The sequence below is a fragment of the Myxocyprinus asiaticus genome, chromosome 30, assembly GCF_019703515.2.
Source record: "Myxocyprinus asiaticus isolate MX2 ecotype Aquarium Trade chromosome 30, UBuf_Myxa_2, whole genome shotgun sequence".
Taxonomy (NCBI): domain Eukaryota; kingdom Metazoa; phylum Chordata; class Actinopteri; order Cypriniformes; family Catostomidae; genus Myxocyprinus; species Myxocyprinus asiaticus.
In genome coordinates this window covers 4,422,307-4,489,721 of record NC_059373.1, presented here as the reverse complement: position 1 = coordinate 4,489,721, position 67,415 = coordinate 4,422,307, and the positions used below count along the sequence as shown (strand labels likewise).

Genomic DNA, 67,415 nt, shown 5'->3' with positions numbered 1-67,415 from the left:
TAACGCTGGAGAGAGACAGACTGAGAGGTCATTTAAACAGGACAGAGGTGTCAAGTACGTCTCCACGGTCCCAAGTCTCACCTCAACCTGGTACTGTAGGGAAACAGTGGTTACAGTTTTGACACAACATTCATTGTTCTTATATTTATCACTTCAGAATAATACATTATTGTGCCAAATATTTCTGGATATGCACTGTTGTATTCTGTGACAATACTTGTCTTTGACACTTGGCAATTAAATCTTTTAAGTTATATGAAATAATTAACAAACTTATTTAACAAACTTAAATAATAATAATAGTAATACAGTAATAATAATATATAATTTATTTAAAATAATGTGATTATATATTACAATTAAATACTGAATGTAAAATGTAATTAATAACAATTAAATTAATATTTATTTCAATAAAATTATACAAATGTATATTATATACATTTATTGAATATAATAATGATTTGAAATATTGAATAATGTATGTAATACTTATTTTTAAGTTATATTAAATATTGAAATAACTTTCCTAAATAATAATAATGATATTTATAATTATTATGATATAATGTATAACTGAAATCTGATTATGTATTATAACTATACTGTTATATTATATGTAATATAAACATTAAACAAAATTAAAATATGTAATTTATGTAAAATAAATGTAGTTATTCATTATAATAATGATTTTAAATATTTAATAATTCATACCTTAATCATTTTAAATACATAATTGTATATAATTTACCACAATATTACATTAAATTTAAAATAAGATGAACATTTAAATAAAATGACCTAATTATGTAATATATATATATAAAAAATACTTATTTATGTATATTAAATAATTAAATAACTCTTCTATATAATAAAAATTATTGTAATTATTATTATTATTATTATTATTATTATATAATTAATTAAAATATATATATTATAAGTTTATAGGTTAATAGGTTAAAAACAATCTGCATTCTGCATCTATGAATAAAAATAAAATGTATATATTTTTTAAAATAGAATTAGTTATTTAATATAATAATGATTTAAAATATTTAATAATACATTAAATTCCTTAATATGTTTAAATAAATTATTGTACATAATTAATTTGAAAATGAAAATAATCTCTCTCTCTCTCTCTCTCTCTCTCTCTCATATATATATATATATATATATATATATATAAAACATTATAAATTATGTTACATAATTTAACATGCACATAATTAAACCATTGTGGTTTGTGTAAAAATACGTATCTGAGTGAATGTTACCTCTTTTAATATAGACAAAATTAGGTCACACACACTATCCCCTATTCTATCCCCTAACCCTACCCCTAAACCTAACCCTCACAAAAAACTTTCTGCATTTTTACATTTTCAAAAAAACATCGTTTAATATATTTTTTTAAGCGATTTGAATTATGGGGACACTAGAAATGTCCTCATAAACCACATTTATAGCATAATACCCTTGTAATTACCAGTTTGTAACCTAGAAAAAATGTCCTCATAAACCAACCAAACCTGCACGCACACACACACACACACACGCTTACATCACCACCTGTTATCTTCATAACAAAGCAAGACTTCCTCTAGAAATGTGTCATGGGAGAAAGTGTCTGAATCACTACAAGTTCCCATGTAACACACACAACTAAGATTTTAAATGACAGAGCAGAACTCATTCAAATGTTATTCAGGATATGCTGATTATATGCAGACCAAACTGGCTGCAAAAGCCCAATAATCAGATTCTCTGATTCTTACCATCAATATCATTCAAATAAAAATAATTCAGTTAATCATGCATAAAAATGTGCCTCATATGGTAACATCTAAACTGGGTTTTATTTTCAGACAAAACTATTATTTTATGTATATGACTAAATAATCCTGACTATATAACTGTAGTAGTTTACACCAACGAAAGTTATTTTAAGGGCAGAAATAGATAACTACACTAAGGTAACAACAGCACATTTACGCTATTTACAGCGTAAACAACAAAATCACACTTGGGCCTTGTGTTGCAGCTCTATCAAGAATGCAACACATGCGTGTGTTGCGTTATGAATTGCATTCTGACACAATTTGGAAGGACACTTGGAATTGAACCTGTGTAGCTAGAAGTGTTTGCATTCATACTTGCTTTGATGTTTTGGGCCTTATTTGATGAAAACTGCTGTTTTCAGACTAGTGAGTGCACAAAGATTGTTGCTTACCTCTAAACACCATGTTGTTACGGTGTGTAAATGCACAGACAAGACCCTGAAATGAGGACACCACAAAGAAGATCCTTTACTTCCTGTAGAGAGAGATTGATTCAGGCTGTTTATTGTACATGTGTGTGTGTGTGTTTATATGTGTGTTTATAACCCCAAAGACTGCTGTCGATATATATTCCTCCAAGTCTGTCAAGGTTTCAACATGGACAAATCATATGTGCAAAGCTGTCCGGAGTCTGGATCTGTTCCGCTCATTGAATGAATAAAAAAAAAAACCTAGACAACCGACTGTCTGAGGAACGTTAAAACTGGGTCAGACTGCCCATGTTGGCTTCACCCCTCGCCGCGAGTTCGATCGGATCTGCGGTTTCCCTGGTGACTGACACTCTCTGGTCTTTCAGCCTATTTCATTTGGCAAAGAGCGCTGTGGACAAACTCCTTTGAATCAAATCCCCCTTCCTGCTAAGAAAGCAGGAGATATTTGCTAAAGACCACTCACCACCTATCAGATGTCACCAATGATTTCCTATGTTATGAACGTGGCCTTGCCGCAGTTACATTCAGTTTAGTTGGATACATCACTTGCCAAACCCCATGGCATGGAGTTGGGAATATATTACCTTACCCAAAGTATGTAAATAATCCATATATAGTTAATAGTTGTTGGTTGAAACATATTTTGCATTGCTGGAAAACGACAGAACTCCTCAGGAATTTAACAACAGTTTTCACTTCCATTGTTTTTTTAATGGGGCTGAGCAATAGAGAAAACATGCAACTTGTGCCTGGAATAAGGGGGTGGTTGAAGGACAAGGTATCATAAGTACTGTACAGACTAACAGTAGGCTTTATTTGGAAGAGCTAGGCACATACTGGATATATGAAAAGAAATAATAGATTAGTTTAGTTTAGCCTATCATAGAGGCCTTATGATTCCTATGACTTACGTGAAACATTGTTGCAACCCATTTTATTTCCATAATATGATGTATTTCAGCATGGGGCAGTAAGCAAAACTCCAGCTGTATCACCAACGCACAACTGTTCAGACAACAAACCATGCTTGCTTGACACTGGCGACAGCACAAGATGAGAATGTGTTCTTGAGTTCAAACACAGCTGGATGGAGCACAATTTTAAATGAAGGGATCTCAAAATGTGCTTTTAGATTTCAAACTTTGTTTAAATTGACACAGCGACCTAAAAACGCTGTTTATTACACAATGCAACCAAAGTGAGATGCTCCAAAAGCGTCCATGATATGTGTGCACATTGACGCATCCTTAGAAATGTCTTTATGATAAATCAATCGCGGATGGATTGTCGAATTCAATTGCAAAAGGGGTTACTTTGGACTGTAGGCCAATGATAGGCTTATGTTCAAGAATATGGAAATAAACCATATATTGACTTCTAAAGCCACTTTTTGTTTTGTCTTATAAATGCTTTACTCGTCTGCCACAATGATGTAATGCATTTTAATTTTCTGAATTATTATATTTATAATATAGATTATATTTTTTACTATTTATTATTATTTAATCATTATATATTGAATTATTGTTATTTGAGGGACTTTCACAGCAAATATTGATATGCGATTAATCGCAATTAATTCGATTAATTCAGCACATCATGTAATTAATTTAAATGCGAACCTCGCTCCGCATTCAGATGTGCATAACTATAAGAAATATTGTGGTTGCGCAACATTTAGTTCATGACATCCAACAGTTTGTTGAGCCTTTTTCTTCTTCAACTATTTACCACGGACACAGTAACTATAATAACACCAACTAGCCAGTTGGAAGGAACACAAGATTTTTTTAACCAAAAAAACAACAACAAAAAACTGTAGATTTGTAGAGCGTCGATATTTTTATCTTTATACAGTATATTTATATATTTATATACACTCACTGAGCACTTTATTAGGAAAACTATACTAATATTGTGTAAGGCCATCCTTTGCTCTCAAAACAGCCTCAATTCTTTGTGGCATGGATTCCACAAGATGTTGGAAACATTCCATTGGGATTCTGGTCCATGCTGACATGATAGCATCATGCAATTTCTGCAGATTTGTCAGTTGCACATTCATGATGCAAATCTCCCGTTCTATCACATCCCAAAGGTTTTCTTTTGGATTCAGATCAGGTGACTGGGAAGGCCACTGAAGAACAGTGAACTCATTGTCATGTTCATGAATCCAGTTTGAGATGACGTTTGCTTTGTGACATGGTGCATTATCATACTAGGACTAGCCATTAGAAGATGGGTAAATTGTGGCCATGAAGGGATGCACATGTTCTGCAACAATACTCAAACAAGCAATGATTGATTGGTATTAACGGGCCCAAAGTGTGCCAAGAAAACATTCTCACACCATTACACCACCGCCACCAGCCTGGACTGTTGACACAAGGCAGGCTGGGTCCATGGATTCATACTGTTGGTGCCAAATTCTGACCCTACCATCTGTGTGCCTCAGCAGAAATCGAGATTCATCAGACCAGGCTACGCTTTTCCAGTCTTCAACTGTCCAGATTCAGTGAGCCTGTGCCCACTGCACCCTTAGCTTTCTGTTCTTGGCTGACAGAACTGGAACCCGATGTGGTCTTCTGCTTTTGTAGCCCATCCGCCTCAAGGTTCGACTATAATTGTACAGAGGGCTTATCTGAGTTACTGTAGCCTTTCTGTTAGCTCGAACCAGTCTGGCCATTCTCTAGTTGACCTCTCTCATCAACAAGGCATTTCCGTCCACAGAACTAACACTCACTAGATGTTTTTTGTTTTTTGTTTTGTTTTTGGCAGCATTCTGAGTAAACTCTAGAGACTGTTGCATTTGAAAATACCAGGAGATCAGCAGTTACAGAAATACTCAAACCAGCCCATCTGGCACCAACAATCATGCCACATTTGAAATCACAGAGATCACATTTTTTTTCCCCCATTCTGATGGTTGATGTGAAAATTAACTGAAGCTCCTGACCAGTATCTGCATGATTTTATGCACTGCACTGCTGCCGCACGATTGGCTGATAAAATAATTGCATGAATGAGCAGGTGTACAGGTGTTTACATATTTATAAATGTGGTATTTTTGCCACATAAATACAACATTGCACATTTTTAACCGTAAATACGAAATTGTTCTGGTTAACTAACCGTGACATTTTTAATCATGGTTAATAGTCAAACTGGTTAATCTCAACATCCCTAGTGGCTGTAATTTTCCACTGTCCTGATATCAGTAGTGCTAAAAAGGCAGAGGTTATTAGACAACATCTGATTTGCCTGTATCTATGGATCTGCCCTGACATGAGTTATGTAGGCAACACCTTTAAGTTGTTTGGTATAAACAGCTGTATCCCATTTTTGTCAGCTTATCGGTGAGATGACGCAAGATAATCTGGCTTCTAAAAACAACATAAAAACTTGAGTGTAATCCAACACTGAAAATCAACAGTCCTGAGCTGTGAAAGCATCACAGCTTTTTTGTTCACCATGTGAATATCATCCGATCGCTTAGATAATTATTAGCACACCTCTCCTCAACAAGTCTTAGCAAGCATCACTAACTAGGATCTGCGTGGAGAAAAATAATATTAGCACAAAACCAACCTTCCCCCCCCACCAAATCATACAACATTAAAACACCCACACAAACTAGGTCAATTGATCATTCAGTGAAAGATGTGAATGGAGAACACCACTGAATTTAATTCCTTAAAAGCACTTCAATTGCAATATGAGACCACATGTTGATTCTCTATGTGAACTGAGATGTGTTTCCATACTGACCTTGCCTTTTGTACTTTGTCTTGAATAAGGGATAAAGTGCCCTTGACTGCAGGCGTTTATTGCATACCAATATCTTAAAATAGATCTGCAGGCTTTGTTTTCAACTCCTAGTGTTATTGACTTTTTTATTATACCGTGTGCTTCAAGCCAAGCAAACAGGAAGTGGTCCCATGAACACCTTCTTCCCTATTTTCTTTTTTGCCAAAATGGAAAATACACAAATACTTTGTTCAGAGTTCGGACAAATGTAAAATCTGTTTTTGTTTTTTTTTTTGTTTTTGGAATATCTAACTCAAATACACTTCAGTGAGTCTGTGGTATGTGGGTCTGAACAGTAATTTCTAAAGTTTGGATATGAAAAACAAATCATAATTACTTGCAGTGTGAACAAAACCTTACAACATTGGTCCTTTTTTTTTTTTTTTAAGTTATATATAAAAAAGCAGACAACCACAACTAGAGCAAGCACTAAGAGCATTTCAAACAATATTTTATTTTTCAGAGAACATAGAAGCCAAAACACTGATAGACGGCTAAAATTTCACATCCATGTGTCAGAGTGACACTTTGTACATCTCTTTGTTTTACGCCAAACTAAAAATACGTGTCGGGATTTAGACTCTTCTGGAAACTGACAGGCACTGACATCTTAGTTGCAATAAATAAATAATAATAATAAAATAAAAACACACTTTGAGGTGTTTTAAGACCTTTTTAATATCCGACCTGCATCTACATGCACACACAGGTGATGAATTACTGAATATACCGTACTCAACAACCATGATCTGACTTTGTTTGAAAAATAGAAGAGGAAAAGCAGGGATGAAAGTTGAAAGAATCAAAACACCTTATTGTGCTTTACTACAAGACTTCCTGCCGATAATCAAGCTTACAATGCGGTCCACGCTAGGTGCTGTTTGTCAGTCTTACATTCGTCAGAAGAGCTCATGCCATCTGACACAATTAAGTTTTGTCTACATGCAGATAACACTAATTAGGAGTTTGAGAATTCCTTCACTTTAATGCAGAAAAACTCCTAATGTTTTTTGTGTGTGAATCAAAACAGGACATATTATTATATGAATTTTGTAAAAATTTTAGCCTATGTGAAAGTGCAAGTACTTGTATAAAACACAATAAAAAAAATAAATAAATAAAAAAACACTTGGATTTTTTTATTTTTTTTAATTAATTTTTTTTTTTAAATTTATTATTAAATTAGGTTTTAAACCTTATAAAAATGTAACTTTGATACATTTTTCTGGTGTCTCTCAAAAACGTACAGTGGAGCTACCATCCATGGAACAATGATGATATGTTATTATTATTATTTTTATGACGATGATGATGATTATTATTAGTTGGTTATATCAAGCTACTTTCATAACTACCAAAGTCGTATCATGGTATTATCATAGTACATGTCCAAAACTACATAATATTACCCTGCTGGTAATTTTTTCCAAAAACCATTGTAGTGCCACAATACTTTTTTAAACTTTGTTTGTGTCAAAACCTTGTTTGATTTCTTCATATGCGTATTATAATTAAGTTTTTTATTTTCATTTTTCATTCAAATTTTTTTTATTTCTATAATTTTGTAATTTAATAAAATAATTAAAATTTCATTTTTATTAAATAATAAAATAATTGTATTATTTAATAAAATATTTATTTTACTATTTATTTTATTTTGTATTTCTTATAATTAAAAAACATATTTATTACACTATGTAACAACAATTTATTTATTTGTATTTTTGTATTTTATTTTTTTGTTCCTGGGTAGTAAGTGTTATTTCCTAATTGCTTATGCCTCAAAAGTATAGACAATGGCTATTATTCCCCACAAACTTTGCTTTTGTGACCAGGACAGTGATATTTTGAAATGTACCTATTTCCAATGAGAAAACGGGCAAATTTGTGTTTTTTCATTCACATAAAGTCAGAAAAAAACAACATATGAATCCAAATGAACATGTATTTATACTAAATTAATATTCAAAGCCGTGCTGGTCCATAATGGTAACAAGTACCCATCTCTTCCCCTGGCTCACTCGGTGCACCTCAAAGAGGATTACAACAGCATCAAGACTTTGCTGGACGCCTTGAAGTATGATGAGTACGGCTCAGAGGTCATAGGAGACTTCAAAATGGTGGCATTCCTGTTGGGTCTCCAAGGCGGTTTTACCAAGTTTCCCTGCTATCTTTGCCTTTGGGACAGCAGGGACACCAAGGCGCACTACCACAGGTGGGACTGGCCACAGTGGACCGAATTCTCTGTGGGGAGGAACAACGTCAAGTGGGAGCCACTGGTGGACCCCCGGAAGCTGCTGATGCCACCACTGCACATCAAATTGGCCTTATGAAACAGTTTGTCAGAGCTCTAGATAAGGAGTTGGCAGCCTTCAAGTACCTTCAAGACTTCTTTCCTAAGCTGTGTGAGGAAAAGGTCAAAGCCGGTGTCTTCGTCAGACCACAGATAAAGAAGGATTTTGGATTCATATGTTGTTTTTTTCTGACTTCATGTGAACGAAAAGACACAAATTCGCCTGTTTTCTCATTGGAAATAGGTACATTTCAAAATATCACTGTCCTGGTCACAAAAGCAAAGTTTGTGGGGAATAATAGCCATTTTCTATACTATTGAGGCATAAGCAATTAGGAAATAACACTTACTACCCAGGAACAAAAATTGTGTTACATAGTGATTATCTATTATAAGGATTTATTTATCTGGATTATTATTCCTAGCATGTGGAATGTGTGGCAAAGGACCACTTTTGATCTACAATTTATCCACATTAAATTAAAAACTTCCTCAATCCTCATAATTAACACTGATCTATGGGAGGTGTGTTGTATGTGACGTAGTCACAATGTGCAAAGATATCATATAGTATACAGGTTTAAGATTTCGTCTCGTCCCATTAGACACAAACAAATGTGTACAACGAACCTTAAACCTCACACTTGGATGCACTTATGCTCATAAAAACAAAACCACACACTCACACACGCAAAGGCATATATAACATTGTCAGTTTAGCTGAAATGAGAGAAACACCTGGTGTTGTTGGCCATGTGTCGAGAAAAATGTTTAAGTGGGAGTTTTTGGGCAGAGAGGCCAGAAAATATAGTTTACCTTCATGTTCCAGGTCAGAGATGTTTTTAAAAGATCTTTAACTAATACCACAAAAATGTGATAAAATAAAACCAATTATATCCAACAACTTAATCTAAAAAAACACTACTCTGTGATTACTGAGCGCATGTAATATTTCCCCTAAAATCTAACCACAATCCGCTGGCATTACACAAATCACGCCTGTAACATTAGATCTCATTCTTTTCAAATTGCCGTTCCACATGATATTTGAGTGATTTAACTGACTGTGTGTAATCACAGACTATTTTAGCTGCTGTTTCGCTTTCTGTCACTGTAGTAATGAAATACTTTCTTGTAAGCTGTGTGGTGATACTCATGAACTCTGCGTCATCTGGTGGGGCTTCCTGTGACATCATGACTTACAGAAAATGTGACTATTGTACAATTACAGTATAAATCATTTAAAAAATGAGCCACTCTTTCCCAATTTGAGCCTGATGAATCTTGGCATTGTCATCCTGGAATATGCCTGTGCTGTTAAGGAAGAAAAATCCATTGATGGGATAACCTGGTCATTCAGTACATTCATGTGCTCAGCTGACTTCATTTTAATGCCGGATAACGGTGCTGAGCCTATACCTGACCAACTGAAGCAACCCCAGATTTTGGGGAAATGAAGCCATATTACTTGAAAGATATACTGTAACTTTATTGAAATAAAAATACCAGTTTGGCTCTGATAAAGCGCAGTATCATAAATCAGGTCAACAGAAGTTTACCCTGCAGTAGTTTACTTTCACGTTCCAAACCTACAATTGTGAAAATGGTCCATTGGGTGGTTCTTGACCAGAATAAACTGCATTATACACCAGACTTTATGACAATAACCCACTAAAAAAAAAAATGGTTTATGGTTAGGACTGTGGAAACAGATGATACAGGACACTTGTTCTAAATTTTCTCTTTGTTGCTGTCGAACGCGCAAGGAGAATCTATGTGGGGTGTCTGAGCTCAAGGGCAGGTTTTGCTTTTGTAAACTCGGTCTAGACACGCACATATGCCATTCTGTGAAATGTACACTCCAGTGCAGAAAGCTGGCCTCCACCTTGCCCTGTAGGACTTTACACACAAAACGTCTTATTTCCGCCTGGATAGACCAACTAAAAGAAACCTTCCCCTTAAAGATGTGCTGGGGAAGTCCTGATGATGTGATTTATTCTGCTGTAAAATTTTGTAAGGTGATGTCGTTGCAGGTGCTACTGTACGAAATGTGATATATTGAAGTGTCAGATCCTCAGGAGAAGAGGAAGAGAGAGAAGTCTAGTCATGAGAAATGGAAAAAATTAAATAACAGCTGCAGATGTCCCAGTCCTACTATTTTCCATTTTCTTTTAGTTGAAATCTATGTGGTTTATCTAATACCACAGCAGCCAAAAGTTGCTAATGTAATGTGAAATATGACCATCGTTTCTCCTTTGCTTAGTTTGTAAAAATATAATAAAGATGCTCTGATGACTAGCAGGATATTGTACATACTGTACAAGGATCTGGGCTGTGTTTCATGTGTGTTTGTGGGTGTTACAGTAAGTCATTTATGAGTGCTTTCGAATACTAGACGGATAAACCAAACAAAGGACAGTACTTCCTGGTTTGGAAAGTTATACATTTTCTTTTGGATGGGAAAGTAAAGTAAATATCTAAAATATATATTTAAAATAAATATCTCCTATGTTTCTTATAATATTTACTATTATTAAAAAAATAAATACATATTAGTAAATAGTATTTAAATAAATAGAAAATACAATACAATGAAAGAAAAGCTAAATATTAAATATTTAAGTATTAAATTAAATATTAAAATATAAAACACAATTATTAAAAAGAACACATGTATTATAAGTATATAACATTATTATTATTATTATTATTATTATTATTATTATTATTATTATTATTATTATTAAATTATTAAATCTAAAGTGTGTATCTTTTTCTGTGTTAAAATACTTTCTCCTATCCCAGTTTAATATGCAGAGACAACTATAAATAAGCTCGTAGGTTAACTTTCTGGAAAAATGTATTCAGAAAGCGGTTTGAAAAGCTTCAGCTATAAAAGTTTGTACTTTTGGCATAGTAGGTGTAATGGATGGGAATATTTACTATACTTTCAGGCGTCTAGTTTTTCAAGAGCTCAGAATATGGTTCAGACTTTAGTACATTGGGACAGATGTTTCACATCCTAACAAAAATAAGCGTAAGTGATGTTAGCCTGTTCAGAAGAAGTTTACTTTAATGCAAACTTATACTGGGCATTGAAGTGAACATCTGGCGTGGAGGACTTTTGTGTGTGCGCGTATGTGGCTGTTTAAGGTTTCGTTAAAAAATGCTGGATGCGGTGTAGCTGCTTTGTGAGCATCTGTTTGTGTGTGTGTGTGTGTGTGTGTGTGTTGTATGTATGTCTCATTATTCTGTGGTGTAATCAGGGCTCCCAATGTGAATCTTTGATCAAATGTAAATGAAAGCCTTGTTAGTGCATCATCTACAGTTTATTTTTCTTTAATTATAGCTTTGTTCGGAGTAGTAGTACCACTCTTAGTATTTCTGCAGCAGTGCTGGGTAGTAATAGATTACATGTTTTGTAATTATAATTGTAATTTGTTTCAGTTACATAAAAATAAAAAAAAACTCTTGTAATGCCGAACCGATTGCATTTGTGCAGTAAAGTTAATTTTAGTTTTGCGAGTTGCTTTTGTGACAACTTTTGAGACCAGGGGTTAAATTGGGGTGAAGCGGCATTCCAGCAACTCCGAAAAGACGAAAAAAAGAGTGCAGTCTGTGTCGTGCCGGAACCTGTTCTGCTATATATATATATATTTTACTTGTCAAAGTACTGATGCAATATTGTAAAAACAGTTCAAGCTTATCCTACTCAAATGCATATGACATCAAATAAACAAGAATTAGATCAGATGTAATCTGAAAGTAATCCAAAATAAATCAGATTAGATTACTTTAAAATTGTAACCCAAGGCATTACATTACTTACTGACAAAAATTTTGATGTCAGTACCAGATTACAATTCAGATGTAATCTACCCAGCACTTTTCTGCAGCATATAGTATGTATATACAGGACAGTGCACAATTAGTAAATTTTCTGTATGCATGTACTGTATCCCACAATGCAATATACTTGATTTGACCTTTTGTTTTAAGTCTCAATGCATCGGAAGCAATATCAGACATAATTTTAAATCACCTTTTTGACTCATTATTTGATTTGAATGCCAAAAGTTTATTTAAAATGCAAAATAACCATATTATTTCTGAGATGCTACTTTCTGGACTCTACTTTCTGAATTAAAGATGCAACCTGATGAAGTCACAAACGTAGTGAGATCATGTGAAAACAATGGCATACCATTTGTTGTTTGTTTGAAACATTTAATGTTGCTTATTGCATTATGTTTAACATACTTAAAAAAAATAGTAGGTAATATACAGTATACTGTATACTGTGCAGTATTCAGTTCAAGTTGTAGGCTAGAATTCCATTACGAATATTCAAAAAACGTTCATCTTATTTCTTTCTGTCAAGTGCGATTCTGTTTTCAACTTCATCAGATCATCAATCGAACTATGAAATGTAAAAGAAATAGCTCATCAAATTAGCAAATGGCTTGTAAACATCTGAAGCTAAAGAAATCAAATCTCCGCCTATTCCTTCAGCCACAGATGGGTTTAGATTTGGTTATGATGCATTTATTTTCCCCAGCCGTTTGAAAGGAGCACATTAAGACCTCTGGCAGTGGTGTGCACCAGCCTTCGTCATGCACAGAACTCCACTTGAAAGGTTTGGTTAGACCCAAAGAGCCCGAATCCAGATGATTTTGCTTCGAGCGTGGCTCGTCGGCCTGCCTCTTCCTCACCACACGGATTGTTCTGGAACAACTAAATCCAAAGATGGCTTGTAAAAGGCCAGAAAAAGTTCTGCATGTTCTTTTCTCATGAATTGGAGTATTTTTTGGTTGAAATGCTTATTAGGCCTACTGCAAACATGAATAATACCTCAAAGTATGCAGTTTGTTGAGGAGAGGTGTGATGATACATTTCTAAGCAATCATATGTACGATTTTTGCATGGCAGAGGGTAAACGGGTGAGAAAATCCCACAGACTTGCATTGAAGGAACGACCTGAGCCAAATCTAGGGACCTGAATATCATAAAGACTTTGGAGTGGGTTTTTTAGACTTGACACTTTGGCTAAAACCACTCAAAAGACCTTGGCAACCACATAGCAACACCCTGACAAACACCAAGAACACTCTAGAATCACTGTACTGAGTGTTACACAATGAAGCACCACTTACATTTTATTTTAAATATACAAAAACTTAGTTCTTCATGCAGTGGGTATTCCTGAATATAGATAATTCTTCATCCAAGTACATTTGGTCTGGAAGCTATATTGATGGTTATGGTAACCAGCCAAATTGACATGGTGAAAAATTCCCTCTTAATGACATGTCCCTGCTGTTCAACTCATTTGTTTTTTACAGGATGACTAAATATATACTGAAAATCCATTTTTAACAGGAAAAAGTTTTACAGTTCAGTGTAAGTGATTGCTCTGTGGTGTGAGCTGCAAAAAAGCCTTCATATTTCACTGTCTGAGTCATTGAGCTGGTGGTGGACTCTGGTGGAGTTTAAATGCCAGGGAAAAGAGGGCCACCCTATCCAACCCACACGCCCCAAAGTATTTAAAAAAACAGTTCACCCAAACCCATATGACTTACTTGGGAGGGGGACAATATTTAACAAGATTTTGCTATATAATGACAGTGAATACTTTCTCCAGGCTCTCAAAGATAAAAGCTCTATAAAGGATAAAAAACATCAAACCACGGTAAAAGTAGTTGACACAACTCATGTACTATTGTCCAAGTCCTCTGATGCCATACGATCATTTTGTGTGATAAACACACCAAAATGAACGTCATTATTTACTCTCAAACCTGATCAAATATCATGACGTATTTGTCCATTTTGTGACCAAACATTGTGACATGTCAAACCAATGAGGTTTGAAGTGATTGATGTTAAGACTTAAATTGTGGTGTGTTCATCAAACAAAATGATTGTATGGCTTCAGAAGACTTGGGAAACAGTGCGCGAGTTGCATGAACTGCTTTTACTGTGGTTTTGTGATGTATTTTCGTCCTTTATAGAGCTTGACAGCCTGGAAACACATTCACTTACATTAAATGTAAAAAAGATGTGTGAAGAAATCAACATGGTCTCTTAGAATGTAAGTTACTATAACAACATTTTTGCAAAATGACTCTTAAGTGTCACTTTCTACATTTTGCTGTAGATTCTTGGTGAAATGAACACTAGAGGCGCTACAACAATTGTGCGTTTTCTTCACTGTCACACAAATCACGACTACAATAGCTGATTATGACTTTATAAACACTTTATATTTCAATCAATTACTCACACACCGCTATGCTACAGTATGTAATGACTTTTACTCCAACACACTATTTGAAAAACGATTCCACGGTTCGAGCCCAGCCAAGGATGCTCAAAACGAAAGTGCAATTAATCCAAAGTTACATAGATGCATCACAAAGTGATGAGGTTGCTTATGAAAATGTGTGCTTTTCATATCGAATTTGCTTTTAAAACAATATCGGTTAGGTTAAGACGTTGGCTAAGGTTAAGGATTCCTGTTGTTCACCTCTCATTAATCTTAAAGGACACTATTGGTTAGGTTTAGGCTAAAGTTTTATTTTAGGGAAGTACGCTTTACTCATTAAAACATTCATCTATGGATGTTCACCTTCAAACCTCGTCTGATTACAACATCATTGGACTTGTTTTTGGTGCCCCCCGCTGGACATTTCACTGGAAAACTGCAGCCAAACGTGTAAAGCCCCATTCACATTGCCAGCGATTTTGTCGCTAGATGTCGCTAGTCTCTGTATTTCTTGTCGCTAGTGGGTGTTCCTACTGCTGTCACTCTTATGTTATTTGTTGGCTGCACAACTGGCCATAGCTGTAGAAAATCTGATCACAGATGAGCTAGATTGCCAGTAAAACAAATATATAATTCTCATTTGACAAGGAATCATTTGTTTTGCCTCTAATAATGAACATTCTGCAGGGGAGAGTGCTTTTATATAAACCACAGCTGTGCTCAATGCATCCTGTCATGAACAAGACAAACAATCTATTAATGTATAAATTTAACTCACTAACAATGTCGACAATTTCTGGTACATTATCCAATTTGATAAGAAATCAGTTTATTTGCTGATAAAAATGAGCATTCTGGATGGTAAAGTATTAAAAACTGCAGCAAAACTCAATGCATTATATCAACACAAAGATCGATCTTTCAATGTACCAATCGAACTCAATCAGAATGCTGATAATTTCTGACATGGTTTTCCATGCATCATTGTTTTATATTATCCATGTAAGTTGTTACAGAAACATGATATAGAACAGTGAAATCAATGACAACAACAACTCCTCCATGTCTCCTGCACTCTTCTCCATTATCTCACAGGAGACAGTTGATGTAAGTTTCACAGTCTTTTCTCATTGGAAGTTGCTGCGCGATATCGCTATGCATTTGTATAAAGTTTAACTTTTCTAAACTTTGTCGCGTCTTGACACATGCCCACATCCTGTCGCCAACGGTTGCTGTCGCTCGAGTCGCCGGAAGTCGCCAGCTGTCATTGAAAATGAATGGTCACCCGTCGCATCCAGTGACAAAATCGCTGACAGCGTGAATTGGGCTTAATACAGTATGTAATTTTGGTTTGCAAAAATGTTGCCATGGTCACATAAATTTCATGAGATCAGGCTAGAAGAAACACATTCATGCAGGTATTGAATGGCATGAAGGAGAGTACATAATTTGGAGCTTTTCTTTTAATGGACTGTGTTTGATTGCTAACAGCTTTGTTACTTATCTATACACCCATGGCAAAACATTTCAACCCAACTGACTTTGAATCTAGCCCTAGATTTTACTTCACAATATGTGCATACAACAAGACTACACAGCAGTTTTGAGCCCAGAGCTCAGGGCCTCTGTTAAATCAATCAAACCAACTGAATGAAGGAGGGAAACTTTCATATCGGGTAGAGCTACTGTTCCAAAACACACACCACTATTTTTTTTTTCAACACACAGACTGTGCTATTCTATTCCTGTGTTCTGAGTGTTTTTTTAAAATAAGCCATCATAGTGAATCTGTTGCATCTCGCTGTTCAAACCTTGATTTTTTTCCCCCAATGGTTTCTGCCTAAATGCTAGGGTATACTTAATTTTTCAAACGCGTTCAACGCATGCACACTATAAATACTTTGTGACACTCTTTTAGCACAGTCAATGGCAAGCACATGCACCAGCGACACGCAAAGTCGCGGACTGTCCGCCTGTCTAAAAACTAGGCTGCACGTGCACACGTACTAAATTTGCACCACACGCATTGTGATTGAGACGTAGCGGCACATGGAAAACCAAAGTATAGTTTGGCTTTAAAAGCTAGGGTATACTTTGTTCTCCTAGATCAAGAGTTTCAGTGAGGTGAACTAAAAGAAGCCTGCTTGGCCAGTAATATTTGCATGCTTGTTCTTAAATGCACTGTGCATCATATTCAGGACATTATTGAACACTACTAAGAAAACAAGGACAAAGAGAGACAGACAAAAGAGTGAGAGAGAGAGAGAACATTTGACAGGACCTGAAGTGTGCAAGTGGCTCCGGGCCCCTGGGAAGCCCCCCTGCTGAAGATGTGAGAGTCTGAGGTTATTTTTAATGGCAGGTCGGACCTCATTCTGAGAGCAGAGGGAGTGATATAACAAACAGCTCAGGAGTACAGAGGGGGGTTCAGTTTATTATATATGCATTATTCTTCACTGAATTACAGCCTGTACAGCTGAAAACAGTTTGCTTTTGGTGCCCCTCCATGGACATTACACCCAGAAAATTAAGCTCACACATGCCTATACTCCCAACGACACTTACTGCTTTGGCCACTGGGGGCAGTGTTTCGAATTTCTGTAAGCACAGACCAATTTTAGCTAAAGCAAATTCAACCTACTTTTTCTGATTTCACTGTGAGATCAGTCTGTATAGCTCTATAGATGTATTAATGGTATTTTAATATTAATATCTTAATTTAAAAAAAGAGATGCAATGAAAGTGAATAGTGACTGAGACTAACATTCTGCCCAGAAAGCCATATGGGTTTGGAACATTGTAGGGTCAGTTACTCTAAAAAAGTAATTAATTACTAACTACTAATTACATGAATGAATGAACATTACATTTATATAGCGCTTTTCTGACACTACACTCAATTAGTAAAGTAATCTAATTACACTGTCTGAAAAGTAATTGCATTACTTATTACTATTTACATTCTAAAAATGAAAAATACAAGGATAGACATGAAACTGTTCTTTTAATTCTTTCAAATAAATCATATAAAATCAAATAAATTATTCATGAACTGGCCAAAGAATTTAAAGGGGCAGCGTTAAATAAAAAAAACATAAATTTTAACATTAGATGTAAAATTTCGATTTTAAATTCACTATTGTTTTATACAGAATTGTTCAATTGTTTATACAGTATTTAACACAATTACATCAGAAGTAATTGTAATTAAATTACTGGAAAATTAAGAGTAATTCCTTTCTTTACTTTTTCAATGAAAAGTAATTTAATTACAGTAATTAAATAATTACTGTAATTAAATTACTTTTTCATTGAAAAAGTAAAGTAAGAGATTACTCTTAATTTTTCAGCAATTTAATTACAGTTAAATTACTTAGTAATGCATTACACCCAACACTGGTTTGGAATGACATGAGGTTGATAATTGATGACAGAATTAGCATTTTGGGGTGAACTGTCCCTTTAACAATTGGGGATTTGAACAAACCCTTAACACTAAGGAAAAGTGTAATATTATTTTATTAAGCAATTTTTGCCTGGCAATCAACAAGAGATTTACACTGAAGAAGGGATTTCTAGATATTTCTAGAGACCAGAGCATCAAAAACACTTGAGGATGGCCTCTTCTGTACTGTCACAGGTGGCCTGTTATTGTCTGTGTTTGTTTGTTCAGAGAAAGCCGCATGTGAATAGATGGAAAGCAAGAACAAACATGTTTATTTAGAGTGACATCGTGCTTTTACCAAGTCTAACATATACTGTCCTAGAAAACAAGATAATGAGTCATAGAAACACTTAATTTCATGCTGCTACACAGATTAGCGTACAGGAAGACGACACATGAAAGAAAATAGCTTTCAAGACTGAAAGTATTGCTCTTCTGTATGGCTTTAACAGGAAGTAATCTGGCTTGTCCTCTGAAGTGATAAGAATCTATCAGATATAAGCACTAGAGATGGATCATTGTCTAGTCTAGGAGAGTTGTGAGGAAGTCATCAAGCCATAAGCACTGCGGGGGTGTGAACAGAGGTTGATTAGTAACTCTCCAGACAGCAATACCCAATCTTCCCACTCTGTACCTCAACAAAGGTGCGTTAAAGTCTGAGAGAGTCGGCTTGACCCGAATGGAGTGATTTTTGATGTCTGATTCAATTAATCAATGCGGCCTTTTCCTGAGTTTGTTCCCCCTCTCCCTCCTTTCTGTTATCCTTTCTGTTTTAACTGTCCTGTAAATAATGAAAATAAAAAATCAAATGTATTTATTAAAATAAAAAAAAATAAACACACACACACACACACACACACACACACACACACACACACACACACACACACACACACACATCCTGGTCACATTTTACTTAAAAAAAAAATAAAAAAATAAAAATAAAAAATAAAAACTTTTCAGGGCCATTAAGATTCTCACTGCTCTAATAAAGCCAGACATTTACTTGTAATGAAATATTATTTCCCTTAAAAAGATTTATCTATTCCAATATGTCCCGATCTCATGACAAGTCGTAATACTAGTACGAGATGACGAAAGTGTAAGAAATCATACGAGATGGCTCGTACGAAAACGTACAATGTTTACTCCCATAGAGAAAAATAAACAAACCACCCAAACCTACCCATAAAGTCTAATCCACAAATTACTTTGCTTTTGATTATTTATAATATTTATGTAATACCATTATTTCCGAAATTAAGACACTTTATCTCAATACACACACATTTTGGTCATGTACCCACAGAACAACGCAGAGCTACAACCACCACGTATAGGTATAGGGTATGTACTGTAGGTATAGGTACTTACTCAAACACTAAACCTAACAATGATTTTAGTGTCGCACAAAAGAAAGAAAACATTGGTGTTTGGAACAAGATAAGGGAAGCGTACTACAGGTAATTGACATATATCGGTAATTTGTATTACATAAATATGGAATGAGTAACCAGACGTTTCCTCTTAAAATAAAGTGTTATCTCAAATTTGATGCCTGCATTGTATGGATTTGAAATTCTGTTTGTTGATTGGTTGGTCTTTATATAGGAATAAAAGCCATACCTTTACTTACGAGCCAAGATGTACAATATCTTGCAATTTCGCCATCTTGTAGGAATTTTTACGCATTGTCATCAGACTATGTTGAACTAAACACAAAGAAAAGCCATGAAAGTGGTAATAGCAGTCCATGGCAGAATTGTGACTCATCATAAGAGAATCATTCTGTCATGAGACATACTTACAATTTTAGTGTGATCTTAAGATTATTGTGGTTGAATTTTTTTGTAGACTCATGTGAGGTATTGTTATAAACTTGGGGGAAACTTTCAGGGAAACCTAAAGTTTAGTGGCTTATACTCAAGGTCACAACTCTCTGATTCAAGAGAAGTGTGATATGGGATCAAACCCACAACATTCATGAACCCAACACCTGATCCGCTAGTCTACAACTACCACTAAAGTTGTCTTTAATCAGACAAGAAATCCACAAACACACGGCATGTAAAAACCCTTATGTGTGGATTACACTGACCCCATGTGATAACTCAGGGACCAAACATATTTTTTTATTTCTTTTTGTATTTATTTCTTTATTTTCATATGCTTTGTTTTATATACATTGCTTTATTATTTATATAAAAGTTACAGACTCCACTGGTAAATCTCTCTAAACCTGTCAAGAAATGTCTAGATCAAAATTTAGCTTAAATAATGATAATAATAATAATATATTTTTTATATAGCACCTTTCACAATACTGAAGGTCTCTTAAAGAAAATGAAGCTTATTTTTAAGACCATTAATATTTTATAAATATTAATAATTTTTCCATGATGGCATTATTTGAATAACAATTAAACATATTTCCTCCCCCATCACTCATTGCCATGATGCAAAAAAGAGAAAAAAGTATAATACACACACACACACACACACACACACACACACACACATATATATATATATTATATATATATTATAAGTAAATACAAAAATCTATATATATATATATATATTATATATATATTATAAGTAAATACAAAAATCTATATATATATATATATTATATATATATTATAAGTAAATACATAAATCTGGTCCTCAATAGTGTAATTACAAAAATTATTTATTTAATGATACATACTATTTAAATTGTAAAGTATTTGTGCATCATGGTAATACTGGATGTATTGCTTTTGTTTTATGCTGATTTAGGTAAAGAAGTGTAATACAAGATTATTGTATTACAGTAATTGTTTAACTTTAAGAAAGTAAAACATTACTGTGTTACAGAAATGAGAATCACCAATGAGAACAATTGTAATTATCAAAACACTGAAAAGTAAAAAGAAAAACAAATCCAGACGATTACAGTAATGAGAACAATTAAGAACAAATGTACTTTATTGCTATGAAAATGATGTCACAATAAACACGCCTGTTAACCCTTCTGTGGTTTGTTCAATTTGAACTTGATACACGTGAAACACATGGCTCTTCCAACGGCCCCAAAACAAACACGACAATGACCTGTCGACTCGCATGTGCCACCGAGAGGACACCCGTCCCTGTTTCTGTATGAAAGAGCCTCATCAGCAAAAATAACAGGTTATTTTCTACCTTCCGGTGGTTCCAGTGAGTTCATCGGTCTGTTTTGTTATTTCTCTCCCGCATGTGTCTCTGGCGCTGTCGGCATGTGTGATCAGTGTTTCCATGGGAACACTGATTGTTCCCATGGGAACGCTGATCACGCTACTAATTAGTGTGCTAGCAGCACCTGTCTCTCCACTAATTCACTGCCCATTTAAGCCCTTCATTGTGTCATGTTCTTTGCTAGATTGTTGTTTGGTATTGAAGTAACTCACCTCGCTCTCTCTGCCTAGTTAGTCTTGTCTCGTGTATCTGTTTTGGTTGCCCATCTCTGTCCGTGTGTCGGAAGTGTGGTTGCCTTCCAGTTTGCTGTACGCCTGTTCTCTTCGTCCACATCTCTTCAATGGAGGATTCCTCACAAATCTGCTCCTGACTACCACAGTCCATACACTCGCCTATGGACACACTCTTCATGAAGGATTCCTTACGGATCTGCTCACTGCACGCTCGGCACACACTCATCGACAGACACACCCATCACCTTGTACTGCAGTCAATGCCGGGATCTCCACACTTCACCTGGATCTGCTGAAATTATAATTTATTGTTAATAAATCCTTTGAACTATTCCTCTGCTCTTGGGTCTCTTTGTCTCACCGTTGTGACAGAACAATCTAGCCAGGATGGACCCAGCTGAGGAATCTTCTCGCTCTGCCCTGTCTCCGCAGGGAGCCTTACTGGGATGTCAGCAGGATCATATCTCCGATTCTAACCGGGCTCAGAAGATGATGGTGTCGCAGCTCGCTGAGCTCACCTCTGTCGTTCAACAACTCTGCCAGCCTCCCGATTCTGGTTTCATCCAGGAAGAGCCCTCACTGGCTCCGGTGGTTCCCCACGTTTCTGAACGCTCAGAGGCTCGCATCAACCCTCCAGTCCCATTCTCAGGTGAGGCGGGGTCCTGCAGCACTTTCCTTTCACAATGTTCCTTGTTCTTTATGTTGTAGCCCTCTGCTTTTCCGTCGGAGACAATGAAGGTGGCATGCATTATCATGCTCCTCACCGGAAGGGCTGGTGAATGGGGAACCGCCGTGTGGGACAACAGACATCCCTGTTGCTCTTAAATTCAAGCATTTTTCACGGAGCTCCGCCGAGTGTTTGATCGCTTGGCTCAAGGTCGTGAGGTGGCGAGGGTTTTAAACGGACTGTCTCAGGGAAATTGATGGGATGCGGACTATGCCATCGCTGCATCTTGTGAGTGGAACGCTCACGCCAAGTGGGATCGGTTCCTGCATGGGCTTTCCGACGACATCCAGGACAAAATCTATACCTTGGACCTGCCTTCCTGCCTCGATGACTTGGTGGATCCGGCTATCCGAGTTGATCAACATCTGGCCCTATGCCGCCGCCGCCGCCATTCGCCACCTACCCGGGTGGCTGACCATCATACCCAGTCCACAGTTTCAGCTAGGTTACCAGAATCATGGTCCGAGGCAGAGCCCAGGCAGGTCGGTAGGGCTCAGAGTTCTCATAAGGAGAAGCAGCAATGCCTCATTCAAGGACTCTGTTTTCATTGTGCCTGTCCTGGACTCTAGACAGGCTTGCTGGGCACTTTTTTCACCCGTTTCAACTTTGTCCTTTTGTGTCGCCCGGGCTCTAAGAACATCAAGCCAGATTCATTGTCTTGAGGTTTTGAAATTGAGACCTCTACTGTCTCACTGGATACCATTCTACCTGCCACTCGGGTGGTGGGCATGGTATCCTGGGATGTGGAGGCTAAAGTCCATGCTGTGCAACGAAACACTGCGTCTCCCGCTACGTGTCCAGCAAATTGGGTGTTTGTTCCTTGATCAGTTTGGATGCACATCCTACAATGGGGCCACTCATTCAACATCGCTTGTCATCCGGGGCAGCTCGCATCCAGACGCTCATTAGACAGGAATTCTGGTGGCCATCACTAGCGCAGGACTTATGCTGGTTCGCAGACGCTTGTCCCATTTGAGTGACTAACAAGACCTCCAGTAACCCCCCGGCAGGGCTCCTCCAACTGCTGTCAGTCCCTTCGAGACCCTGGTAGCACATAGCCATGGATTTTGTTACTGGTCTCCCCCATTCCCTTGGCAACACAGTCATTTTGACTGATGTGAACCGGTTCTCAAAGGCGGCTCATGTAATTCCCCTCCCGAAATTACCCACAGTGAGGGAGTGCTGGCAGTCAATAACCACGTCTTACGCATTCCTGGCCTCCCGGTCGATGTGGTTTCTGACAGAGGTTGCCCGTCTCTGCCCGCATGTTGGGAGTGTGGTTGCCTTCCAGTTTACTGTATGCCTGTTCTCTTTGTCCACATATCTTCAACAGAGGATTCCTCATGAATCTGCTCCTGACTACCATAATGCATACACTCGCCAACGAACACACTCTTCACGAAGGGTTCCTTATGGATCTGCTCACTGCGCACTCATCGACAAACACACCCATCACCTTCTACTGCAGTCGGTGCCGGGATCTCCACACTTCACCTGGATCTGCTGAAGTTATCATTTATTGTTAAAAAAAATCCTTTGAACTGATCCTCTGCTCTTGGGTCTCTTTGTCTCGCCATTGTGACAGAAGAGTTGACAGCATTTCAGTCTGGCGTGTCGTTCTTGTATGATCATGCTGTTTTACATCCCAGCTGCAGTTTGAAGAATATTGGACAACAATCTCCTGAATGAATGTTTTTGGACAGTCTGCGTTTTAATTAAAAGAAAATTTCAAAACAAGTTAAGCTCAATCGACAGTATTTGTGGAGTAATATTGATTACCACAACATTTTTTCCTTTTCTTTAAAAAAAGGAAAAATTGAGGTTACAGTGAGGCACTTACAATGGAAGTGAATGGGACAATTTTTGGGGGGGTTAAAAGCAGAAATGTGAAGATGGTCAATGGACAATATAATTTTTTCTGTTAAAACTTGTGTATTATTTTGAGCAGTAAAGTTGTTCAAATCATAGTTTTTGGGGAATCGCAGGGTTTACAGGGTTACGTCTTCATTGCAACGAAGTTGTAAAATTGGCTATAACTTTACACAGAAAAGGTTAATAAGTGATTTTAACACACATATTTGTTTACATCTTGTAGCTATACTTTTGAAACGGTGAGTAATTTAGATTTTACAGACTGGTCGCATTCTCTTCCATTGTAAGTGCCTCACTGCAACCTTGATATTTGCTTTTTTTTTTTTTTAGAAAAAGGAGGGACAAGTCAAAATTGTTTTTTATGGTAATCAACATTTTGCCAGTAATGCTGATAGTTTAGCTTGGATTGAACCCAGAATATTTATTTAATTAATTACCATTTCTATTGCTCATACTGTACATATGTAAGTTTAGGGATTTTAACTATTCCCTAACAATAAGTGTTCAACGTCTAACTCAACATGCTCTGTCTGTGCTACAGACATAAACGATACCTCAAATCTTGCAGCTTTTTGAGAAGACGTGAGCTATTACTTTTCTAAGTGACTGGATTTATGATTTTCACATTGCAGGTGATAAAATGGGCAAAACAAAACAAAAATCACACGATGACTTACACTTCTTGCAGTTATGCAAACTACTATGCACAGTAACTATAAAAAAGTTGATAAAACTCCAAAATCAAACTTATAGGATTTCAAATAAATGAGGATGTTTGTCTTATCCCAAGGTAAAACATCTTAAGTGCACACACCTTTAGTCATCACCAAACGAATGAGGGGAATTTTGCGTTCGAAAATCCATGCCCTTGGGTACTGCTTATCAAAGCAAAGAGAACTTACAACTTCAAGTTAGGACATGAATTCGATAGGCCTTGCTCAAGCACTATGTGTCATTTTAATTAATGTGATACTCCCTGAACTTAAAAAAAAAAACCCAGAGAGGTCTGCCTCATTTTTTAACTCTAGGTTGCCTGGAGCAGATTCTAGAATCTTGGTTCCCATGGAGTCCATTTGATGTCATAGACCCTCCCTCAATTGGATTGATAATTTCTGAAGAAACAGGCTATTATCTCACAAAGAAGTTGTAGTCATTCAGTTTGTAATTAGAAGATTCTTGAATAGAGAACTATAATTAATGCCGGATTGTTACAGACCACTAAGTAACAAGGTTTCTAGCTTATTTAGAAAATTTTAATGTACACCAAGATTGTTGGGGAAAAGGAGACCGATCTCATGAAAATTATGTGACTCTGGCGACATTTTTGCAAAATAACTTTAGGTGGTTCCTTTCACGTATCGTGGCAATTCCAAGGTAAAATGTCCACTGAGTGGTGCTAAAAGAGAGTTAATTTTCTCCCAAACAGATGAGGTTTTTAAGGTTAATACTGTCAAAAACGTCTCCAGTTATAAATCTAAAAAAGCCGACCTCCCTACCTTAAACCTTAAACCTAAACCTAACTGATAGTATCATAAAAGCAAATGTAAGGTGAAAAATGCAATTGAAAGAAAAGAAACCACGTCATTTTATGGTGCTTCTATGACACTTTTGGCTCAGGTGTCGACTCGTATGCTCTTCAGGACTTGTACCCCTGTCCTTTGCATCACGAGTGCAACGCTCTGTCAGTTGTGCACAATTTCATCACACTCGAACAAGCTTGTAAATGTAGTTGGTTATGTAATGTAAATGTTAAAATGTATCAGTCATCTGCTATAGTAAAAGTGTTTAGATGTCATTAGATATGTAAATGTTTATGAACTGATAATCTGATGTTTTACTTGTGATTTGTATAAAAGTGAATAAAAGTCATTGTTTTAGTGCCTCTAGTGTTAATTTCACCAGTAAGCTTCTGAGATTTGTACAACAAGCCATGTAAAAATAATTTTGCTAATATGTCAGCTTAGTAATGTGATTCTTTCAGGTTGTGGAAAAGGGATATAAAGGATGTGCACAATTTAATATGCCTCCTAATGTCATAACAGAAATTCCTTTTATTTAGATCAGAGCTGAGAAATCTATCTGAAAGTCCAAGGGTTTGGTTTCCGTAGCTCAAGGGTATGTTTTAGTCCAAGACAGGTATGGGCAAGTATCACACTGGTGTCTTTACAAGGACTGATTTCATTGTAATGATCTTATAACTGATAAATACTCAGGTTAAACAAGGTTAAACCTTACAGCCTGTTATTTGTTAAACAACTTAAGGTGAACGCCACCTTACAGTGAGTAGTAATGCATCAACAAAGCAAGACATTTTTTTATTTGAACTTCTTTAAGGGTTAGCTACAGTAACTCTAACCCATTGTTTCGATTCATAATGTTGATTGGGGTGAGAAATCGCGGTGAAAATTTGTGTTTGGTGTGCAAAGACCTTTTGAAGAAAAGGTTCTAAATAGAATCCAAAAGGGTTCTATCGCTCGCTTCATATCTAGAACCCCTAAAAGGTTCTATATAAAAACCTAAAGGGTTCTTTGAGCCGGGTGAAAAGGTTCTATATAGAACCCCAAAGAACCTTTTTATACTCAGAGTGCATCTAACACCCTGTCAACGCCGGACGGTGTCCCGTTCCAAATAAACCGTTTAGAATGTTCGTACCGACACGTCCAGTGTAGACAGTCTCAAGCCATTGTGTCGCATTGCAACACGCCCGGTGTAGACAGGGTGTAATGGTGCCATATTTGATTTGAGAGTCTCTGAGAAGGGCAAGATTTTCAGTGAATAACAACTTTAATCAGTCTGTTCATCTCACAAGTTTTCATGCGGCTTTAAAAGGCTTAGAATGTGGTACACAAGATGTATAGAGTATTTTAATGTTACTTTTATGTTTTTTTTTGTTTTTTTTTGGTACTCATTTTTTATCTTGACAGCTCCAGTCCCCATTCACTTTCATTAAAAGTGCAAGAATGGTCTGCATTTTCTTAATAAATAAATAAATAAAAAATCGCCTTTTGTTTTCATTTTTGTGTTCAACGGAAGAAAGCCAAATGGGTTTTTAATGAGTTCATGAGTTTACATGTTTGGATAACTATTCATTTAACAAGGCCTACCACCAGGAATGGAGAAATGAAAGGGGATATTTGTAGTGTTGAATGGGCCCTGGTGTCACCTTGCGTTTGTTTTGTGGGTTCTGTGATTCTGACTGATTTTGGAGAATCCAAAAAGGAAGAAATAAGTTTGAATAGACTGAGAGAGGGGCTTCCAGCAATGTCAGTCCCTTAGATTCGGTTACACACGCTAAAAACAACTGATTCAGATGGAATGGCTGCGAGTGTTCAGTCTCTCAAAGTCACTCACATGCACATTCACACACCTGAGGCGATTCTGATGACAGAGAGAGAGGTTTTTCAGACTGTGAGCTCTCGCATTGCACAAAAATTATTTTTTAAATAACAATTCTCATATTTATTATGGGAAACCTGCAAAACCATACAAATATATTAAATATAATAAGCTCTATCTAGATGGACGCTGGAAAACTACTGGCTCATGTATGGCACAATGTGAGTGCGCAGCACCATCTGCTGGCCAGAATGAGAAAGGAAAATATATTTAACCAGTGTCACTGTCAGAGAAGACAGATTTGAATATCACCATACGTATGATTGTTATTTATTTATATAGTCTTTCATCAAACATAATTAAATTCAAGGCTAAAGTAACCACATGGGAGTGGTGTGTTTGTGATATGTAAATCACATAGGTGTTTGTTGCATTACTTTGTAGCCTTAATTGACTAAGACCAAATAGCTGATTGTGCCATTAAAGGAGAATGATTAATACATTATAAAAGTAGTAAAAAGGCCTATCACATCATATCTGCTAAATGTTTTATTAGAATAAATCGTTACATTGAACTTTTACACATTTATTATTATTATTATTATTATTATTATTATTATTATTATATACATATAAATAATATAATTTATATATATAATTTTACTTTGCTGTTTAATTATACACTTTTGTTCAACAATACAACAATAAAAACAAATTGATACTTGTTTTGCTAAAATAAACATTTACATTGTAATTTAACATTTATTTTCATTAATAATAATATCATTAATAATAATAATAATAATTATAATTATTATTAATGTTACTTTTATGGTGCTTTTTAATTATAATAATAATATGTTTTATTATTATTATTTTTATTATTATTATTATTATTATTATTATTAATCACATTTTCTGCTTTTTAATTATATTCACTTTTGCTCCTCTAATGAAAAACTGATTTTTTGATACTTGTTTTGCTCAAATAAAGTTGACATTGGCATGCATGTATTATTATTATTAATGATCATATAAGTATTATTTTTATTATTTTATTATTATTATTACTATAACATTGTTATTAACTTTTAGCATGTATTATTATTATTATTATTATTATTATTATTAATTATCATATTATTATTATTATTATTATTATTATTATTATTGGTAAAACTTTACAATAAGTTAAGGTTCCATTCGTTAACATTAGTAAATGCATTTTGTAACATGAACAAACAATGAACAATATATATTTTTTTTACCGAATTTATTCATCTTAGTTAATGTTAGTTAATAAAAATACAATTGTTCATGTTAGTTCATAGTGCATTAACTAATGTTAACAAATACAACTTTTGATTTTAGAAATGTGTTAGTATATGTTGAAATTAACATTAACCAAGATTAATAAATGCTGTTTATTGTTCATTGTTAGTTCATGTTAACTATTGTTAACTACTGTTAACAAATGGAACTTTATTGTAAAGTGTTACCTTATTATAATTATCATTCATTATTATTAATTATTTATTGTTTTATGCTTAATTATATGCACATATTGTTCCTCGTGTTTCCCTTCTGGATTTTTTCCACAAATAAACCAAATGTCATTTTGTGGGGCCTCTCCCAGCTCTGATCAGATATGTCATGTAACATCCTCAGGACTCCTCCACGTGAGTGAAATGGGTTTTATTTGATACAGTTCAAACAATAGACTGTAAACAATGAGAAAACAGAAGCTGAGAGGTTTGGGTTTGAAAGGTAATACAGCAAGCGTAGGCTCAGGTATCAGACCTTGGATTTCAAATACATTTTCAATCACAGTAAGGGACAGTTTGACATCTGTATTAAGATGCTTTAGCAGTAACTGCAGAGCATCATGAGCTCTCATTTTAAGCATAAAAATCAAAAGAGGAACTCCCCTTGTTTGCATGTCTCACAATGATGATTTATTAAAAAAAAAAAAAAAAAAAGATTCTCAATGAACCCGGTTCCACACTACTAGAACTGGTTTACTGGACTCTGAACTTGGATTAAAGGGATTTTCAATGGCACAATGATATCAGCAGAGCAGGTTCTTTTCTTCATACATGCACACTTATCAAAATCCCAGGAGATCAGCAGTTACAGAAATACTCAAACCAGCCCATCTGGCACCAACAATTATCCATGTGATTATCTAATCAGCCAATCGTGTGGCAGCAGTGCAGTGCATAAAATCATGCAGATACGGGTCATGAGCTTCAGTTAATGTTCACATCAACCATCGGAATGGGGAAAAAAATGTGATCTCAGTGATTTGGACTGTGGCATGATTGTTGGTGCCAGATGGGTTGGTCTGAGTATTTCTGAAACTGCTGATCTCCTGGGATTTTCACACACAACAGTCTCTAGAATTTACTCCAAATGGTGCCAACAACAAAAAACATCCAGTGAGTGGCAGTTCTGTGGATGGAAATGCCTTGTTGATGAGAGAGGTCAACAGAGAATGGCCAGACTGGTTTGAACTGACAAAGTCTACGGTAACTCAGATAACCACTCTGTACAATTGTAGTGAGAAGAATATAATCTCAGAATGCTATTCTGAGATGCGGGTTGGTGCTGTTTTGGTGGCATGAGGGGGAACTACACAATATTAGGCAGGTGGTTTTAATGTTGTGGCTGATCGGTGTGTGTGTGTGTGTGTATACATATATATATATACAGTTGTGCTCAAAATGTGCATACTCTGGTAGAAATTGTGAAATTTTGGCATTGATTTTGAAAAAATGACTGATCAGGCAAAAAACCTGTCTTTTATTTAAGGATAGTGATCATATGAAGCCATTTATCATCACATAGTTGTTTGGCTCCTTTTTAAATCATAATGAGAACAGAAATCACCCAAATGGCCCTGATCAAAAGTTTACATACCCTTGAATGTTTGGCCTTGTTACAGACACACAAGGTGACACACACAGGTTTAAATGGCAATTAAAGGTTAATTTCCCACACCTGTGACTTTTTAAATTGCAATTAGTGTCTGTGTATAAATAGTCAATGAGTTTGTTAGCTCTCACGTGGATGCACTGAGCAGACTAGATACTGAGCCATAGGGAGCAGAAAAGAACTGTCAAAAGACCTGCGTAACAAGGTAGTGAAACTTTATAAAGATGGAAAAGGATATAAAAAGATATCCAAAGCCTTGAAAATGCCAGTCAGTACTGTTCAACCACTTATTAAGAAGTGAAAAATTATCTCTTGATACCAGCCAAGGTCAGGTAGACCAAGAAAGATTTCAGCCACAACTGCCAGAAGAATTGTCCGAGAAATCTTTCTTGGTCTACCTGACCTTGACTTGGTAAAAGATAAATAAAAGACAGTTTTTTTGCATGATCAGTCATATTTTCAAAATCAATGCCAAAATTTCATAATTTCTGCCAGGGTATGCAAACTTTTGAGCACAACTGTATATATATATATATATATATATATATATATATATATATATATATACATTTTGGGATTGATTTGACACAACCAATAAAATGCATGACAATGAAAAATTTACTCATCATAAATCATATATATATATATATATATATATATATATATATATATATATATATATATATATAGTAATTATATTATAAAAATATATATCTTATAATTTATCAAAATAATTTAATAATTTGACCTATAATATTATATTATTGCATATAATAAAAAGAACATATATTTGATATTTGTAGTTAATTATTGTAATTTATTATAAAAATGAAAACATATTAGTCTATTATTATTTTTAATATTATTATTATTTTGCATTACTTAGCTATTAAAATAGACCCATAGCATTACTACTTAAATTGTATATAAATATATAAGAATGCTGACATCACTTTGACAGAACGAATTAAATGCATGACCATAAAAATCTACCCATCATCATAAATCATTCATATTTTTTATTCTTCATTCATAAACTGCTCTATTCGGTCGTCGTTGTATGTGAGCGAGTTCACCTCCCTTTAAGAGCACTGCGCCTTTAAGCGCCATGCAAAAGCCCTGCTGTGAATGTGTGCGACTGTGTGTCAGACGTACCCATCATGGCCCCTGAGCAGCAGCTGATCAGACGGACCGCCGCACCGCCGTCCTCCTCCACCCTGCCGGTGAGAGCCAGACACCGGCACCGGTGAAGAGGCTCCATGTCTCCGTCGTCCTCCATCAGGTATCTGAGCAGGAGGGCTGCGCTCCAGCCCGCCAGAGCCATGAATACGGATTATACTACGAATCTATCGGTACAGCAGGTGCTCAGCCTTTGGGTCCACGGCACGGTACCGACCCTCCAGCACTTTACAGGTACGTTCACATGGGTCGTGGTGACCGGATAGATGCGGTCCGAATGCGTCCATGTGTCTCACCCGGTTGTGCGCACACGCCTCTCCAAACCGGCCAGTCTATTGTACCGGCTGCAGACACACGGACAGCTGTGCGCATCTCATCTCTACAAGGTCACTTTATAATACATTGTGTATTCTGTGTGTATACATTGTATTTACATTAGCGTTAACCAATTAAAATAAACTACATCATGGAACGCTAATGTATAATGTATAGTACTGTACTGTATGTATCATTCAGTATAATAGGCTATATGTATTTACAGTTAGCTGCATCCCTTTCAGTAAAGTACCACGTAAAACCATGGTAGTTTTATATATTGTATGAAACTGAATCATTACTATATTCTATATTCATCAACTGTGGTATTACCATCATGGTCGTGGACAAAACACATTGTATTGGCATGGTATATGTCCATAAACTTGACATTACCATGGTACAGTAATGGAATAAATGTCTATATAATGTCTATCATAGTGTATTTAATGTTTTGAACGTGTACTGTGGTAATTCCATTGTATTCTTTGAACTAACTTGGGGTATCATGGTGCATGAATATGGTATTTATTTAGTATCATGGTACATATCAAAATACCATATATCATGGTATCATGATGATAGCGTTTGATTATTATTTTCATATTCACTTACCATGGTATTTTAAATGGTACTCCAAAGTACTTGGAAAAAATGCCATGGTATCATCAATGTGGTATACACTATACACTGGAATGCATTATATTTAACAGTAGTCAGTGATGCTACCTGGCCCGATGCACAAACGACCACTCAGCATTTAAATAACTGTTTTTGCATACTTACAAATCAAATCTCTACTTGCTATTGGATGTAGTGCACTAATGCATTCCCCCAGGTGGTCTGGCATGAACATTTGAAAAGCACTGTGCCACTTATTAATCTTCAGTTAATCTTGAGCCACTACAGTACATCCTTTCTGGCAGCTCTTCGGCTTGTGTAGTCGAGTAATCATTAGTAATTACCATCACCATATTGGTCTCCACATGATGCTGTGCTTGTGGGCCTCAAGCGTGCAGCATTATACAGACTTTTCGCTTGTAGACGGTGCGCTTGCTCAGATAATTTCACAATTCTTGTGACTTACAGTCATGTTTGAGTAAGCTCTTCAATGCAAACTGCATTAGTCAACAGGAACATGGTGTAAAAACATCCATTCTATTTCAAGGGTGTAACTTACATTGTACCATAACTCCCAGATGTACAGTATACAGTCAGAGTTGGGAGGGTTACTTTTGAAATGTATTCCACTACAGTTTACAGAATACATGCTGTAAAATGTAATTTGTAACGTATTCCGTTAGATTACTCAAGGTCAGTAACATATTCTAAATACTTTGGATTACTTCTTCAGCGCTGGTAGATTTTTTTCACTTGTTTTGACTATAAAAACTCTGCCAGTACAGTAAGACAAAATACACATGTTAAAAATACATTCTCTGAAAAACCCAAATATCTTATGAAGTGTTGATTCTAAAACAAGATAAATTAAACTGATCTTGTTTTAAGGATTTTCAGATATTTTTACAGGAAAACAATTCAAAAATGTTTATCAAGAATACGATTTTTGCCCTAATATCAAAGGTCTTACTAGAAAAAAAGAAATTATGATCCAACGTGAATTTTCTTGATAAAAAAATATGATCGTGCCTGGTTGCATGTAAAATGGCTAGAAATAGCATTTTAGTTTAGCGTAAACCTGACAATTTACACAAGGATTATTTCTATTTCTTCTGCTCCAAACTTACTTCAAACTTACTTCTCTGTCTGCTCGTATGAATGTAACACATCATAAGAAAGTGTTTCACCGCTGTTCAAATGCACTTTGGATCACATCATTTATATGTATAAATGTTTTCCATCTGAAAGGACTAAATATTAAATGAAACAAATGACAATAAAATGCAAAGTAATCTCTTCAGTAATCTAAATACTTTTTGAATGTAACTGTATTCTAAATACCAATGATTTAAATTGTAACTGTAGTGGAATACAGTTACTTATATTTTGTATTTTAAATACGTAATCCTGTTACATGTATTCCGTTACTCCCCAACCCTGTATACAGTATATATAGTGTATATATGGAACTAATGGCATTTAAATTAGAGGTAGACCAATATATCAGTTTTACCGATTAATCGGTGCCGATAGTTGCAGATATTTTATTAAAAATTTTTCTCTCATTTTTTTATTTTTTATTACTTATCAATGAATCGGATCTCGTGAAATATATACATACAAAACTCTCCACCTGGTGAAAATATAGGCTTTAATAAGATACATTTGGTAAATACTTGCATACTGAGCATTATAACTGAGCCACGTCTCTATTATTTCAAAATAAGAGTCCCTGGTGTGTTTCCGGCTTGTTTATAGTTTATATCCCGCGTTACGCACCAAATCTTAATTTCTCTGGTTATTATTGGGATTTTGGTGGCACAATAAACCGCTTTTGGGATTTTATTAATTTTTCTAGAAATCGATTTTAACAAAACTATTGGACGATTAAAAGGTTATGGGATTTTTAGTTATCGTATCGGCAAAATCCACTATCGGTCGACCTCTAATTTAAATATATGATGTATTTGTTTGTGAAAATTAAGCAATATCATGCAAGAAAGAGTGCAGGTAATCACAGCCATGCTAAGATTCAGTCTAACAGCACTTTTGCCAGTGTGATATTGTTTTTATACAGTTCTGTAAACATGAAGTTAATATGGAGTAACTTACATTTTAGACACCATATGGCCAGTTATATTGTCTATTTTTCTTTTCTAACTGTTGTGTAAATTGTATTGACCACCGGATTTGTAAAATCGCCGTATTTAAGTGGACGTTGCTGGAATACAGCATGATGCATTTCCAGGGAACAAGTGCAGGTCGGTTTTATAATGCAAGAGATGCGGGACACACCCATACAATTTCTGCAATCTCATGGACATCTGGCATGATGCAATCATGGCAGAGCTAGCGTGTGAGAACTTTTATAGGAATAGTTCACGCAAAAATAGAAATTATGTCATTATTTACTCGTTCCAAACCTGTATCCTTTTAGTTTTTCCATGAAACTCAAAAGGAGAAATTTTGACAAATTCCTTATGCAGCTTTTTCCCACACAACTTTAGCTGCGTCACAAAGCACATAATTTTGCACTATTGTACAGCATTTTGTAGTGTTAGTAGTGTGAATAATCAGTATTAGGTGTATTTAATGCTTTGTATTTAATATATTTAACAAATTACATTTATTGTAACATGTATATATTTAAAAATGTATAATATTTTTATACATTTGAAATGTGTAAATCTAAAAAAAAATGAGTGTAGACGCTTTTTTCACCACTCACATGGCCTGATCTGTGTTTTATTTTTGTATTTTCTGAATTTTTTAGTATTGAAGTACCAGATTTACAGGTCAAGTACAGAGGTTGCATTACAAATATCAGAGGAAGGAGTTGTAAAATTTTAATCATGGTCTATTTTATCTATCCTGTTAGTTTACCTTTCCTGGATAAGTAGTCAATTTCAGTCAGTTTTTTTTTTTGTGCAACTTACTAACATTATTTATGATTCTGGTTGAGAGCGCAGAGCATGTCTGGTGACATTTTGCCTACACACATACAGTGTGTGGCTGTGTGCACAGAAAGCAAGCGGGTGGGCGAGAGAGCGAGAGGTTTTTTTTGTAATTATTTATTTTGTTTTTTTTTGTGCTTTGTATCTTATAATTTGTTGTATTGACTACATATTGTCTTGGTGCAAATGTGAATAAAAAATTGAAGAGAGAAAGAAAAAAAAAGTAAGCAGCGTCATAAAGGTTTCCACTTTTTCAAAATAATTTGCGACATGTGCAAAGGATTGTGGGTGATTGAAGGCCACAATGGATACACCCGATGCATCCTCCAAAATATGGCATAGAAGGCTGTGAAACGAGGCTTCCTTCCAAGTGTCCTCACAATTGAGACGGCCTTCGACGGTGTTTGACGTGGCAGCCGAGATATCCAGCCTAACAAGGCTGCAGCCAAGCACCCTTAGTCTGCCTCTCTCTGTCAGTATAATCACATGAGGACACGTGAACACGACAACTGGTGCAGAGTATCAAATACACAGAATGTTTGAGAGTCCTAACTGCACGTCAATATGAAGAAAGCCAAATCCCGGACATTTATAGCCAATTTTGAAATCCCGGCCGGATGCCTTTTTCAGGACCAAAAAAGAGGACGTGTCTGGGAAAAAGGGGATGCATGGTCACCCTACTTTACCATCACCCTAAGCTGTATGAATATATATGCTATTTGAGATATAAGTGTTGGACTGAGGTTGGCTAACGCAATAAATGCTAGCAGCAACATATTGCGTGCATGAAACGTCACTTCTGACAGCTGAAAAACGGTGAATCCTTCTGTGTAGTAAAAAAAAAAGTTAGTGCTCCATTTGAGATGATACTACACTTTGAAAATTCATACACTGAATGGCCTAGTGGATAGTGTAATTGCACAGTGTAAAGTGCATAAGCTCTTGTGTGTTCTGAAGCCAAACGACAGCTTTGTGAGAAACAGACTGAAATTGTAGTCATTATTCGCTGAAAATCTATACGCATTCATATTTTAAAATGGTTTGTCGATGCATCATGCTAGATTTTAATATCATTGATGCCAGTCAACAATGGTTCTCACATGTCATGATGTGACTGATCATGGCATTTCCAAATATGCAGATTTTTTTCTGTAAATAATTGGCTGAATTTCCCCCCGTCCCCATCCCCATCCCCCCCATCCGAATAGACAAGACGTCAGAACATCCACCTCAAAAAACCCAGCCGCTGATGGAAACAGCTGTCTTTAGACAGCCCTAGTGCAGTTGACATATCTGTCTTTCTCTCTGTGATGATATGAAGAAACAGCACAGGTGCAGATGCACAGAGAACACTGAGAGATTACAACAGACTCCCACTTAGAATGAAAGTTAATGGCACTTCCTGTTTTGGTCAGTGAAACAAGCCTATTTAGTCATTTCATTTCCTTTTGCTCTTAACAGTGGAGACAGACTTCTGCCTGCTTAGTAAGTGTTTGTGACTCTGGGTGAACTGTGTTTCTTACTAAATTGTTTGGCTATAATTGTGAGATTTTGACATCTATGTGAGGTCTGAAAAGTTAAAAGTTTTTCAGAAACTGACTGACAATTATTAAAGCATTAAAGGGTTAGTTCACCCAAAAATGAAAATTCTCTCGTCATTTACTCACCCTCATGCCATCTCAAATGTGTATGCCTTTCTTACATCTGCTGAACACAAATGAAGATGTTAAAAGAATATCTCAACTCTGTAGGTCCATACAATGCAAGTGAATATTTTTAAGCTCCAAAATCCACATAAGAGCAACATAAAAATACTCCAGACGACTCTGGTGGATAAATCCATATCTTCTGAAGCGATATGATAGGTGTGGGTGAGAAACAGATCAATATTTAAGTCCTTTCTCCTTCTTCTGTTTTTGGTGATTCACATTCTTCATGCATATCGCCCCCTACTGGGCAGGGAGGAGAATTTATGATATTAAATTTCTTAAATATTGATCTTTTTCTCACTCACACCTATCATATTGTGTCCTTACACATGGATTTAACCACTGGAGTCATATGGATTACTTTTATGCTCCCTTTATGTGCTTTTTGGAGTTTTAAAATGTTGGCACTCATTCACTTGCATTGTATGGACCTACATAGATATTCCTAAGATATTCTTTTAAAAATCTTCATTTGTGTTCTGCAGAAGAAAGTTGGTAACACTTTACAATAACATTCCATTTATTAACATTAGTTAATGCATTAGGTATCATGAACAAACAATGAACAATATATTTATTACAGCATTTGTTAATCTTTGTTCATGTATACTAATTAAATTATAGTTGTTCATTGTTAGTTCATATTAGTTCATATTGCATTAACTAATGTTAACAAATACAACTTTAGATTTTTAAAATGTATTAATGTCGAAATTAACATTAACAAAGATTAATAAGTGCTGTAAAAGTATTGTTCATTGTTAGTTCATGTTAACTAATGATAACAAATATAATTTTATTGTAAAGTCTTACCAGAAAGTCACACATCTGAGATGGCATGAGGGTGAGTAAATCATGAGAGAATTTACATTTTTGGGTGAACTATCCCTTTAACATCATTCAGACATCATTGCAAAGGAGTGAATTAGTATTGACCGTCACTATATTTGAAATAACAGGATATATTTACAGGAAAGCGAATTTAAACCTAAATTCACCTCGGGTCTTCATCCATTTTTTGGAGTTGTGCCCCCACCTCTTTAGTATTGCTCAACTTTTCTCTTATAAATAATATAACTGTAAAAAAAAATAAAAAAATTAAAAAAATACTATATTTTTTTTTCTAATTGCTTAATTTCCAAACGAGTCAGTTGCGACTGTGATGTAATGAATCCTATTCTGTCATTTCTTTGATACATGAAAAATAGAAAATATAACAATACATTCTATTATATAATTTTTTTATTGTCTTGAAATGCTCCATTTGTGATAGATATACAATATACGGGCCTGGTCACTAAAGAGCCAGCGTATGTAATGTTTGGCGAAATGCATGCATTTAAAGGAATATTCCGGGTTCAATTCGAAAAGTTAAGCCCAATCAACAGCATTTGTTGCATAATGTTTATTACCACAAAAAAATATTTGGACTTTTCTTTAAAAGAAGCAGAAATCTTGGTTCAAGTGAAGCACTTACAACTGAAGTGAATTGGGGCCAATCTGTATATGTTAAAATACTCACGGTTTCAAAAGTATACCAAAAATACATAAACATTATGCTTGTTAACATGATGTTAGCATGGTAAAAATCACTTAGCTTTTTTATGCAAAGTCATATTCAATTTTACAACTTCTTTGCCATGAATACATGAAGCTATTAACCCTTATCCAGCAAAAACAATTATTTAAATCACTTTACAGCTCTGTAACAAATCAGACTGTGAACCAAATTGAGGATTCATGTGCAAAGTTTTAATGAAAACAAACAGTCCAACACACCATCCAAAGAGAGAAGTCAGAGTAGAAAGCTTGGGTCAAAATCCGAACAGACAGACAGGCTTAAGCAGACAAAATCTAATACAACAGGTAAAAGTACAGTCATAATCCGTGGCAAAAGACAAGAAAATCGTGAATCATAACAAGGATAAGAAAGAGCTCAGTATAGTAGTAATACGCTGACAATACTTTGCAAACTAACTCAAGCACCATGTGCTCTATATAAAGGGACAAACAGGAAGTGATGTCAAATATGACACAGTTCTAAAATTCAGGTGAGGATGACCTTTGGTGGTGTGGAGCAGGGTTAGCAGGTACAGATGTTACAGAATCCCCCTCTCTCTGAGTGCCTCCTGGCACTCCTCTTCTACTTGGTCTTCCTCTGGGTCGAGGAGCAGGGTGATTAGGATGATCCTTATGAAAGTCTGTGATTAATGAGGGGTCTAATATATCCTCTGTTGAAACCCAGGAACGTTCTTCTGGTCCATACCCCTCCCAGTCTACTAGGTAGAGCATCCTTCTACCTTCTAGAGTCAATAATCTCACAGACAAGGTGTGCTGGTACTACGTGTACTTCCAGTGGTGGTGCTGGAGATGGTGTCTCAGCAGATGTAGAGGGTAAAGCCGGTTTCAGCAGCGAGACATGGAAAGTAGGAGATACCCGGTAAGTAACAGGCAGCTCAAGGTGATATGTGACAGAGTTGATTTGTTGCAAGATGCGAAAGGGTCCTACCTACCTGGGTGAGAGTTTCTTGCAAGGCAGCTGCAATCATAGGTCTCGTGACGAGAGCCAAACCATCTGTCCAGGTTGTTAATGGGGGCCTGGCCGTCGACGATGATCTGCTTGTAGCTTTTGTCTGCGAACGGTCCGTTGGAGCGCACATGTGCAGCATCCCAGATCCGTTCGCTTCTCTGAGCCAAATCATCCACTGCAGGGACATCTGTTGGTTCCCCAGACCAAGGATATAATGGAGGTTGATAGCCTAGAATGAATTGAAAAGGGGTTAGACCAGAGGATGAGTTAGTGAGGGAATTCTGTGCATATTCGGCCCAAGGAAGAAAACGGCTCCCTTGATCCTGTTCTTGACTACAATAGGATCTGAGGAATCATCTGATCTCTTAAGTCTCTCTATTGACCATTAGATTGCGAGTGATACCCAGATATAAAACTGATTCTGATGTTGAGGTATTGACACATAGCCTTCCACACCTGTGAGGTAAATTGTGTCCCTCTATCTGATATGATGTCCTCAGGTAGACCGTAATGCCTGAACACCTGATTGAACAATGGTTCGGCAGTTTCCATGGCCGTAGGTATACGTTTCATGGGCAGTAGTTTGCAGGCCTTGGAAAATCTATCCATAATCACCAGGACTGTGGTAAATCTATTTGAAGGGGGAAGGTCACTAATGAAATCTGTACAGATATGACCATGGCCGTCGGGGAATGGGTAGTGGTTCTAGTAACCCAGCTGGATGTTGTCAAGGTGTATGGGATTGTGCACATACTGAACAGCGATTAACATAGTTTGACGTCACAGTTCAAAGTGGACCACCAAAACCTATTCCTAACTAGGTGAATAGTTCTGTTAGTACCTGGATGTCCAGAGTTCAGTGAAGTATGCACCCAGTGGACTACATGGTTTCTCAAGGGCTCTGGTACATAGGTCTTACCAAGAAGACAGTTAGGAGTAGGGTCAGCTTCTTGTGCTCTCTGAATCTCCTCCATAATCTCCCATCTGATAGGGGCCACAATCAGGGATGGGGGAAGGATGGGCTCTGGATGTGGCTGCTCATGCTTTGGTCAAACATATGTGATAAAGCGTCTGCCTTTGTATTCTTGGTGCCTGTTCGGTAGGTAACACTGAAATCAAAACGGGTAAAGAATAAGGACCAACGGGCCGGTCTGTGGTTGAGTCATTTGGCAGTTCTAATGTATTAATGTAAGTTCTTGTGATCTTAGAGACGAGGGGAGGCATGAGGAGAGGGAAAGGGTGAGCAGAGACACAGAGAGAGAGAGAGGAGAGAGAGAAGAACTTGCTTGCTGGCTCCCAGACGTGCTGTCGCCCGGTCCTCAACTGCTCCTACACCCTCTGGTGGATGCCAGCTTGCTCCTCTCCCGGCGGATGGCAGCAAGTCCTCTGGCCCCTGGCGGATTGATCCGCTTCTCCCCTTCTCGGCAGACAGCCGCAGTTCCTCTGGCTCTCGGTGGCCGGCAGTGACCCCTCCATCCTCAGGCAGATGGCCACAACTGCTCCCCTGGCGGATGGCAGCGGCGAGGACTCCGCGACTCTGAGCCTCTGTAGTCTATACGTGGTCTTAAACCTCCATCCTTCTTTTCTACAAAGAAGAATCATGCAGCTGCGGGAGAGGTGGAGGGTCAAATATAGCCTAATGATAGTGCCTCTTGGATGTAGTCCTCCATGGCTTGATTTACAGGGATGGAGAGAGGGTAAATTTTGCTCTTAGGAGGTGAAGTACCATGAACAGTGGGTATGTAGTTGTGCTGCTTTGGCCTTACTGAACACTTCCATAGAATCATTATACTGTACTGGAATTTTTACTTCCTTGACATTACTGGCACTCTCTATGAGCATGGTTCTGCAATCATAAAAGGGGATGGACAAGAGAGTGCTGAAAACAGAACGTGGACCATTGACAGATCTCTCCTTTCCAAGAGATGTGGGGGTTATGCAGTTCTAACCAGAGGTAGCAGAGTACTAGAGGAGTCTAGGGAGCAGATATAATAAGAAATGTTATCTCCTCTGAGTGGAGTACCCCGATCTAAAGCCTGAGTTGAACAGTTTGATGTGGAATAACATCCTTACCATGGGGTTGTTGTCGATAGCGGTGACATGTATTGGTGGGTTGCACTTAATTCTTGGTAATGGTAACTAATCTGTCAATTTGGAGTCAATTACATTTGCAGCCACTCCAGAATCCACTAGCGATGTGGTGGAGAAATTAAGAGAGTTATGGATAATTGTAGCAGGTATGACCAGATTTTTATCTCTGATGGTAATAGTAGTCTCTGTACTCACCCGCTGAGGGCGGTCAGTAGATGAACTGGCCTTATTGGGGCAGGTTGAACAGAAGTGACCCTTCTCACCACAGTAAAAACAATTTATCTTTTAGCCTTCGTAAACGTTCTCCGGGGGTTAATTTCAGAGTACACACTTGCATAGGTTTGTCAGTAGATCTTGATGGGAGTTGGAATGCCAGATAATTTCTCTGAGGGGAGTTTCCCCTGCGATTTAATATGGATCATGTTATCAATCTTAATGGATAGGGTGATGAATTGTGTCAGGCTAGTAGAATTATCTTTGCAGGCAAGTTCTGCTTGAAGTTTAGGTTTAATCCTTCTCTATAAACAGTCTTTAGAGCTACTTCATTCCAACCACTTTGAGTGGCTAGCGTGCGAAATTCAAGCACAAAGTCAGAGGCTGAGCGCTTACCTTGCCGTAGATGCAAAATTGTACACCCATGTCTCTTCCTCCTGCTGGGTATTCAAAGACCTCCCAAAATTGTTGTATAAAGCAAGAGTAGTCCCTGCGTATCCCCATATTGCTCTCTCAAACAGCCTCCACCCAATTCAAGGCCTTTCCAGGAAGAAGTGACATAATAAATCCAACGTTGGCTTCATCATTCTGAAAACAGTCTGGTTGTTGGGAAATGTACACAGAACATTGGCGCAGAAATCCTTTACAGTGGTCTGGATTGCCATCATACTTATCTGGGAGAGACGAGGGTACATAAGGAGTACTCACCAGAGGAGGAGGGTTGGTTAAGGTTGGAAGTGCTTGTAATAACTGTACCAGATACTCATTTTGGCTACAAAGTGCCTCCAGCCATTGTCGATGTTCAGTGAGCATCTCTGTTTGATAGGTAACAGTAGATCTGAGTTGTGCTATCTCTGCTGGATCCAGTGAAGGTGAAGTATTCTGTAGCGAATCAGACTGAGAAACAAATTGATGATCCATGTGCAAAGTTTTAATGAAAACAAACAGTCCAATACAACATCCAAAGACAGAAGTAAGAGTAAAATCCAAAAAGACAGACAGGCTTAAGCAGACAAAATCCAATACAGCAGGCAAAAATACAAAGTCGAAATCCATGGCAAAAGACAAGAAAACCGTGAACCATAGTAAGGATAAGAAAGAGCTCAGTATAGTACTAATACACTGAACTGTAATGCAATCATGATTTATTCAGTAAATTTTTTCCTTTAACCTTGCATTCTTTCGTTTTCATTTTCTCCATGCTTTCGTACACAACTCCCTTAAATAAATAAATAAAAAAGATCCTTTGTCCAATCTAGTTCAATCAAGACCCCATGATTCTGATGGTGTTGCGTGTTCAGCTCCTCCATCCTCCGCACAGAACTCCTCATGATCCTAAAAGTACGGAATAGCATCATTAATCTAATGTATATTAAATTATTTTATTCAAACATGTACTATTTAAGTACTGCATCAAGATCCTGTACCCTGCTTGATCCCTGTTATACACCCAACCCAATAAAAATTCCAAATCCTTATCTTTTCGACACAAACTAACTCAACCACCATGTGCTCTATTTAAAGGGACAAACAGGAAGTGATGTCAAACATGAGACACAGTTCTAAAATTCAGGTGAGGATGACCTCTAGTGGTGTGGAGTGGGGTTTGCAGGTACAGATATTACAAGCTCCAATAACACACAAGTTTTAGCAGAATTAATGCAAGTGCTTTTATTATATTATAAACTTCACATATCTGGCTCTAAACCCCAAAATTACCCAATTTGCTTCCATTGTAAGTGTCTCACTGTAACCTCGATTTTTCCTTCTTTCTTTTTTTTAAAGATGTATTTATTTATTTATTTTTGGTGGTCAACAGTATACTACAAATGCTGTTGGTTGAGCTTAAGTTGTATTAAACCAGGAATATTCCTTTAAGGATTCATTATAATACTTGATTTCTACAGTTAAGACTGGTTGCTTTGTTGTTGCTTGATAGTCTTTGTAAAAATAGCCCGCCGCCAAGTCACTAAATATGCCTGGGGTTCCTTTTTCAGTGCAAGTCTAAGAGATTTTTCTGCCCTTTTTTTCATCCTGTAGCGAAAATTGCGTTTCAATTGTGTAAAACAGTAATAGCATACCTCTTCTCAACAAACAGTGCAATCTGAGGTATCATTCATGTCCATAGTACAAATGGTGTGGGTCACAAACAGTGTGAGTGTATTAGTTTTATTCATAGATTTTGTTCAAATCCCTAACCCAAAGTATGAGCAACAATAATAATGGCATCTCACTATGATATCAAAACCAAGATAGAAACAGCCATTGTACCCATGATAAATAAAGTTACAGTTATCTCAATATGCGAGTTTCCTGTGTGGAAATAAAGACATTTTAAGCTGTCTTGAAAACAAAAGTTTCAACCATGAGAACAGTATTGCTCTGGAGCTATGCAATACTTCTTTATTTGTTTGATCATTATCTCTTTTTAGCTTCTCTTTTTTTCTTTCCATTTTTTTATGCTTATTGTGGTTCGCCACATTTTCAGATACCGCTTAGTAATTATAGGTTTGTTTATTCGCCTGTTAGCTTAATTAGAATGAGATAAGTTTGGATATTTGTATTTTCACTGTGGTTAAGGTCCAGTGTTGTCTGGCATGGATGCCCTGTGCGTCATTATACAGTATGCTGATGTTAAAGAACAGTGTTAGTCTTTGTGACTGCTACACTGTGTTGACAGCCAGACAAAAGAGGCTCATTGTAACCTCAGAAACTGCTTTGTTGACACACCGAGAGCCCAGGGTGTTTAAAGAGGCCTTTCACAAGCAGAATGCTTGACACTGACACGTGCCTTGTTTTTTTTTATTTTTTATTTCAAACAACTACCTTACAAAATATACAATAGCTTTTACATGCCATTGTATAAATGCAAACATTTTGCTAGTAAGCCTAGCGAGACCTACCATGGCCTGGCACCCATTTTGTTGTGACTTTTCTTTGGTACTTGGTTGAGTCATTTTATATGATGTTGTGTTTAATGTGTGATGAGAACTGTGCTGTTATCTTTAGATGAAATATGGGAGTCTTTGTGAGTTTTAAAATAATGACTAAGCATTATCTGACAATGTGGGTCAGTAGCACACAGATGGAAGGTATTTAGAATGCATCAGCGTGCAGTCAATTAAACCTGTGCTTTAGTGTCTCTGTGTTCCATAATCTCTTTGTGTCAATGTCTCTGTTATGCTCAGTCCATGTGGTCTAGTGTCTCTGTGCTTTAGTGTCTCTTGTCTAGTATCTCTGTGCTACAGTGTCTCTTGTCCAGCATACAGTATCTGTGCTGTAGTGTCTCTTGTGCAGCATATCTGTGCTGTAGTGTCTCTTGTCTAGTATCTCTGTACTATATGGTCTCTTGTCTAGTATATCTGTGCTTTAGTGTCTCTTGTCTAGTATCTCTGTGCTATAGTGTCTCTTGTCCAGCATATTTGTGCTATACTGTCTCTTGTCTAGTATGTCTGTGCTATACTGTCTCTTGTCTAGTATCTATGTGCTATAGTGTCTCTTGTCTAGCATCTTATTTGCTATAATGTCTCTTGTCTAGCATATCTGTGCTATAGTGTCTCTTGTCCAGCATCTTTGTGCTATAGTGTCTCTTGTCTAGTATCTCTGTACTATACAGTCTCTTGTCTAGTATCTCTGTGCTTTAGTGTCTCTTGTCTAGTATCTGTGTGCTATAATGTCTCTTGTCTAGCATATCTGTTCTATAGTGTCTCTTGTCCAGCATCTTTGTGCTATAGTGTCTCTTGTCTAGTATCTCTTTACTATACAGTCTCTTGTCAAGTATCTCTGTGCTTTAGTGTCTCTTGTCTAGTATCTCTGTGCTGTAGTGTCTCTTGTCCAGCATCTTTGTGCTACAGTGTCTCTTTTCCAGCATATCTGTGCTAGTGTCTTTCGTCTAGTATCTCTGTGCTATTTTGTCTCTTGTCCAGCATATCTGTGTTATAGTGTCTCTTGTCTAGTATCTCTGTGCTTTAGTGTCTCTTGTCTAGTATCTCTGTGCTATTTTGTGTCTTGTCCAGCATATCTGTGTTATAGTGTCTCTTGTCTAGTATCTCTGTGCTTTAGTGTCTCTTGTCTAGTATCTCTGTGCTATAGTGTCTCTTGTCCAGCATACAGTATCTGTGCTATAGTGTCTCTTGTCCAGCATATTTGTGCTATAGTGTCTCTTGTCTAGTATCTCTGTACTGTACCATCTCTTGTCTAGTATATCTGTGCTTTAGTGCCTCATGTCTAGTATCTCTGTGCTGTAGTGTCTCTTGTCCAGCATATCTGTGCTATAGTGTCTCTTGTCTAGTATCTCTGTACTATAGTGTCTCTTGTCCAGCATATCTGTGCTATAGTCTCTTGTCTAGTATCTCTGTACTATACAGTCTATTGTCTAGTATCTCTGTGCTTTAGTGTCTCTTGTCTAGTATCTCTGTGCTGTAGTGTCTCTTGTCCAGCATATCTGTGCTATAGTGTCTCTTGCCTAGTATCTCTTGTGTCTCTTGTCTAGCATCTTTGTACTATAGTATCTCTTGTCCATCATATCTGTGCTATTTTGTCTCTTGTCTAGTATCTCTGTGCTAAAGAATCTCTTGTCTAGTATCTCTGTGCTATAGTGTCTCTTGTCCAGCATCTTTTTTGCTATAATGTCTCTTGTCTAGTATCTCTGTGCTATAGTGTCTCTTGTCTAGTATCTCTGTGCTATAGTGTCTCTTGTCTAGTATCTCTGTGCTATAGTGTCTCTTGTCCAGCATACAGTATCTGTGCTATAGTGTCTCTTGTCTAGTATCTCTGTACTGTACCATCTCTTGTCTAGTATATCTGTGCTTTAGTGCCTCATGTCTAGTATCTCTGTGCTGTAGTGTCTCTTGTCCAGCATATCTGTGCTATAGTGTCTCTTGTCTAGTATCTCTGTACTATAGTGTCTCTTGTCCAGCATATCTGTGCTATAGTCTCTTGTCTAGTATCTCTGTACTATACAGTCTCTTGTCTAGTATCTCTGTGCTAAAGAATCTCTTGTCTTGTATCTCTGTGCTGTACTGTCTCTTGTCTAGTATCTCTGTGCTATACTGTCTTTTGTCTAGTATCTCTGTGCTATGGTGTCTCTTGTCCAGCATCTTTGTGCTAGTGTCTCTTGTTCATCATCTTTTTTGCTATAATGTCTCTTGTCTAGTATCTCTGTGCTAAAGAATCTCTTGTCTAGTATCTCTGTGCTATAGTGTCTCTTGTCCAGCATCTTTTTTGCTATAATGTCTCTTGTCTAGTATCTCTGTGCTATAGTGTCTCTTGTCAAACATCTTTGTGCTATGGTGTCTCCTGTCCAACATCTCTGTGCTATAGTGTTTAATAATAATTACTAATTTCCTTTATTTATCACACATTATACATTTTGCACATATACAGTGAAATTCTTTTTTTTTTTCCACATATCCCAGCTAGGCTGGGGGTCAGAGTGCTGGGTCAGCCATGATACAGCACCCCTGGAGCAGATAGGGTCAAGGGCCTTGCTCAAGGGCCCAACAGTGGCATCTTGGCAGTGTTGGGGCTTGAACCCCCAACTTTCTGATCAGTAACCCAGAGCCTTAACCGCTGAGCTACCACAGCACCTTTTTATCTCAGTGTTGTAGTGCCACTGTTCTAAAGTGTCTCTTTCCATTATATCTGTGCTGAAATTACTTTCTTTTTCAGTATTTCTGTGCTCAAATGTCTCTTCTCATATATATGTTTGTGCTAAAATGTCTATTTTACTACCTCTGTGTAAATGTGTTTATCTCGTCTAGTATCTCTGTAGCTATATTGTCTCTTGTCAAGTTTCTCAGTTCTATAGTCTCTTGTCCAGTATCTCTGTGCCATAGTGTCTCTTTTCCATCATTTCTGTGCTATAATGTCTCTAGTCTGGTATCTCTCTGCCACAGTGCTTTTTTGTGGCTTAGGTAGTAGGCAGTGCCATCTCTTAAGAACTGCATTTGTGTTACTGGCACTGCATGGCTGTGCTGTCTGAGGCTTTTGTGTTTGGCTCAATTTACTGATAACACAGTTTGATAAATGTCTCACTCTGTAGCTGTCGTTTGCCCGTTAATATTGGTGTGTGTGTGCGCGTGTGTACTGTTTGCATACCTACAGCACAAAGGCCCTTGTGTCTGGACATTACGTCTTAGCTTGTGAGTGGCAGCTTATAGATAAATTAATACATCGTGCACATGCATGTGTCAGTCTTTACACTGGATTAAAGTTCTCATTATTTGTTCTGTCATGTTGTGTATTAAATTAACACAAAACACTATTACATCCTTAGATGTTAATGATTTAATGCCTGTTTATTTTTATTTATTTTTTTATGCCTAAGGGCACAGAGCTGTATCAGCACTATACGGCATTGCATGTGCAAGTTAGCTGTACATTTTTGACACGTTCCCTTTGACAAGTTAAATAACGGTTGTCAGCAGTATTCCTGTGTGTGATTTCTCAAGCATTTTTTGTTTATGCGGAAGTGCCCTTCATTTACCGTAGTTCATGACAACAGCAGTTTGATTATAAGTTTCGTGGTTGAGTTAAGAGGTCCTGGAATCTTCTAGAACACCAAAGAGCCGATTGATTCTCTTCCAGGGTGTATATTAACAGAGCCAAACTGTCCATTTACTCAGAGCTACGTGAATGAGGCATCTAAATAAAAGCAGTCTCAAAGTGCCCACAGCGATTCACTGTGTTCTGTCTTATTAAAGACTCAAGACTTTAACTGCACCATATTTCAAGAAATCAATCAATTATATATTGCTTGAAGACAATTAATTTAATCACAATGAATAAAAAAAAAAATAAAAAAATAGAAATGGTCCTAATGTAAAAATAGGCCTCAGTTTGTTTTGCAAAATAGAAATTATAAGTTCTTTCTTCTGATTTTGGGGTGAAATGATACCTTGACTTGTTTTATTTGTGAGATTTACCCTAATGGAGCTCATTCTTGTTGTAGTAGTTACTCTGAGTGTGTATGACATGGAAAGTGTTGAGTATGAACTCTAGTCTAGTACTGTTCCTTTAACAGAGGTCCCTCACTTAGTGTTTCCTCTTTGCTCAAGAAAGCGGAACTTTTATGAGAAAGGCAACACAAGAAACACACAACAACTTAGTGTCATTAATTGAAGTGGCAGAGTGGCCCATGAAATCACTAAGTATAATAAATGTTCAGAATAGCATACTATCATACCACTACTTGTTCAATATGAAGTATGTTTACAGTGTAAAACATACTTTTAAGCAACAGAGCACACTGCACTGGGTATAGAATGAATATGCTAGTTTAAAACACATGTCAATTTCGAAGAAATGTAATATCTGTGTTTCATAAAATTTTGAAGTAACATTTATTGCATTTTCAAAAAAAAAAAAAAAAAAAAAAAAAAAATCCTGATTTCTTCTGATTTTGTGTATATCTCATACTAAATTGTTTTAAAAAAAAAAAGTTATCCAATACCAACCAGACCTGTGTGAAAAAGTATTTGCCCCCTTAGTTACTAAATCCCCATATCTATGAAATTGCATTCATAATGGGGTTCAGCTGGACTAGACACACCTGGGCCTGATTATTGCCAGCCCTGTTCAATCAAATCAACACCTAAATAGAACTTTTTCAGCAGCATGAAGTTGGCTAAAAGTTCTCACCCAGTAGCACACTATGCCAAGGTTGAAAGAAATTCCAGAAATGATGAGAAAAAAGGTGATTAAAATACATCAGTCTGGGAAGGGTTACAAAGCTATTTCAAAGGCTCTGGGACTCAAAAAAAAAAAAAAAATGAGAGCCATTATCTCCAAATGGAGAAAACTTGGCACAGTAGTGAACCTTCCCAGAAGTGGCCGACCTTCCAAAATTCCTCCAACAGCACATTGACGACAACTCCAGAAAGTCACAAAAAAGCCAAGGACAACATCCAAGGAACTGCAGGCCTCTCTCGCATTAATAAAGATCACTGTTCATGACTCCACTATAGGGCTGAAATGATTATTCGACGTTATCGACAATGTCAACAAAATTTTTTCGTTGTAGAATAGTCGTTTGATGTCATTTAACATAACATGAGGTCATATTAAACTCTAATGATGGCACGCCAGAGGAGCACTTCAGTTCGCGCCTGACTGAGGAGAGGAAGAACACACAGCTCACAGTCCAGATGCACTCTACACATTCCAAACAGCTTAAGGTGATGTAGATCGCAAAGTATGAGGGAATTATACAAAATTACAAACTAAGAATAATATAGAAGCACTTTCGTTGTGGAATAAGCGGAGCCAGAGCTGCCGTTCCGCTTATGCTTAAAAACGTGTATGTCAGAGCATCTTTAAAGAAAACACCTGCCCTTATATCTTTAATGCATCCTTTATTAAAGTTAAAACAATAAGTAAGCATGTCATGTAAATAAGTACAAACTCCAAAACTGGCATTTCTCTGTGCGGTCAGTGCCTCTTCTATGAGTTGCATGAAGTCACCTGATCAATCTCACCCAGGGAGAGATTGAAACTGCACCCGGCTGATGCACACTCCCTCGCCACGGTTGCTGCAGCTAGATTATTACATGATTGCGCATGACATATCGAATCATAACACATATGTTGTGGTGTGTGATCTTATCGGGAAGAAAATCCACGATACACAGCTCTTTTAAGAAGAGTTTGTTTCTTGTGAGATAAAGATGGATCGAAATCAAGTGAATAAAAAGGTGAGTATGTTTTTGATTTGTTGTTGTTTTGGCTTGTTTTCCAATATAAATATCTAAAACTCCTTTAAAACAACGTACATTTACTTTAGCAGCTATACTGCAGAAGAAAAAAAAAATGTATCAGAGAATGTTGAATATAATATTAAATATTAAAAAATACTTTAAAAATACTTAAAACTAGATACATTTACCTGAAAAGCAGCATATAAGATATTTAGACTTGCTTTTAGAGAATAGATCTTGAATATAAGTATATTTTGACTATACTGCACTCGCAGAAGTATAACCAAGTGAAAAAAATACAACCACATACAAAAATACGACCCAGAGGAACATTAAGGCTCATCTGAATTTTGCCAAAACACACCTTGATGATCCTCAAACCTTTTGGGAGAATGTTCTGTGGACTGATGAGTCGAAAGTGGAACTGTTTGGAAGACAGGGGTCCCGTTACATCTGGCGTAAATCAAACACAGAATTCCACAAAAAGAACATCAATCCTACGGTCAAGCATGATGGTGGTAGTGTGATGGTGTGGGGATGCTTTGCTGCTTCAGGGCGACTTGCAATAATTGAGGGAAACATGAATTCTGCTCTGTACCAGAAAATCCTAAAGGAGAACATCCGGTCATCAGTCCGTGAGTTGAAGCTCAAGCACAACTGGATTATGCAGCAAGACAATGATCCAAGCATAGGAGTAAGTCCACCTCTGAATGGCTCAAAAGAAGCACAATTAAAGTTTTGGAGTGGCCTAGTCAAAGTCCTGACTTGAACCTGATTGAGATGCTGTGGCAGGACCTGAAATGGGCAGTTCATGCTCGAAAACCCTCCAATGTGGCTGAACTGAAGCAGTTCTGCAAAGAAGAGTGAGCCAAAATTCCACCACAGCGATGTGAAAGACTGATCTCCAGTTATCGGAAGCGTTTGGTTGAAGTTGTTGCTGCTAAAGGTGGCACAACCAGCTATTAAATTTAAGGGGGCAGTTAGTTTTTCAAATGGGTGATATAGGTCTTGGATACATTTTTGCTTCAATAAAATATATGTGATATATATATATATATATATATATATATATATATATATATATATATATATATATATATATACACATATTTGAAAACTGTATTTTGTGTTTACTCAGGTTGCCTTTGTTTTATGTTATATCTCATTTGAAGATCTAAAACAATTTAGAATGAAAAATACACAAACATAGAATAAATCAGGAAGGGGGCAAATATTTTTTCACATCACTGTATGCAGTATATATATTATGACTTAAAAAAAAAATGTCATGTTATGCAACCGTCAACTAAAATGTATTAAAATACTTTGCACCTAGAGTTCATAAGTGTACACAACTTAATCAACTTAAAATGTTTTCAGACATATTTTACAAGGTAAAAAAAAAAAAAATAATAATAAAAATATAGTAATATAAATGACAACAAAATAGCAACCAACATTGGTTTTGTGTTGCATTTTAAAAATTGTAAATGTAAAATATATATATATATATATATATATATTTTAAAATTAAAAAATTTGTTGCACTGCTTTTTTTTTTTTAAGAAAAATATAAATGACTAATCTGCACTGCTCATGCCGACATTTCTTTTGCCAACAGATCATCTTTTAGTGAGACTTTTATTTATTTATTTATTTATTCATTCATTCATTCATTTATTACTTGTTTCATGACGGTTACACTAAATTACATTTTATTACTTTAAAAAAATATCAAAAGAACTTAGTATTGTTGCCTGTGTATTCAAGACGTAGTTTTGTATGAATCGCACTTAATAGATTCAGTCAAAAAAATAATGAGCTCTTTTTGTGTCAATGTAGCATGTTACTCTTCGAAATTGTTGCATACTACATACTGTTTCACATACAATTTATAAAAAAAAAAATGGTAAGCAGTATCCAGCATATGCTGCACAGAATGCAGTACACTAGTATCCCATTCTGTACAATACATTTCAGTTCTAAACAGACCTGTGACATGTTCACATTGTTCATATAGCCTATTCATGTACATACTTCTCAAAGCAATGCTCCTCAGCTGCATTTCTTTTTAAACCAGCCACTATAACTTTCAAACTGGTTTGTTCTCTCTGTGTGTGTTTGTGTGTGTGTTTTGTCTCCACAGAGATGTGGTACTGGGTGTTCCTGTGGTGTCTCTTCTCATCTCTGTTCGTTCACAGCGCTGTTGGTCTGCTCATGTGTGTGACACTACAGCGTCATAAGCGAGGTCGTCTCATCACACTGGTGCTCATCAGTGTGGGCTTTCTGGCCTCTCTTACCGGAGGAGTCATCACCAGTCAGTACACACTCACTTCTGCTTTCCTCATCACTGAATATCTTAAATATACAGTAGCTGAACTGCCCCTCCCAGAGGTTTGCTTTATAATTTATGTGGATTGGGCAGAGAGATTGGGCACTTATAAACACACATACATTAACAGTCATGCACAGCAGCTTACAGATACATTAACCTACACACAAACACACACACACAGGCTTTTAGACACATGTGAACAATCTGAAACATTTAATAACAGCCAGACACCACATTAAAGAACATAAATTTCTGAAGTAGGGTAAAGTGTGCATCTTGTGACATTCAGTCTTTGGCTTAAATCTTTAATGTCTGTCAATCAGAGTCTATCCCATACAATGCCCTGAAAGCATATTCCTCTCTCGAATTCTTGCTTTAATGGGGAAATATCATGAAATATCAACAGGAACTTTTATTGCTATTTTGAGATAAGAGTTTGATGTAGACATGCTCTAACAAAATGAACTATATTTGACTCGTTTATGGGAGCTGAAAAGATTAGTTGACGTTATCGACAATGGCGACGATAGATAAATGTCTACAATAATTTTCATTTTCGAATAGTCGTTTGCACACTACACTTTCCAAACAGCTTCAGATGATGTAAATCGCAAAGTATGAGCGATTTTATACAAAAATACCAAATAAGTAAATAGAGAAGCACTCTCGTTGTGGAATTAGCGCAGCCGGTGCTGCCGCTGTGTTTAAGCAAAACTTGCGTGTCGTGCGTCTTTAATGGAAACAACCCGGCGCTACATCGTTACATCAGTTATGTTTAATATGTTATACCTTTATTAAAGTTCAAATAATAAGGAAGCAGATCATGTAAATAACTACAAACTCCGAAACCGGCATTTCTCTGTGCGGTCAGCACCTCTTCTATGAGTTGCGTGATGTGTCCCGATCTAAAGGGGAGAGATTGAAACTGCACCCGGCTGATGCACACTCTGTCACGGGGACGCTCGTCCCTCGAGCATGCTCGCTTAATACAGCTAGATTATAACGTGATGACTCACAACTTATTGAATCATAATATATGCGTCACCGTGCATTTCTTATCGTGAAGAAAATTGACAATATGCAGCTTTATTAATAAGAGAAAGTTTTTTTTTTTTGTGAGTTAAAGATGGATTGAAGTGAACAGAAAGGTGAGAGAGGGTAGTCTTCGCCCCATTATACACTGCAACAAAATACATTTTTGATTTGTTTTTGTTTTGGCTTGTTTTCCAATATAAATATCTAAAACTCCTTTAAAACAACGTACATTTACTTTAGCAGCTATACTGCAGAAGAAAAAATGGTTATCTGAGAATTTTGAATATAATATTAAAAATACAAATATCTAAAAATATGTAAAAATCCTTTAAAATAAGATGCGTTCAACTGAAAAGCAGCATATAAGATGTTTAGACTTGCTTTTAGAGAATATATCTTGAATATAAGTATATTTTGTCTTTACTGCACTCACTGAAGTATAACCAAGTGAAAAAAATACACTTATATATAAAATACACTTATATTTAAGATATATTCTCTTAAAGCAAGTCTAAAAATCTTTGTTTCTCAAGTAAATGTATCTTGTTTTAAGAATTTTTAGACAATTTTAAATGGAAAACAAGACAAAAACACTTGATAATTTTTTGCAGTGATTTTTCTCCTTTAATTCAGTGAATGTCATTTAGAAGTATTTTTAAAAAATGATTTTGTCCTCTTTATTGTTAGTAAGCACGTTTAATACAACCTTTTAAGTCTGGTCACAAGCTGAATAGTTGGTTAAAAGCTAATGTTTAATCATTGCAATAATTGCCAGAATAGTCGAATAATCGTTTTAATAATCGTTAGATTAGTCGATTATCAAAACAATAGTTAGTTGCAGCACTAGTAAAGACCCCATCTTGACTGACAGGGAAATGATCAAGGGGCACTCCTCCTCCAGGACTGATGGCAAAACGATCAACGTTGCGCCCCCAACAACAAAAAAAAGCGTGGAAACCATGGATATTGGGAAATGTAACCTTTGAAAATAATTAAGTGTTAAGTCAGAAACATACTTTACACAAGAACATGAACACAGAAACTTCTAACTTCGCAAACTTGATTTTGTGCATAGTTGCATTCCAAATTGTGTCAGACTGCAAATCATTACACGACACAAATATTTGTTGCATTCTCCACATTGCCACAAGGGGCGCTATAGTGGATATTAGTATGAATAGTTTCCTCTTGCAAGTGAATTTTTTATTTCAAATCAAATACGGAGCAACAGTTTGAAGAGAATGACCACGTTTACATGCACTTAAGAAAACATTTAATTCCAGGGTTTTTTTCAGAAAGTAGCATTCTGAAACGTTATGTAAACGAGAACGCCGATTTCCTAACACTGCTGATGGGTTTAAGAGAAATCGGTTTAACACACCTAGGTTTCTCCTGGAGAACTGGCTTATGTGGCCATGTGAATGCATAAGCGCCGTTCTTTTGTGCTTGAACAGACTGGATAACAAATGTCATAGGATTGAGCCCAACAACCAGTCAGCACAGCGGAAAGAATTCAACAATTCTGTTAGTACAGTGTGAAAAGCACATACACTATATACCCATTTATACACTCCAGTGTAAAATATCAACAGTCCCTCATTTTCCCTTATATGCTCTAGTACATTGAGGGAATCCTGGAGTTTGACAAAAGAGGGAAGACCCACTATTGCAGCGCAACTCCACTGCAGGTTGCGATAGAAAGTTAAGGAAACAAACACAGCAACAACTCTGGAATATCTGGGAATAAAGTGAAGAAACAGAGAATAAAATAGAGAGGTGATCCTTGGATCCCATGTATGTTATTTACACAAACTTTGCAAGGAAATTACGTTGCTGTGGAGAAAGCTGCGTACTGACCGAGCCGCATGTATACGGGAGTAAAGAGTATGCCACTTATACAGTGCATATAAATGGGAAATATAAGCGCAGCATAGTTCTAGCGGGAAGACTAGCAGCTGTACATCATCACACCATTAGCTAGGTAACTCCTAGCCTATCACATGTAGGCCATTGCTTTATAAGTCTGCTCACAATCTATCACATTGCTGTTTCAGTGTGCTAACACAGCAACCTCCAGCACCTCACCACCACCAGTTGAGTCCCATCCTACACGGGGGTAGGCTCCTCGCCCCTGCCTCCTCACCCCTGCCTCCTATCTCCAGCAGGATATGACGGTTCCGAGTACAGCTTCTTCGGACCGTCAGACGAGGCTTATGCCAAAGAGAGACATTACATTTCTGTTTTATATTCATCAAATAAATGTCATTTTAAATTTCACTCAAGTCTGCGAGTCTTCCTGATAGAACGCCACTTTCTCGCAATAAGCTGCTTTCTAGTGTCCATGTAAACGTAGTCAATATTGCTGAACAAATAAGTTTAATTTATAGCAATATATTTATAGCAATGTACCTGAATAATGTCACATCCAGTTTAATGGCACAGACTTTTGACCGCCACTACCTGTACGCATATAATTCCCTTGGGGGGTACCAGAAACTAACCCTAACTCTTCATAGGGCATCAATTTGGCCAGAGCCAGCCCTGCTCTATCGCCACCTTGAGCACTGAGGTTTGCAGTTGAGCATGATTAAATGGACCGCTCGTTGGCAATGCTTTGGCCAAGCTTTTGCATTCGAGCACTTGTGTAAAGGATGTTTCTGGCCTTAATCACAAAAAAAGCAACTTCAAAGATATGAGTTATTGTCTGTTGTCTTAGGTGCAGCAGTGGCAGGTGTATATCGTGTGGCAGGGAGGGACATGGCTCCGTTGGAAGCTTTGGTGTTCGGTGTGGGCCAGACAATATTCACTGTCATCATCTCATTCTCACGGATCTTGGCCACGCTCTGAATGGACAGGCTCATTAACTAACAAACCCAACAGCAAACTTGCCGTCAGAAGAGGCGGGAACAAGATTAAGTGGGCTAGGATGAGGTGAGTGTGGTGAAATCACAGATGTGTGACCTGTGGTACAAAGAGATAAGCTGTAGGTGTCACTCATGACCAATGGACCTCTTTGAAACCCTGTGGAACTGTTTGGAGAATCTGACTGTTCAAATCGCTAAAGCAAAAACAGCATTAGAGCTGTTCAAAGACCAGTCACAGAAACTCAATGAACGTGCCAATTGCCTCAATGGTGGAGAACTGAGAAGACTCTTTGGACATTTGTTCATTGTCTTCATTTAACATTTGTTTTGTTTTTGCACATGGATTGCTGCAGCTTTAAGTAAACTGCATTGGAGTTGCATTAGAGCGATACAGTGGAAACATGTGCCCATAATGCCTGCCTATCTATCTAACTATCTGTCTATCTTTCTTTCATTCTTTTCTGTCTGTCTGTCAACCACCCTTTCATTCTTGTCTGTCTTTCAATCACTCTTTCATTATTGTCTGTCTGTCTGTCTCTCAACCACTCTTTCATTCTTATCTATCTATCTATCTATCTATCTGTCTGTCTGTCAATCACTGTTTCATTCATATATCTGTCTGCCTGTCTGTGAATCGTTCTTTCATTCAGTATATCGTTCTATCCATATAGATTTGACCGTTCTGTCTATTGCTGGATCTGTTTATCGATCTATCGTTCTGTCTATCTGTGAGCTGGACTGCTTGAAAGATTCCAATTTGTATTATGGATTTTCACTGTGGTCCAACAGTATTACCACATCCAGTTTTCTTTTCTGAAAGAAAATGGCTTCCATTTTGCACTTTGTCTTAAAAGTGTGATTTCTGTTGAACGTTATGCTGGGGTGCTGCTTAACAACAATATGGACCTTAATTCAAGGAGGTTTAGTTGTAATCTGGTCTCTGTTAGCCAATATGAACTTATCCACAATGGAATAATGCCTTTTTTAACAGGGAAACAATACAATATGGAGTCAATTATGGTATTTAGTCAAATTACAGTTTTAATACAATACAAAATAAGACTCACTATGGCCTATAACCTCTTTGTCACGCACTATTTTGGTTTGATGTAATCCATTGTTTGGATTATATCATAGGGAATATGCCCTATAAGTATTCAAGTCTATTATGTTGTCCTTGTAAAAATGTTATTTCACAGTAATCCGAGTCTTTATGCATAATCCTATTTTATCCAACTTTACTGTCGCAATACTCTCCCTGCTCGTTTAAGGGGATTTTAAACCTCAGGCCTTAAAAGACGATACAGACACCTCTGTGAGTTGAGTAAACACTGGTATACATCCTGGACTCCACAGTTTGACAGACTCGTGTTGTCTCTTAATCTGAATAGTGGAACTTGTAATAGAAATACATCAATATTTAAATACCCTCATGTCATCACAAATGTGTATGATGTTATTTTTCTCGCGTGAAATTTCACACTGATGCCATAATGAAAATGGTCGCTCTTGCGTTTTATTTTTAGTTTTTTCAACAGTTCTGATGTGTGAAACTGCAAATTGCACTGTTAATAATTTGCCTTTCATACGTTTCCCAGTTCCTGGTGGACTTTACCAAAACAGTATATATACTACAGAACTGTATCGATCAGGAGAGAGTGTTTTGGTGTTAAAGTGTTGAATAGTGAAAGTTTTGCCGCCATTGGCAGATGAAGAGTGTGGAATGTGATAACGGTGACAGCGTGAGAACAGTGTGTTTTACGAAACCTCACAGCTGCCACTGGCATTATTATTGACAAAACAATGTTTTTGTTTCTGTTTTCTTGTTATGAATACCCATGAATTTAGACATAATGCCATCATTTTATTTATTATGTATACTGTCATAATCACCTGTTGGTTAAAGACTATTCAAATGTTTTGAACATAAGCTTTTGGAAAGATTTTTTTTTTTTTTTAGCATTTTGAGGTTTGCATAAAATGCATTTCAAAGGTATTTTTAAGGCAGTATAGTGCATTTATAATTCTTTTACAATAACTGTTATAAAACCACACTTACATGAATTATTATATTTTGTAATTATTTTATAATGTAATAACCCTTAAAGTGCATTTAAACACATGATGATCGACATCAGAATTCAAATTCACCAAAAGTGATTGCAATGTATATTATAAGGTATTATGTAATACTTTATGAAGCATTAAACACCTTTAAAATGCAATAAATATACATATTTCATAGATAGTGTTACCATTTTTGAAACAATGAACAAACTCTGTGATTAATTCAATTTGCTACCTGTTTTATTTTGAAGTTTTACTTTGAAGCATTACATTACATTTTCCATAGCATGTGAGCCATCTCTAAAACTCAAAACAGGCATTTAAATATCTCGTCTTTCAAAATCTCTCTCTTCAGTCTGATGCCAAAACTTCCCCATTTATGTCGGTATTATTAAGTATTACAAAACAGCATATTCCACATGTATACTGTATGTTTATTAACTGTTCATCTGTTGCTACTGTGTCAAACCGAATAACATGTCGTTCAGTTCAATCACTGTATTGTATGAAATAAGCGACGTCTCCATTCACTGATACGCACAGAACCATTGCTCTATTCTATAGTCAGACACATTAATGTTTATTTAAGCCAAAGTTTTCCTTAAATCTTCAGCTTTAGTACTTTTTTAAGTGGATATCAGTTTTTAAACAGTATTTGTTTATGACTTTTATATTACGTGTTTTTGCTTGTCAAACCTCTTAGCACTAACTAATGAACCAATCTTAAGGCCTGAAGAAGTGTAAGGCTGTTTTTCATTTTTTTATATGGTGAAAGATGTTATGTGATTATTTGAAGGTTCTGATGAGGGCATTGGTTGTAATTGCTGTTTATTCCAATTTATTTCCAATGTTATGCAACTAGTAGTTCACTTTAAGTACCAGACCAACACTGAAGGGGGCGCCAGAGTACTGTGAATGAGTGTTCAAAGGCATAAGAAATAATGATTGTAGCTCTTCTGCAGAATTATGCAGAGGTGGAAAATAGAGTCACTTTGAAATAACAATTACTGTCCTGTTGTTTATTCATATTTACATTTTTTAATTGCCTCATTATGTAATTAAGTGCTATACGGAGTTGTCCAGCACTGTTTTGACTTGGGCTGTATTAAGATTAGAATACTGCCATATAACTCCTACTACATTTGCCAAAACATGCAACCGAACAGAGAACGTTCCAGCAACTAAAGGCTAAAGTTTAAGAACGAATGTTGTTAACAATGTTAATTAAACATATTTACAATGTTACTAGCATAATAGGGAACACCCTTAAAATGTTATTAGTATAAACAAATGTTTTATTAAAAGTTATTATTCTAAAAAGGTTTTCACGTTTTCAGGAATGTTATGCTAACCTTTAAATAACCTTCTACTTTTGTTAAGAATACTGGATATATTTATGTTCACACAACCACAATGTAACGTTTGGAAAATGTTTTAAGAACTTGTTAAAGAATTTGTTAGCTGTTCGCTAATCATTTTTAACGTGACAGATTATTTGATTAGACTTCTAAACGTTAAGGCATTTTTACACAAACTTGGATTATAATTTTTTAATTGACCATATTTATTTCTGGGATGAAAACTGGATGACACTCTGAATTAAAAATGCAACTTAATGAGGTCATGTGATGACAATTTTTGAAACATTTATCGTTACACATTACACTTTTTCACATACTACATATGGTAAAATAGTACGCAGTGTACAGTATATACTGTGCATTCAGAAGTACGCTACGTTTTACATTGTTTTGGCAAAATGTGTTGCATCTCTGTATGTCAGTTGATTCCATTTTAATTGGATTTCCCTTAAAATGTTTATTACTTGTTGATCAGCTGTTTTTCAAAAACACAAATTCAAGAAAAGAAATGAGAATTAAGAAAATGAGAAATGTCATTTTAAAACTCATGCCATATATTAACGTATCATGTGTGTTTAACATGATAAGCTGTATTTGAGTGACATATTTCTGAAAAAGAGCCCTAAGCTTTAGGTTTATTGTCATGTCATGAGTATGATAACCTTGTGTTTGTGTTCATGAGTGAAGTTGTAGATACATGTTAGAGATGTGTTCAAGTATCCTGTTTGTGTAGTTGTCTGCATGTATGTATGTAATTTCGAGTGCATACGAACACACTTTTACTGATTTGACTGTCATCATATTTCATTTGGAGTGTTTTATCTTTCAAAGACAGTTAATTGGTTTTGATTGTTTGGCTTCTTTGGTAAGTTTGATTGAGATCAGCTTGAATAAAAGTACTAAGAGTTATTTTGAAATCGTTTTTGAAAGATTTCTTTAATTAATTATTTTATTATAGCTGCCTTTAAGATTATGGGTATGTTTAAAGTATCTTTTTTGTTCAGCCCAAGGTGGTTTGTTGATACCAGCTGGTTCCCATCTAAGACTTTTTGGTTAACAGAATGTTCTGAATATGTTAGTTTTTTGGTTTCCAGAACATTCTCAAAATGGACATTCTAACGTTCTCTTTAGGTAAGCCAGGAAAGCTTTTTTTATTTATTTTTTTTAATTCTAAATAGTATGTTCCCTGTAAGTTTGGAGAATGTTCTCCTAACATTCTCCTTATGTTTTTCTAACCTCTGTATTCTGATATCCTTTCTGCAACCCTGTAGTACATCAATAATAAATCTACAATTCTTTGTCGTGTTCTGATCCATTGTTTAATTAATCATTAAAATAAATTAAACATCATCAACCCTGCAGTGTTCTTGGAAGGTTAGTTCAAGGTTATAAAAATAACCATTAGAATACATTCTTTATAAGTTCTTTTTACTGTAGGTTATCACACAAAAACCTCCCTGCAACGTTCCCAGAACGTTAGTTTATGGTTATAAAAAAAATAGAACCTAAAGAATGTTCTAGAATGTTAAGAATTGGTTCCCAAAACAATAACCAAATGGGAATCATATGCTTAAGGAAAACATTCTGTGTTTGCTGGGTTTAAGCTGCCCTAAACCCCTCTAAGACCATCAAACCAGACCAGCTTGTCCAGCAAACCACCTTAGACTGGTTTAAGCTGTTTTTTTTTTTTTTATCTGGGAAGAAATCAAAAGCTTTGCTTTGTGTTGGTTGCACAGTTTTGATGAACATCAAACCAGTTTAGCAGCTGGACTGAAGTGGCCCAAATTCAGAGCTGCTGATTGGCCGATTATAATCCATAAGACATATAGGTCTGAGAAAATTGTCTTATTTTGAATTGAAGATGTGCCATGAATGGACACTGCGTTTGGAATTGTATTAGGATTAGATGAGCGACGTAATCTGAGGTGATAACATTTAAAGCCTTGGCAGACACCGGACATATTTGAGGTGGAGAATATTCCAATATATTATGCCGACACAATCCTGACAGACATTCTCTCAGCCTACTTGGACTGTTACCTGTGTCTGTTTCTTTTATGAAAACCTAGTCAAAGAAGTTTGGTCTGTCACTTTTTTCTGTATCCCAGTGATTGCATGCAAAAATGCACCTCCTCTTGGATTTGACAATCCTTCTTTTATGCCACTCAGCAGGAAGTGACATTTGTAAATAGTGTACTATATGTTCTTTTTTCATTTTGTAACAGCAAACAGCAGTGCTGTCTAGCACTTCTATTTATGTACAAATGCTCCTCTGTATAACACTCTGCAGTCCGTTGGAATAAAAATGTTTTGCAATAAAGGTATTCTTGTGTCACTACTTACTAAATTGAAAAACTCCTTATGAGAGCAACAAGCCATGAGAATTGCAGTGATTTAACATGGTTAAAGGTTTGTTGTTAGGCAAAATGTGAAGCCCAACAGTGTTTAAAAGAATTATTATATTTGCACTAACAAAAAAGTAACAATTCAAAGTCTATGTTCTTAGACACAATTTTAAAAGGATATATACAGTATATCTCTTACTTCTGACTGATGATGACTTTGCCATGCTTTTTACTGACAAAGTAGTGAGCATCAGCAGCCAGTTCTCTACACCTAACACCCACAGCTACTATCTTCCAACATCCCATCCTCTGTTTTCCTCTTTCTCTCCTCTCTCTGAGACTGAGGTCTCCAAAGTGCTTCTTTCTAACCATCCTACCACCTGTCCACTTGACCCTATCTCCTCACATCTTATGCAAGCTGCCTCTCCATCAATCTTACCTGAACTCACACACATTATCAACACATCACTCACAACTGGAATCTTTCCCAATACATTCAAGCAGGCTCGAGTAACCCCACTGCTTAAAAAACCAACACATAACCCCACAGAAGTCGACAACTACAGACCGGTCTCTCTTCTACCCTTCCTGTCTAAAACTCTTGAGAGGGTCGTATTCCACCAGTTGTCTGCTTTTCTCTCACAGAACAACCTACTCGACAGACATCAGTCTGGCTTCAAAAAAGGACACTCAACAAAGATTGCCCTCTTGTCAGTAGCTGAAACCCTGCGACTGGCGAGAGCTTTCTCCAAATCATCCATCCTCATCCTCTTTGACTTGTCTGCTGCCTTTGACACAGTGAACCACAAGATCCTCTTGTCCACCCTCTCTGACCTGGGCATCACAGGAATTGCGTTTGGATGGTTTGAGTCATATCTCACTGGCAGATCGTTCAAGGTCTCCTGGAGAGGAGAGGTGTCCAAGACACATCAGCTGACCACTGGGATTCCTCAAGGATTGTGCTTGGACCCCTCCTCTTCTCAATGTACACAACATCACTCGGACCGGCCACTGAAGCACATGGCTTTTCCTACCACTGCTACGCAAATGATACGCAGCTCTACCTGTCGTTCCAGCCTGATGACCCTACTGTCTCAGCTCGTATCTCTGCCTGCCTCTCGGATATTTCGGCCTGGATGAAGGAACGACACCTTTAGCTCAACCTTGCCAAGACAGAACTCCTTGTGATCCCAGCCAACCCATCTGTTGACCGCAACCTCACTATTCATCTGTTGACCACATCTCACTATTCAACTACACTAACACCATCCAGAACAGCCCAGAACCTGGGAGTGGTGGTAGATGACCAGCTTAATTTCACTGCACACATCTCATCAACCGCCCAGTCTTGCAGATTCATGCTTTACGACATCAGGAAAATCAGACCTTTCCTGTCTGAATGCGCTACACAGCTCCTGGTCTAAGCTCTGGTCATTTCAAGACTGGACTACTGCAATGCTCCGTTGGCTGGCCTTCCAGCTAACACAATTAAACCACTGCAGATGATCCAGAATGCAGCAGCACGTCTGGTCTTCAGTCAGCAAAAAAGGGCTCATGTAACCCTACTCTTCACTCCACTGACTACCTGTAGCTGCCCGCATCAAATTCAAGGCTTTGACTCTGGCTTTCAGGACAGCCAATGGAACTCCCTCAGGTCTATGCTCCAACTCGCTCTCTTTCTGTCTGTGAATGATGGTGGTCCCATCACAAAGAGGCTCAAAGTCTATTTCACGATCGTTCACTTTCTCTGCTCCTCTGTGGTGGAGTGAACTTCCAACCTCCACACGATCTGCTTTTAGCTTCTCAACATTCAAGAACCAGCTGAAAACACATCTGTTCCACAAGCACTTAACCAACACACACTAATTGCACTTACCACTGCACTTAACCTGCACTTAATGTACAGAGAAAAAAAATCATTGTCTGTCTTTCTTCTATGCTAGCATCTTTACTACTCCAGCCACTGAGAACTTGGCAGTCTTATACTGCAGATGTTAATGGAAGTTAATGGGCCAGTACATAAACATTAAAATACACATTGTTTCAAAAGTATTGCCACAAGATGTAAACATGATACATGTTAACGTGATTTTAGTGTGATAACCTTAACAGTGTAACATATCAAATGTTACAACTTCTTTATCATAAAAAAAAAAAAGAAAAAAACTGTAATCCCGAAATTGGATATAACTTTACACAGAAAAGGTTAGTAAGCAATTGTATAACACTGACATCATGTTAACTTGCATAATGTTTATGTCTTGTGGCTATACTTTTGAAAGAGTGTGTATTTTGATGTTTATGGACTGGCCCCATTTACTTCCATTATAAGTGCCTTGCTGTAACATTATTCCACAAATGCTGTTGATTGAGCTTAACTTGTATTGAACTTGGAACATTCCTTTAATATTATTAATCACAATAAACAATTCTTCTGTCAAGTAATTTAGTTTATTAGCCTATATTGGCTGTTTTTAGTAAGTAAAGTAATTTCCAACCATTCTTTTAGCAGTTTGAAATAAATAAAGTGTCTCTTTGTCTGATTTGACTCACTGATGTATAATCTCTCTTTCAGTTCAATGTCTGGACACAGTCTGTCTCCTACTGGGTCTTGACTGACGTTCTATCCATTTGGCTCGTTTTTGCTTAAGTGCAAGGTTGAATTGTACAATGTCTTGAATTGTATAACCACTTGAAAATCACTATTGAGGTCAGACTGACTGTTTCTTTTTATAATCCATCAGTTACAGAAATATAATGCTTCAAGAAGCAAGTTCTTTGCTGCATGGTTCATTTAGTCTTTACTGAGACTATCAACTCCTTCCATTGCCATCTCTCTGCACTGTGCCCTCCCTCGGGCACACTGGAGTGGACGTGCAGAACCAGTGCTCCCTTTCCACCTGCCCCTGAGGGAGCCACCCTCCTGGAGCCATTTAGAGGGGTCAGCAGACTATTTTTGGAGCCACTGTTTTAATATGAGCACTAAATATGGAAAAAATAATTTAAAACTGGCAAGACTGGAAGGCTTGCTGGAAGTGAGGTTGTGCCACACATCCTGACTCTGGCTCTGATCTAAAGCCTAGTGAGCTGCCTTGGTGTCTGCTGTCTACATAGGCAGATTATTTTGTCTTGAGCCCCTGCTGAAAAATAATAAAACATCTTAAAGCAGCTTAAGATGGTTTGCTGGTCTTAGCTTGGCCTCACAAGCTGGTCTGTTTTTGTTGGTTTTAGAGGGATTTTGGGGACTTGTCAGACTAGGAGACAAGATTAAGACTTATTGTTCAACCAAAATCCCAATAATAACCAGAAACAAATAAATAAAGATTTGGTGCATAACATGGGACTTTTAAGTATAAACAAGCCCAAAACACACTGGGGACTCTTATTTTGAAATGACAAAATTATGAAAAAACAATCAGTGTCTATCGGCATAGATTTTTGCAGATAACTGATAGTTCTAAAAAGCAACTAGCAGCACCGATTAATCGGTAAAACCGACATATCGGTCTACTTCTAATTAAGACCAGCTTGGCCAGGCTGGGAGACCAGCTAAATGAACTTAAATCAGATAAGACCAGCAAACCAGCTTACCTAAATGAAATGGAACCTCATAAGTGACTGATTTGGTATGTTCCAGATAAACAGATTCACTAAAATACAGGGGCAGACTGGGAAGAAAATTCTGCCTGGGATTTTACATAGAAACTGGCCCAAAAGGTAGGGGGGTGGGGGGGTTGCTGTCCTTTTCTGCATATCGCTGCCCCCTTCCGCATATCGCGGCACCGTTTTGTGGCGTGTTATGTATAATGCGGCGGTCCATGCGGCCCCATTTCGCGGCTGGCCCACCGGAAAAAGTCCCGGTTCTCCCAATGGCCAGTCCGCCACTGCTAAAGTAGCACTTTACATGCCAACCACATACTAGACTCGACACAAAATTGATTTCAATAGAGTTTGACTGGGCCGCACAAAAGTTTTTATTATTTTCACAACTATTAACATCGTAACAAAGTTGGCAAAATCATCAAAAAACAGGAAGTCTGGACTTATCTCAGCAATGCTTTGTCTTATCAGAACGAAACTGGGTATGCATCATTGCAACCATAATCTGAGGTAACGTGTAAAGTTTGGTGATGGCGCCACCTACGGGTCAAGAATTCTTGGTCCAGATCATTGCTTCTTGCAGCTATATTTTGATTAACAATCAAAATTTCTCTCACTTCGTTCATCATCTTTGATTTTTCTACTGAGCTTGGTTTTCCACACTAAACTGTTTTAATTTTAAATTAAAATTTTAAAACTCATTGATTGTGCTGCATTTATTATTTCCACAATGGAACAGTGTTTGCCTCCTCTGAAAACAGAGAATTTCGAAAACACTCTCCATAGCTACATATTTTGCAAAACAATGATGTTAGGAACCATAAAACATCTAAGGACGTCTTAGGCAAAAGCTACACTAATCCATTTTCATTTGAATTCTCTGTTTTCAGTTTCTTAACATCATTGTTTTCCAAAGTATGTGCTTATGTACAACCCAGTATGGAAACAAACAAACACATTTTTTTTTTTATTCGATTTCACTGTTCTACTTTCCATTTCAGATGAAACCGAGCCTAGAGAAGTCATTGGGGCTTCTGGACAGTGTTGATGTATGGCTTCTGCTTTTCATAGAAAAGCCTTAAATTGCA

General features: G+C 36.7%; 1 protein-coding gene across 1 annotated transcript; it reads left to right on the top strand.

The window, feature by feature from the left end:
* Positions 1-31,530: 31,530 nt before the first annotated feature.
* On the top strand, positions 31,531-62,784 carry LOC127420902 (transmembrane protein 170B-like). Its single transcript, XM_051663509.1, has 3 exons — positions 31,531-31,825; positions 52,867-53,037; positions 56,807-62,784. The coding sequence occupies exons 1-3, from the start codon at positions 31,672-31,674 to the stop codon at positions 56,935-56,937; spliced, it is 456 nt and encodes a 151-aa protein (XP_051519469.1). The 5' UTR covers positions 31,531-31,671; the 3' UTR covers positions 56,938-62,784.
* Positions 62,785-67,415: the final 4,631 nt, after the last annotated feature.

Bases quoted from the DNA above. Each gene is read 5' to 3' on its own strand.
- LOC127420902 (XM_051663509.1), top strand. From the start codon at position 31,672: ATGTCTCCGTCGTCCTCCATCAGGTATCTGAGCAGGAGGGCTGCGCTC. The intron at 31,826-52,866 runs GTACGTTCACAT...TTGTCTCCACAG, and splicing joins GACCCTCCAGCACTTTACAG to AGATGTGGTACTGGGTGTTC. The intron at 53,038-56,806 runs GTCAGTACACAC...CTGTTGTCTTAG, and splicing joins TACCGGAGGAGTCATCACCA to GTGCAGCAGTGGCAGGTGTA.